At 41.4% G+C, this 61053-nt stretch overlaps 2 long non-coding RNA genes across 2 annotated transcripts; both read right to left on the reverse strand.

The window, feature by feature from the left end:
* Positions 1 to 33180: 33180 nt before the first annotated feature.
* Positions 33181 to 39868, reverse strand: LOC144588757 (uncharacterized). Its single transcript, XR_013544444.1, has 2 exons — positions 37736 to 39868; positions 33181 to 36940 (listed from the first exon to the last, which is right to left on the reverse strand). It is a non-coding gene; the product is annotated as an uncharacterized LOC144588757 (long non-coding RNA).
* Positions 39869 to 54800: 14932 nt separating this feature from the next.
* On the reverse strand, positions 54801 to 58084 carry LOC144588758 (uncharacterized). The gene is made up of 2 exons (XR_013544445.1): positions 57830 to 58084; positions 54801 to 55285 (listed from the first exon to the last, which is right to left on the reverse strand). It is a non-coding gene; the product is annotated as an uncharacterized LOC144588758 (long non-coding RNA).
* Between the last annotated feature and the right edge of the window lie 2969 nt (positions 58085 to 61053).

Consider the following 61053-nt stretch of genomic DNA (forward strand, 5'->3'; position numbering starts at 1 on the left):
ATAGAATTATACCAATTAATAAACATTTAAACATCTCAGGTCGATAGCTCACCACTAGAGGGCAGCATTATTTATTTCCTTAAAAATGAGAGGGATGCTTATTCCAAAGGCAAGAGACCATGACTGAGAAAGCCTCTGATTACTGGTGCTCCCTTTTTTGGCTTCCTTGGATATCAGAATTTTTAACACCAAAGATTGCAAGGAACAGGTGGGAGGGTTAGCTGTTTTGTAAGAGAGATGTTCTGCTAAGTATTGATGTCCTAAATCCCTGTTTCCCAACCTGGGGGTTGCAACGTGTGTTTTGGGGGGTGGGGGTTGTCACGGGTCACCGTTTATGTGTGGTAACCCTTATTCAATATTTTTTTCCTTGACCCTTCAGATCAGGTTATTAAAGTTAGCATGTATGTGTATATATGAGGAACAGGCCCTTTGAGGGAGAAAGAAGTCTCTGCTTTCTGAAAAGGGATGACTTTACCCCGTAAAAATGCGTTTTTACACAAACATGGCAGGAGGGGTGCAGGTCACTTGGCTATAATAAAAGGGGGTCATGACTCAAAAATAGTTGGGAACCATTATCCTAAACCATTAACGGCTTTATAAATCATGAGCAGGGAGCCAATGAAGGCACGCCAGCACTGGGCATATGAGTTCATATCTGCTGGTACCTGCAATCAGTCTGGCTGCCACCATATTGATCCACAGAAACAATTTATGCTCTAAGTTACAGGTGCAGCTGGAAAAAAATGTTTGCCATGTGTAAGCAAGACAGATGAGACTTGAGTCTTCTCAAACTGCTCCAGACCTTTGCTAAAATGACATATTTTTAAAGTTCAGCTACCATAGTTTATCAGGACCCATTCAGTAGGCATGGACCTTTTTTGTTTACATCCATATCTGATCTGTTGATCGTATAAATAAAATTATTATTGTGTTTACGTGAAGTTTAAACAGACCCACTCATAGAAGAATCCCTCTCTCTTTGGGGCATTTTATGCCGAGTCCTGAAACAGAGCCTCCAAAACATGAATAATTCATTCTGAAGAACAAAGGCTACAGAAAAATTTCATATTTTTTCATGTATCCCTCTTTCATATAACTTTTCTTTCACCCTTTGTTTGTCAAATTGCCAGATTTCCCCCCCCCCCCCCGTCCAATAGCATTGCAAGGGAGATCACAAAGACAAGGTGGGGAGACCAACATGCTGCCAGTAGTCAATCAAAGCATCCAGTACTTTTACCTGTGTATGTAATCTTTCTGTCATGCTTTGCATGTCAAATTCCCTGACAACATTTTCATACAGCAGTATATGACAAGGGCTGTTGCAAAGGACTGGTGATGTGACCAAAGAGGGCTGAATGTGTTTTAAGTTAATTAATATTAATATTAATTGAATTTAATTAAAATTGAATTGAATTGAATTGAATTTTGCTATTTCCTCATTTGTGTCTTTGGGATGTCTTTCCCTGTTTAATTGGTTTTTAATTTGTTATTTGGTTAATGTACTGCTTCTTTATTTAAAGGTGTATATTTTGGTGTGGTGATTTTTCTTTTTCATCTACTGTTGCCTACTTTCGGAACAGATTAGTTCTCTGTTGCCTTGTCCCTCGTATTTTTTAAGAGTGGACTGGTAGTCCAGATAGGCAGGGTATAAATCAAACAAATAAACAAATAAACAAATAAACAAATAAACAAATAAATAAACAAATAAATAAATGAATAAATAAATGAATAAATGAATAAATGAATAAATGAATAAATGAATAAATGAATAACTTTTAAGGGTTCTGTCAGGCTTAATTGGGATTAGCACTAGGAAACACAAATGGGGAAACCTAGAATGGTCTAGAGGGGTGGGGTATAAATTTAATAAATAAATAAATAAATAAATCAAACAACCTGAAAGAGGCTTTCCCTTTCTAAAAACACAAAAATGAAATAAAAAAGTGACATCCAACAAACCCAACCCACCCCAAAATGGAAGAAACTTTTTTTCCCACTTTACACATTCCTACTATTGAAGTCATGACTGCAGTTCACTAGAGCCTACTATGTATATACTACTGGCATAGATAGGTCTGGCATGCCTTGGGGTAAGCTGACTGACATCCAACTGACTGATTTGATTTCAACATGAAACTTTAAACAAAAGTTAATTCATTTCATGAATCATTAGTGAGGTCCAAACTACCAATTTATAGCTGCACATGTTAACTATAAATGACATAATAAATATTTCATTTATTACATGAATAGTCACTTATTTAAAGAAACCACTAGTAGTTTGTGTACTCTTGTTGCAGGAAAATCCTTGTGAATCTGCACATTGGGACTCCTGTTTTATGCAAAACCATACCAGTCTGCAAATGAGGGCTTGTGTTCCACATAAATCATTAAGGGTGCAAACTGCAGTTCATTTCACTACCAAATTTTCCTGGGCTTTAGATACGTCCTGAGTACTTTTCATCTTCAATCCAATCTTATTGAGTTACAATGTTTTCTTCTTCTACTTTTAATATTCATTTTCAATGAGGATAAGATTTGGGTTGAGGGGATTTAGGGCTGGGGGAATTTCAGAGAGTGAGAGAGTATATTTACATCCACTTATACAGTTATACTCAAAGAAGATTAACAAAAGATCAGCTTAACAGGTTTTACCAGAATTACTATAGTTACCAATCTCTCCATTCTGTGTATCTCTGTGACTTCCAGTATCTTTTCTGTCAGCTCTTCTATGGAGGGTACAGTGGTGCCTCACAAGATGAATTTAATTTGTTCCGCAGTTAATGTTGTCTTGAGAAAAATTCATCTTGCGAAACGCATTTTCCCATAGGAATGCTTTGAAATCTAATTAATGTGTTCCTATGGGTAAAAAAAGTCAGAACAAAGTCAAATTTGGTTTACAAAGGGTTTATTAAGTGCTCTTTAAAGCCATACATATTGTGCAGATGATTTAAAAAATTTCAGTCAATAAACTTTAACTTTTTAAACATCATAGAAAAACATTTAAAAATCAGCAAACACGAGGCAGGAACAAAAAAAGGAAAACATATGTCTTGCAAAGCACGGCCATAGCAACATTTGTCTTGCGAGTCATCAACCCCCCACCACCACCATTGCCAAAACCATTTGTCTTGCGAGTTTTTTGTCCTGTGAGACATTTGTCTTGCGAGGCACCACTGTATTTCTGCTTTCTTCCAATATTTCTCATGTAGCAGTGGTTCCCAATCTTGGGCCTCCAGATGTTGTTGGACTTCCAGAAATCCTGGCCAGCAGAGGTGGTAATGAAGGCTTCTGGGAGTTGTAGTCCAATAACTTCTGGACACCCAAGTTGGGAACCACTGCCATATAGTATCCTACCTGCAGTAATGTGTTATTTGTGTTATCAAATATCTCATTTCTTTATCTGGAATGTGTTATCAAATATCTCATTTCTTTATCTAGAATCTCAGGCGTAATATTCAATAAAAACAATTCCAGTTTGAATGGTATTGCACAAGATACAACATTTTTCAAAGTTTCATGCACTAATCTCCAGTAATTTTTTGCTTCCCTAAATGTCCGCTAAACATGATAGAAAGTACCTTCCTGTATTTTACATTTCCAACACTTGTTAGAACCATGTTCATTAATTTTAAATAGTTTTGTTGGAGTCATATGCCATCTATAAATCATCTTTTATACATTTTCTTAGAAATTTACTGATTTTGTAAGCTTAATATTATTCTGCCAAATTTGTGTCCAATGATCTACATCAATATTATGACAAATATTTACACCCATTTTATCATACAGTCTTTAACCACTTCATCTTCCATTTTCATATTTAAGAGATATTCATACATTCTTTTAATTCTTTTATCCCTCATCCCTGGCAGTAATTTATCAAATTTCATTTGTTCTTCATAAAAGCTCAAGTTTTACATACAGTGGGGTCTTGACTTAAGAACGGCTTGAGTTAAGAACATTTTGACTTAAGAACCACTCTCATAGGAAAATATTGACTTGACGTAAGTACTTAGATTTGAGTTAAGAACTGAAAAAACCCCACGTGGGAGGCAGGGAAAGTGCAAAATGTGAACTTTCAGTTAACTGTTGGCCAGTGAAAAGGGTGCCTGTCTACTTCCTCACTCCTCCCAGCGTTTAGAGAGTGGATTGGGAGACAGTCTTCGGACTGCCTGGTACTGTCCTGCCTGGACTGTATTTTCCCTGCCTTCCCTGAACCTTTCTTGACCTAAGAAAAAAAGAAACAAAATATCCCCCTCTAGTGGTCGAAGGCAGAATAGCAGCTTCCCATTAGTTTCTATGGACGGAAAAGAGCAGATACGGATCAAATGGTTTTCAATGCATTCCTATGGGAAATGCAGATTTGACTTGAGAACTTTTTGACTTGAGAACCGCCTTCCAATACGGATTAAGTTCTCAAGTCAAGACCCCACTGTATCTTGCGTCTAACTGTAATCTCATCCACCAATCTAGAACGACTTTCTGCTCTTCTAGCTCCTCTCTAGTCTTTAACACCTTGTCTTTCTTTAGCAAGTCTCGATATCTGCAAAGTTTTGTCGAATCCATTAAGGTTGGCTGTATAAATGCTTCTAATGGCAACACCCACCCCGGAATTTTGTGACACATTTGCTTTTGTATCTTATTCCAAATCCACAACAGAGATTTTCTTGTCATATGCTTATTGAAGACTTTATGATATTTAGCTTTTTAATACCATACAAAAGCATGCCGCCCCAGGCTAAGATCGTGCCTTTCCAGTTTAAGTAATCTTTCATCGTCCAGAGTAATCCATTCCTTGATCCAAACGAGTACACAGGCCTTAGAGTAAATATCCCCGTTTGGGAGACCAACACTCTTTATTTAGAATTTTGTAATGCTTTCACTTTAATTCTCAGGTTTTTTTCCCTTGAAAAACAAATGTTATTAATTTTTTTGTTAAAGTCCTGAAGAAGTGTTTGCTGTAATATCACTGGCATTGTCTGAAAAAGAAAAATCAGTTTAGGTAGCACATTCATTTTCATTACCTCTATTCTTCCCATCAGTGAAAGTTAGTTATAATGTTTTATGAGTTATGGTATTTTAGAACAGCGGGATAACTTAAAGGGGAAAATAGGATTAAGGCACTTTGAGTTGGCTACTTACGTACTCTTTTAAGAGTCGGGCTGTGTTCACCATGGTTGGAAGTAACCTGTAGAGCACAGGGATCATGCAATTAGACAAGAAGAAGAAAGGAGAAGGTATCTTTTCTTTTCCATGCTGTTTGGCTTAATGGAGATTGAGTTGAACTAAAGGACTGCTTTGTTACTAGCTGAAATCGCTCTGCCGAGATCATTTTGCTCTGAAATCACATCTGGCTCAGCAACCGTTATAGTTAAGCGCGAAAAAGACATCTGCAGGAGATTCATTTCTGAAATACAGTGTGCCTTGGTTGTTGCACCTGCTGAAACGGTCTTTGGTGATACACCAGGAGGTTACTAAGATCTACACAGCCGATTGCACACTTTTGTTGCTGCCTACGGAGACAAGAACCTGCCACGTCCCCGAGACAGTGGTGAGTAAAGATGAAGGATCCGGAGCCTCTTCGCCCTAGCTGGAGTTTGGGACAAGGTATTGTGTATTATGTATTGGGGAATTGTTGTGTGTTTAAAGGGAAGACAGCTATTCAGACACCAAAAACTGATGATCTTGAATTACAACTGAATACAGTGGACCCACAGCTTACAGACGGCTCCACTTACAGACTTTTCAAGTTACAGACTTCTCTGACCACAACATTTAGGTTCGACTTGCAGCCGGAGAATTGGCCTACAGACCGGGAAAAAAAATGGAACAAAAACGGCCGGTTATGGATTAATCGGTTTTCAATGCATTGTAGGTCGATGGAGCCTCGACCTACAGACTTTTCAACCTGCAGCCACCATTCCAAGAAAAATGTCGAAACACTCCATTTGTAATGCCAAAACATCCATGAGTATCATTCTCATTATGTTGAATGCAAAATGAAAAGCTGCTTTCCCTCTTTGTGTGTGTGTGTGTGTGTGTTTAAATAACAAATCAGCAGAACCGGTTGCTCTTAATGATTTATCTCCACGTCTGAGTTACCGTTTCTGTCTAAGAAGTTGGGATCTGGTCTATTCATAGTGTTCTTGCAAATGGATTTTTATCAGGAGGTATGATTGGAATATTTTAGCTACAGAGCCAATAAGGCAGAGTGAGGGGAAGCCAGGAGGCATTCTGAGGTATGTATGTATACAGGCAGATCCGCAACATCCTCAGAAGGTTTAATTAAGATAATATTTGATCTAACTGCCCAAGGGGGCACCTTTATTCTTTTTCATAAGAAACAAGAAAGAGCGCTGCTAATGGAGCCTTCTGGTAAACAGAAGATCTGTTTCCTTTGTTCCATGTCCAGAAACAGCTCTCGGTCCTTGCCTTCTGATTGTTTAACCTCTTTTAGGGGATGGAAATATGTTAGCTCAGGAATCAGGAAGATTTAAAAGAAATAAATCAATTAGACTAATGAGTTTGTCGTATATCTGATTCAGCAGATTATTGGTTATGATAAGGGGATGACACCTAAGATGATAGAGGAGCTACAGTTTACCCTGCCAGAGTAACTAGAGAGGGTATGTACACAGCAGTAGCAAATTTAATCGGATAAACCAGATTTTTAACTATTACATCTTTATTTACATGCCACTTCCCTTGCAAAATAATGGAATTAGCAACAGGGCGGATGTTTGCATCTAAAAGAGCAGCTAACACACACAAAAAGGCTCATTTCAAAATTTCTTGAAATGCTTTACTCTATGTATATATATTTTTTAAAAAATGAGGGCAGCAAGAAATATACACATATTGATAATGCAATACGATCACTAAAGAACTAAACTAAACTAACTGATTATATTAGTTTCTAATATTACTCAAAACAGAAAATCAAATAACACTGCATAAAAATACATAATCAAATTTAAGGATCTGTGAAATTTGTGCCTTTTTCCCATGAGATTTCCAGCCAACTCCAACCCATGTTCTCATCCTTTGGTTTCATGTGTGTGATTTCAGAGACTGAAAATGTTCCTTTAGAATATTTATTCATGAATCAGTCAAGTGGTAGTAGACTGACAGTCTGCTCAGTGTCCTTTCATGCTTTCCTGTTGCTGCCATTGTGCTATCGAAAGTAATGTCTGGTTTGTGGCAATCTTCATAAGATTTTTGCAGTTTGTTTCCCACTGCAACAGGTATTCAGTGGTTTGGCACTCCATCGCCTCTAGCAGTGCCCATTCAGAGGCAGTACCCAGAAGAGGTGGGCCAGGGAAGCCATGACTCTGTGTGGGCACCCGCCAGAGGGAGCGGGGCGCTGAATCACTGAACACTTGTTGCAGTGGTAAACGAACTGAGATGAACCGCCAAACTGACAGTTCATGCCCATGTCTATTTTTGAGATATGTGAGAGGTTCCAGAAATGGTTTAGCTGTTCCATCTCCCCAGTGCGTTTTCATGGCTGACCTGAGATTTTAACCCAGATTTCCTGTGTCCTATGCACAATATCACATCAACTTTCGGTTGTCTAGTGGTTAAAAATATTTTCCTTTTTTTTTTCAAATGAGCAAGGGACGAAGGATCCAGAAACATCTCTGAACATGGTTAAATGGTGTTTCCCATGCCATAATAGGCATAGCTGGACTTTCGGGGACAATTTTTTTTAGAAAAATAAGATAAATGTATTCTCGAAGGCTTTCACGGCCGGGATCTAATGGTTGTTGTGGGTTTTTCGGGCTCTTTGGCCATGTTCTGAAGGTTGTTCTTCCTAACGTTTCGCCAGTCTCTGTGGCCGGCATCTTCAGAGGTCAGCAGTCTGTGGTCCTGATCCGACCAGATAGGAGGGATATAAATAAAATAAAATAAAATAAAATAAATAAAATAAATAAATAAATAAATAGTTGGCTTGGGAGTGCAGTATTTATAGCTGTGAGATAGGCTTTTGTCTTTTTCTGTAGATGGGTGATTAGTGTGTCATGTTGTGAGTGTATTGTTGTGCTAAGGAGAAGAGATTATCTGCCACTGTGGTTGATGGGTGTCATTAGCTGGTCTTTTGTGTGTAGTGATCCCCTATCCTTGTGGCTGGGTAGAGTTCGTTGTCCTTTTGCACGCTGTATTTCTCTTACTTACTTATTTCTGTGCTTCTCTTGTTAGCTGCCGAGAGTGGTCCTGAGTTGACTAGATAGGCGGGATATAAATAAAATAAATAAATAAATATAATATAATATTTTTGAGAGCTGGGAGCCAAAAATCTGCAGTAGCTGAACATGCCCTAAAACAAACTGGACATGAAATTCTATTTCAAAATACTGAAATACTGGACAACACCAGCAATCATTATGTTAGACTCCACAGGGAAGCCATTGAAATCCATGAACACCAGCAGAGCTTCAACAAAAAAAGAGGAAAGTGTGAAGCTCAACAAAACGTGGCAACCAAAATAAGATAAAATTGGGGTGTGAGAGAGTGGTAAGGGCCAGGCCTTCTGGGAAGCTGCTTTGGGTACCATGACATCACATACGGGACACATCTAAATGACAACTACATTTGCTCAACTTCATAACAATCCTACAAACCTTACAAGGCTAGAAGAGAAAATGTATTTTCCATCACACATTACTCAGTTCCCAGATTTAACAGAGAAAATGTGGGATGAGGGAGGGCATGTTCTGGATATAACATGATGTGAAAAATCAGGAGTGTGATAAATATTTATCTACGAAGAACTAGGCTTAAATTCATGCCTTAAATTCTCTTTCAGAAAAGATTGGTATGTTTGGTTTGGCTCCCTTCTGTTTCCAGCAGCCCAGGAGCATGGCCTGTGTTCTTTATTTAAATCTAATCCTCATCAGTAGAAATTTAGAAATGGAAACAAAGGTGCATTATCACATACACCGAGAGGCTGCTGAATTTAAAAGGTTAGCAAAACATACCACTGACAAAAGAAGCCTTAGGAATGAATAGCTGTCCGCAGTTATAGATGTGGGAAAATCAAGACGTTAAGTTCTTCTAATTCACCCTTTCTTTTCTACAGCCCTAGGAACATTTACTTCATTCTCATGCCCCACACTGTAAAGTGAGGAACTTAAGTTATTCCATATGACAGTAGTAATTTAAGCCCTGAACTCTGCAGCTTTAAAAGAATCCACATAGGCGTTTGTGCACCACTGGGAGATGTCTTCAAACAGCAGCAAAATCTATGAAGAGATCTTCTGCAGAAGTGGAAAGCTTCTAGATTGGAGGCAGATTCAGTTCATTCCTGAGGGAACCTTGAAAACATAGGGTTGTTCAGAAGATGTAATGCCAAATCCTGGTTGTAGGACAAAGCCATGAGATCAGAAGCAATGCATCTGAAGTAACAATGCCACTGGATACTGTGTTGTTCAGTCACACCGCTAACGTGGCAACTTTTGCAAAAGCCTTATCTATTTATTTTTTGGGGGGAAAGCCCTCAAGCTGGTTTAAAATATGTAAGAACAAGGACCATCAGTCAAACCTGAAAGTTAATAATCACAAATATTAAAATGAAACCATGCAAAAACAGCCGAATAGAATTGTTAATTTTTTTTAATTAAGTTGCTAATATATATATTTTTAAACTCCTGCAGTTGTATTAGCAATAAGAGGAGCATAACATAAGCAATGCTTTTTTATTTTGTTATTTGTTTGTTGCTTCAAATATATAATTGGAAAAGTTGTTTGAGGGCTAGCTTTATTTTATTTTATTTTATTTTATAGTGACTTTTAACTAAAAATTATACCTTAGTTAACTATACCACTTCCACTAAAATAATGAGGAAGGAGGAATAGATACGATTAGTTCATCCAAGTTGTTAGGGAGGGCGTGAAAACGAGAAACAAGCAAAAAGAAACATGTTATTGATTTCAAATGGAAAGACTGGTTTATGTGTCAGCTGCACTTCAATATGGTGCATCATGCAAAAGCTGTGTTGAAAGAAAATGTGGCTAATATAAAGAACGCTAGTGTGTTCTTTTACATCTGGCTGATAACCATGTAAGTTACTGCTGAGAGAGTGGTCTCTCCACCTTCAATTTCACCAGGTCTTTTCTCTTTTTTATATATTGCATATCTCCAAGTTCCTCACTATAAATCAGCGCAAAAAAGGAGGGAGAAAGGAAGGGAGGGAGGGATCATAGAAAAGCAAAATTGGAAGGGGCCTACAAGGCCATCAAGTCCAACCCCCTGCACAATGCAGGAATACAATCAAAGCATACCTGCCAGGTGATTATCTAAGTTTTTCTTGAATCCCTCCAGTGTTGGAGCACTCACCAACTCCCGAGGTAACTGGTTCAGTTGTCGTACTGCTCTAACAGTTAGGAAGTTTTTTCTGATATACAACCGAAATCTGGCTTCCTTTAACTTGAGCCCATTGTTGCATGTCCTGCACTCTGGGATGATCGAGAACAGATCTTGCCCCTCCTCTGTATGACAGCCTTTCAAATATTTGAAAAATACTATCGTATCACCCCTCAGTCTTCTTTTCTCAAGGCTAAACATGCCCAAGTCTTTCAGCCTTTCCTCATAAGGCTTGGTTTACAACCACCTGATCATCCTTGTCGCCCTCCTCTGTAGTTGGGAAGGAAGGAAGGAAGGAAGAGTCTGACTACATGATCTGTTTAGCCCACTCTTAGGAGCACCACAGGGATGGGCTGGTGTACTCTTGGAGACAGTGACCAGACATCTTTGCTAGAGCGCACCAGCCTGTCCCCAGAGCTTTCCTACCCACACCTTTCTGGCTCTTGTCTAGGGGCTTCTATTTTTCTGGTATGAAGAGAATCGCTTCTCGTGGCACAATGGTTAAAGTGCTGTACTGCAGCCAAAACTGTGCTCACAACCTGGGGTTCCATCCCGGGTAGCCAACCCAAGGTTCTTGTAGGCTTCCAATCCTTCCGAGGTCAGTAAAATGAGTACCCAGCTCACTGGGGGAATGGGCAACGTGTAGCTTGTATAATTAACTTGTTAACTGCCCAGCGAGTGCTTTAAGCGCTATGGGGCAGTCTATAAGCAGCATGCTTTGCTTTTTCTGGTTTGGATTAGTTCTAGTGTGTGTGTGTGATCGTTGGAACTCATCTAAAGCAAATCTTCCAGTTTCAGTTTGCCAATATCATGAAGGAGGGCAAAAGGAGAACTGCAAAACATTTTTAACTGTATCTAGACTATCACTGATGCACTAAATCAGTAATTAAAAAACAATGGTTTTTTTTTTACCTTCTCCTAAAGGGCCAGTCAAGATGCTGATTGCAGTTGGATCTACATGGCTGTTGTTCATCAGGTAGACAATTCGGATCTCCTAATACTTCAGATCCACAACCAGTGTCTGACCATCTGCATTGCTGCTGCAACCAATAAAGTTGTGGCCTTATTTCTTCCTTTAAAATATCTGTCATTTATTTTCATCCTTTCTCACCTGGACAACACTTAAAGTTAGGGACACAATGATCCCTCTGTCCTGGTTAGTGTACTGCTTTTCCCCCTGTGACTTTCAGCTCCTTTTCATCCCTCTTGAAAGCACAGTTTATTTTTAGCCTTGCTTATTCTGAGGGGCAGTTTAGCGCTACGGTGTTTTCCATTTGAAGCTGTAATCATGAGACTTTCTTGGTTGGAAGCTTTCAACTAGCAGTCAAAGAATAAAATCTTTAAAAGCACTCAGCCGAGAACCCTCAACGGATAAGTATATTTTAAAAGATTTATTGAAAGATGTGCACAGTAGTGTGTGTATGTTTCTGAACCCTTCAGAGCTTTCCATCACAGTAGCCAGTAAAAACTTTGGTTGGGGAAAGAAACATGAAAACAATAAAATTCAGCTACCATGTTTTAAGCCATGAAATGCCAGTTAATATACAGAAGTTAAAGTCTGCTGGGATGAAGATAGAATCGTTGGGCGTACATCTTCGGAAATAAAGCGTTGATAGCAGCTGAGGCAAGAGAAAGATATACTTTGGGTAACTCATCACCAACTTAAAGAATTCTGTTAGTTTCGATGGTTCTCAAAACTTGCCTCAAACAAAGGCTAGGCTGGCCACCTTCCTGCTCTTTTTCAGATGGCAGGCCAAGAAGTTTTATATTTAGACAGGCCCTGGCTACATGCTGACAGAGGAAGAAGAAACATTTAATGTTGTTTAGATGTTCCTCTTTATTGTTGTATTTTTACAAAGTTTTAATTTTCTGTTAATCTTGTGCCATTTTAATATAGTAAGTCATTTAATAGTGTTTTAGTACTGCATTTTATTGCGATTTTTAACTTTTATTGTGAACAGACTTGGATTCCTCTAAGAGAGAAAGACAAGTTATAAATAAAATTAAAATAGCGTAAAATATAAAATAAACAGTTTACTGGCAACTGAAACATTTTATGACTGGGGAGAGACTTGTAAAAAAGCTTTGGTTTACCCCTCCTGGCAGGAACAAAAAAAAGTATTAGAAGCATTAATGGCAGTGGCTGCGACGCAAGTTATTTTCCCATCCTGTCAGATGCTCTAACCTCTGACAATTTCAACAGCTACATGCAAGGGACACAATGATCTTATTGTTATTTCTTATGAGACCTGCCATGGTCCAGATGTAGGGTGACCATATATCATCACAATAATTATGTGCTATGAAGTCAATTCTGACTTATGGTGACCATTTTCGGGATTTTCTGCTGGGAACACCCTGGGGCAGTTCAGCTTGCCCAAAGCCGCCCAGGCTGGCTCTACTCAGAGGAGGCCCAGTGGGAATGGAATTCCTGATTTCTGGCTCCATAGCCAGATACGTCTGTCACAGAGCTATCCAGCTAGGTATATAAGTACTATGTAAAAAGACACTTGCATTCAATGTCTGATATGCTCAGTTTTATGCACGGGTACAAATTTAGAGTTGCCTGCCATAATTTCTGTAGAAAATTCAAGCTGTCCTACCTTATTGGGCAGGGGTTCCCAAGTGTTTCCAACTCTTGGCTCCCTTGATCAGTGACTTGTTGTTTAGTCGTTAAGTCATGTCCGACTCTTCGTGACCCCATGGACCAGAGCACGGCAGGTCTTCCTGTCTTCCACTGCCTCCCGGAGTTGGGTCAAATTTGTGTTTGACCCAAACATGACAAAATCAGTGGCAGTGGTGGTGGAACAGCAAGGGATCTGGGGGTGTAGGAGGAAGCAAAGAATCACAAAGGAGCAAACCTGGAGCTGGAAGAGCAGTAACAGTAGCACCCACTCAGCAAAGAGAGAGAACATTCCGCTGGCTGCCAGCTGGGTTTGGCAGCACTTTGGTGCACCATAGGTTGCTGGGAAAGCTGGAGTGCACCATGGTGGACACTTAGGCACCCTTGATATTAGCTATGTGTCTGCCATCTCCTTAGTCTGCTGTTCAGATGTCCAGTGCTAATGGGTGACTTTAAGGCTTCTGTTCTCCCCCACACATTCTTTATTTTTTTTAAACCACAACTGGATCTGACAGCTCTTCAAATAGAGGATACATTCAAATCTAAGGACGGTTGTCCATAAGGCAGGACATATGGCCACCCTAATGCGCTGAACGGCGAAAATGTGACTGGCACAAATTGAAAGGGGAAGGTTTATAGGTATATTTTCCACCCGCACAACAGTAACTGTTCTACAGGCCAGATTAAGACACTATGCTATCTGCTTTAAAAAAGCCCCCTTCTGATTAGCCACCCCACCCCAAATGCATCATTCAAACAATAATACAAAACTTTCAATTTAGTGTTTTATTTTCTTAGTTTGCATATAGAAGCTCTTTCTAAACTGAAAATATAAGCCGTGGCTTCTTTGGTTTGTTTATAAACCCAGCACTGTTTTTCTGTCTGCCAGCGGAAAAAAGGAGGGAGTACAGAAAATGTCACTGTCGGCCTTCAGTGGACTATGCTTTCAGATGCATGTGTGATTTATCAGGAGAGAGAGAGAGAGAGAGAGAAAGGGAGAGACCTTAAGAATGTCAGTTAATAGGCAAGGTATATAGGGAGTATTTCAACCATCCATCTTCTGGAAGTGAACAATAACTCATGAGTTGCACCTGTGAATGGCCTCAGATCATCTCCGGTTGTGCTCGGATTGAAAGGGTGGAAATGTGTTGTATGAGTTGTGGGGCAGTTCTGATCCCGAATGATAACTCGGGTTGTTTTTTTCCATTTGAATCACTTTTTTCATTTAAATCACAATTCCCCTGCTTAAAAAAAAAAACCACAGCAACATTTAGACCATAATGTTAAGTAAAGAAAGTCTGTCTTTACCAAACAACTGAGGAGCGATGTTTTTACATGGAAACAGGCAACAGCAATCAAGCACCCTGGATTCATCAAGTTCTCCCAAAGGCGGAATCTTCAAGGAAATCATTTCTTTTGTTAAGTGCTCCCAAGTCAGAACCAACTGATAGGGATCCTAATAGAGCTTGCAAAGTAACTAAAATGTTTAAGGAGTGGTTTTACCAGTTCCACACACCCACTGGCTTTTCATGGCCAAACCGGAATTCAAACCTGGGTCTCCTGAGTCTCAGTTTATCCACTACACCACACTGGATATCAAGGAAATGATCCCTGTTCATATTTATCTATTTATTTATTTAAAATATTTTACACTGCCTTTTCCCCCAAAATGACCCAAAGCAGCATAGGGATTTGTCTTACCCTCTTTCTTAATGAGGCAGTTCTTGGTGTCTATAGATATGATAAGCTGCTATTCTCAAATCTGAATATTTTGAAATCATTTCTTGTATCTGCTTTTCTTTCGTATATTCCAGGAAGGATTGCCAGTTTTGGAGATAACATTTTCCTTTAATAATCAACTCTCTGAACCTGATAATATCAGTTGCAACTTGTCAAGGAGTTTTGTGGAACTATGGTTAAACGTCAATATTTCAGTCAAGACTCTGCTTACAACCTGAGTTTGCTCCCGAAGGGCTCAGATAGCTAGCTCAAGCTAGCTTGATTGAGCTTTTCATTCTTCATTTTTATGGGGCAGTATATAAGCAGCAGGCTTTGCTTTCTTTGTTTTATTTCAATTAACCATACTTTCAGATAAAGTATTTAGTTATTTATTCATTCATTCATTCATTCATTCATTTGATTTATACCCCGCCTATCTGGACTACCAGACCACTGATACAGTAGGACTCCCATATCCACAGGGGATCAGTACCAAGCCCCCCACCCCCGTGGATATTGAAAAGCGCAGATTATAGCTAACAGCCTGTTGGACCCAGGACTTCCCTGTATCTTTAATTTTTATCTTGATAGGGCATCTATGAGTACAGGTCAAGTTGAAATCTTCTCTTGTTCCTGCGCTGAAGACTAAGACTACCCCTCTCTGTGTGTCACATACACACATACAGACACAAAAAATCTCAACGGCTCTGCAGGTTTTCTTCAGAGACAGTTAAGAATCCATTTCCTTGTTTGCCTGAGGGAGAGGCTATCTGGAAGGCAAGAAGGACAAGAAGTTGGACATCGATCCCAGGAGGCAGTTTGGCTTATTTTAACGTTCCTCCTCCTGCCTCAACAGCCAATCCAGCTCTGAGTTTTACAATGCTGCTCTGGAATGAAACTGCCAGAACTAGGCAAAATGACAGTAGCTTGTGCATTATTTATTTATTTAAAATATTTTTATCCCACCTGTCTCCTTCAAAAGAACCCAAGGCTTGCCTATATAACATAGTATCTGGAAGCTGAGTCATGGCAACTGGACCTCAGGACAACCATCAGCAGTGTTCCTTCATTTGTAGGACACAGGACACTCATTTGATGACCAAGATGTACTCATTTTGGGCCAAGAAGATACGTGGTTTGAGAGAGGGGTTGGGGAGGACATACATGTGCATATAGAAACTCCCTTACTCGGTGGCGGAGTGGGGGCCTTAGATACAATCTGTCTCCTATTGATCATGTTGCCCTTTCATCTGTCCCCAGAAAGATTAGGACCACACACAACAGAAAGACCACTGTTAACAACCATTAACAACTCATGACAATGGATGGAGAAGGACTGCAGAAGTGGGATTATCCCTCATCCCATTGATTGATTGATTGATTGATTGATTGATTGATTGATTGATTGATTGATTGATTGATTGATTGATTGATTGATTGATTGATTGATTGATTGATTGAGCTTATATGCCGCCCATTTAGACATAATCTACTCTGGGCGGCTCACAAAACATGTAATAAAAACAGTTAATATAAAATAACAGATTCCAACATTAATACAAAAACAGAATAGATAAAGATAAAGAAAGAGAATTTACCATCTAAGGAGCCTATTCTGATCAGGGGGAAGTGAAACGAACCTGGAGGATGTATCAGGGGTCTCCTACCAACTCTCCTCAGACTGAAGAAGCTACTTGGAAGAAGTCCGGAAGATAACCTCACCTGGATGACTGAGAATCTTCACAGATATATAATAGAGTGTTTGGTTTCCTCCTCTGTGCTGTCCTCTGAAGATGCTGGCCACAGAGACTGGCAAAACGTTAGGAAGAACAACCTTCAGAACACGGCCAAAGAGTCCGAAAAATCCACAACAACCATTAGATCCCGCCCGCAAAGCCTTCGCGAATACATAGAATGAGAGTCAGCTGTATCCTTTACAGTCTTTTATACGTGTTTATGAAAATAATTTCAACTAGTGAATGATTTCCAGTCATGGAACACCAGGACTCTTAAAACTGGTGTTTGTGATGTGTCACAAAGAAGAAAACATTAAAAAGGAGTAAGAACGATAATACGTTCTAGGTGAGCCAATGATCATATATACGAAGAATCCCAGCTGGGAACCTATAATTCTTTGTGTGGTCTTTGGCGTAGATCAGAGGAGGTCATAATATTTCATCTAAACTCAGTGAAGCCAGAATGCACAACTTTGGATATTGGCAAGTTCCCCAAGTATTTATAATTGGAACTTTTACAAAAACATGAGAAATAAGTTATTGGTGAGACTAATGGTTGTACCTTTTCTTTCTGTTCATGGTGTTTTCTTGGCAAAGATACTGGAGTGGCTTGCCAGTTCCTGCTCCAGGTGGATCGCGTTTATCTCCACTGTGAGCTATAGTGAGACTAATGGTTGAACCTTTGACCAAATTCTGGGAGGCAGTGGAAGACAGGAGGGCCAGGCGTGCTCTGGTCCATGGGGTCACGAAGCGTCGGACACAATTTAACAACTAAACAATAACAACAAACAACAATGGTTGAACCATCCCTGGTCTCTATTATGTGAAAGGAATAATATACAGTGGTGCCTCACATAGCGATCGCTCCATTTTATGGCGAAATCGCTTAGCGACACTGTTTTTGCAATCGCAAAAGTGATCGCTTTGTGATGGTCCCTATGGGTGAATTTCGCTTTGCGATGATTGCAGGGAAGTGATCATCGCAAAGCCCTCATTTTCGGCCAGCTGATCAGCGGTTTCAAAATGGCCTCCGGGTAAACAAAATGGCCGCCCGCTGTTTTCAGCCACGGATTCCTCGCTTTAGAGGCACTGAAAATGGTGGCGCTATGGAGGATCTTCGCTTAAAGGTGAGTTTTAAGCCCATAGGAATGCATTAATCGCATTTTAATGCATTTCTATGGGCTTTTTATTTTCGCTTAGCAATGTTATCGCTTAGCAGCTATTTTTCAGAATGAATTAACATCGCTAAGCGAGGCATCACTGTAGTCCAGATGTACCTGTTCAATATTAGCACATCAAAGAGACAGCCTGCCATGATCATTTCCTAGTGTAAAAATCCAAATATCAAACTGAAGTCTTTTTCTTCCCCCATAAGGCAAAAGAAAGGCAGGTCACACCCATGAAGGAAAATCATCTCTCATAAGAGTCTCATTGACTTTATATATTCTGCTGATATTGGTGAATGGTCCTATACAAAACAAATAATCCTCATTGGCTGAGTGATCTTACCGTAAATTAACCTGGCTTTGGTCATCCATACAAACCCCATGTGTGAGGAGGAACAATTTGCCACACATGAGGCGCCTTATTCACCAATGAAGGCAGCTATGTTCCTTTCCTGTGCAAGTGGGTGAAGTAAAGCCCTTTGTGTACTTCCCAAGGTGTCCCCCAGTGCCTGGATGAAAAAAAGTGGTTATAATTTGCCACCAGTATTCAGCAGCCAATCACTAAATTTAAAGAGGGACCACCATAATGTGGACTTGAAGATTTTTGGTCAGCATAAGTGTGAAGAGCAAACCTTCAATTACCACTCTGCTCCCTGTGATTTGCCAACATTTCCTTCAGCCTTGACCATTTATTGAAGAGAATTATGCCTTTTTATGTGTAAAAGCTTAACTGTTGATCGTTATGTAATGGGGTTGATATCTAGAAGGACTATGAACCCTCAAAGAACCACTGAGCTGAAATTCTGTGATGCTGTTGCCTTTTTATAGCTGCAGGTAGTGCAGCCGTGCTATTGTGCAGCAGAGCAAATCGACATTATACAAGGCAATTCTAAAAATGGAGGCACCGCAAACATAAAATTATGATCTTGAAACTGTTCTTTGGATCAGGACTAGAGATGGGCAAACCACCAATCAGAAAAACTCACAAACCAGCTTGTGGTTCAGTTCATGACCTGGTTCGGGCATCCCATTTTGCTGAAGCAAAACAAAACACTGAATTTTTTCCCTCAGTGCTTTGTTTGGTTCAGCAAAAGGGGATGCCCCTTCCCACTGCCCTTGTTGTCACCCTACCTGCTCCTGCCACTGCCACCACCACTGAAGCCGAAGCCACAGCCACAGCTGCCATCATCAGAGGCAGCAGGCTCAGCTTCCCTGCTAGAAGCCAAGGCTGCTGCCTCTGCACAGGTGCCTGCCTCTCAGTCTGGTGAAAGGCACATGCTCAGAAGCAATAGTCCAGCTTCCCAGAACCAGCCACTGCCTCTGAGCATGCACCTGCCACTCAGCTGATAAGCAGGGACATACGCAGAAGCAGCAAAGCCAGTTCCTATGGTGGCAGCAAAGGTGGACGAGGAAAAGGAGGAGGCAGCAGAAACAGGGAGGTGATGGGGCTGTGGGAAAAGGTGGGTGGAAGGAGGCAGAGGTGGCAGCAGTGGTGGAAGAGGAGGCAGGAGCAGATGGTCCCCCTCCCAGCACGAACCAGAAAAATTAACCACAAACTGGTTCATTTCTCCAGGAGTTCATGAAGCATCAGTTTTCCATTGCATGTCTATCTTTAATAAGGACCAAAATTGCCATATTTGTAGCAGACAGCCTGTCTGGTTATAAAAATAAACTATTAAAAAATTCTTATTGGTAGAAGGGGTTCAGTTTGCTCATTTTTGCTCCAGTGAGCATTCAGACTTGACTAGATTGAGTACCCACTCTTCTGCCTTTCACAAAGTGATATCAAGCAGGGGGAAATTCCAGAAACTGACTCCCTTTTTTCATCAGTTAAGTGTTTCTCACCCAAACGTGAAGAAATTGCCTGGGCTGTTTTTCAAAAAGTGTGAATGCTAGTGAGCACAAGAGGGTATCCTGTAGACCATCTTGACTGCTGCCGTTGAAGTGGTCAACATTCAAGCTGCCCTTTGCTATGTAAAGCTTGGCATCCTTTTTTCTGCTGGCAGTGTGGGCACGATATTGTTTAGCAGTATCACACAATTTCCTGGCTTTTTGAATTGTGGGTACAGACGCACAATCCCACATTCATAAACCAGAGATTGTTTGAAGCACTTAATTAGACTAAGTCTGAATAAATTCTTACATAAATGTAGAAATCAGTGAACTGGTTTTTCAAATTAATTATTATTTAATGCATTGTACTGAAGAAATAAATTAGATGAACGGATATTTTGGGCGTATCTCTTTTCATTTCAGCCATGGCCCTTTGGGAGCAGCCAGCCAATCTGAAGACTGATCCTTGGCCCCACCAAAATTGATTCCCTTATCCCTATTGACTTCCTGGTGCTTGTTAAATGCTTGTCTACATTTGATTATGATATCCATTGTAATAGGAAGAAGTTAATTCAGTTCGTGTTTTCATCACATTCATTTCCAGACAATGGAAGAAGTTATACCATAACTCAGTAGCAATTCTAGTATATTATTTATTTCAACTCTGAGTTTATGCAAGTGCCAGGCAACTTGTTCAGACACTATGAAATACAGTTATTTCAGTCTGTTTCTCAGAAATATGCAAATATTGCTGGCACTTCCCAAACACATTCCTTTAAAATCTTGCCAGTAATATTTTCTTCGCTGAGCTCTTCCCTGAGGTGAAATATAATTTATTGAGCAAATACCTGTTGTTGCATTACAGACCCGTTAAACTGAAATTTGTAGTTTAGAAATATACACCCTGAAGATTTAAGGATGCAGATATTGTAGCAGAAAAAGAAATATTGCACTTTTTTGTTTATGCTTTACAGTCCTGGATGAGATAGTCAAGAAACCCTAAAGCCCTGTCCAGGTGCTCAGCATCAGTGATAAGTAAACATGTGAGGACGGGAGGATACTGATCCCTTATTGCTTTGCTCATCTGAAAAAGAGTGGTTTGGAAATGTAATTTATGATGAAGAGTGTCCATATGAGCCAGAACTAAGATCTTCCAGGTTTCTGGAAGACACTCCGTGCGTAGAAAAAATCAATGTGTACCCAAAATGATAAATAACTAAATTAAAATAAATCAGAAATGGAATCAGTCAGCAAATGAACATGTCAACCTTTGAGGCAAAAAGTGCAGTCATGGACTTTAATATAAGCCTGTTTTAAGCCCAAACAGCCTCAAGTGGTTTGATAAAGAATGTTTTATAGCTATCAAAAACATAAGAGAGGTGTGTATAACCAGTACAGAAAGGAGAACCTTGAGATTTTACCTCAAGAACACTACTCAGTTTAAAAATATATATAATTATAAAATATTGTTAGCTCAAAGAAGCAAACAGCACAAAAGCAAGGAGAGGTATTAATAGACTCTGCTTTAAATAATAACTTTCAAATGTTCTGGACATTAGTTATGAGTGCTTTGGGTGATCCCTCAGGCTCAGTTAGCAGCAGCATTCCTACTGACATTTGCTAGCCCTATTTCTCAAAACTGTTTGCTCAACTAAGAGGACGAGCAATGAAAAATTCAATTATTTTGGACATAAATCACCTGTCAAAATGGGAGTGAGTAACCCTTGCTGAAATAAAGACCTTCATTTTCACCTAAAAGCCAGAAAGGCCTCTAGAATTAAATATAACCTCATCTGAAATTCCAAAGGCCAATATAGACTGGCGGGGGCCCCTCTTAGCACACTTAGAGTATTTATGCACACCAATAACACTGTCCAGCTTCCCCTGACATGGTTAGAACTGAAGCTTTTGTGATCCTGATTTTTCAAGAAGGCAACGGAGAAACCTTCAAATTACAGACCTATCAGTTTATTGTCAAGTAATGAGCAAATTATATGTCAGTTATTTAAATACCAGGCTTGACACCTGGATTGAAGAACGTAATGTACTGGGGAATGAACGTGCGGGTTTCAGAAAAAGCCGCTCAACCCTTGATCACAGCGTAGTAATTAAGCATTTAATGGAGAAATAATTATTTATTATACTTTGATATCACATCATCTACCCTAGGGCCACACTGGGTGGTATACAACAGAGAACAAAACAGAGTTAATCATAAAACACCAAGATGGCAAATTGATATGATATCATAAAATAAAATAAACGATAGAACAAAAAATTATAAAAAAATCAACTCCAATAAATTAAATGAATCCATGAATAAAATTCAAAATTAATAAATGTATTATAAATTAATAATTAATAAAATACACAAGCTCCTATAGGAATGGGTTGTTTGTTTGCAGCCTTTATAGACTTGAAATGAGCTTTTGACTCAATTCCAAGGGATAAATTATGGGATAAACTATGGTGAAGCTGAACGTGAAGGTTCCCCTTGACATTTTTTTAGTCCAGTCGTGTCTGACTCTCGGGGGCGGTGCTCATCCCGTCCTCAAGCTGTAGAGCCAACGCTTGTCCGAAGACAATTTCCATTGTCACGTGGCCAGCATGATTAGGGAATGACGTCTTACCTTCCCACTGAGGTGGCACCTATTTATCTACTCGCATTTGCATGCTTTCGAACGGCTAGGTTGGCGGGAGCTGGGACAAAGCGACAGGAACTCACTCTGTCGCGTGGATTTGATCTTACGACTGCTGCTCTTCTGACTCTGCAGCACAGGCTTCTGCTGTTTAGCACGCACCACCACCACAGCGCTTTTGCCTCAATTCCAAGGGATAAATTATGGGATAAACTATAGCTTTCTTCAACTGACAAAAGGCAGTTTTCTCTCCTCTGCGTGCTTTTATCAATGCGCTACCATTTGAGAAAGGTGTGGCCAGGGTGGCAATTCAACAGATCCCATTTTGACCACGAGGGGGCTCCACCAGGGCTGTATACTATCCCGCACATTATTTAATCTCTATCTCAATGACTTGATAGCGCTAGAATTTCATGCACCAAAACTGACAGTGACTAGAGGTGGACTGGCTCATTTGGACAGGTATTCGGCACTTCCCAGCTCTCCCTCCTCCAATGGGCGCCCTCTCAGAGGCAATACCTGGAGGAGGCGGGGCAGGAAAGCTGGGTCGCTGCCTCCTAGTGTGTGCCTGTCAGAGGAGCCAGGGCTGGCAAACCCCAAACCCCTGTTCAGATAAAAAATGAACTGGCACGAACTGCTAAACCACAGGTTCAAGCCCATCTCTAGCAGCAACTGAGGTTCTCTTGTTGCTACATGCAGACTACACTGTTCTCATGTGGCTCTCTAAAATAAGCATTTGATTATTTTGATGTCTTTTTATAGGCTCTTGTAAAGATAATTTGCTGACAATCAATTTTAAGAAAACCAAGATAATGGTTTGTTTTTTTCCTAAACAAACTCAGGCAAATGAGTGAATCATTGATGGACAACATATTGAGCAGGTTCAGAGGTTTAGCTACCTGGCACATTGGTCTTTCCTCTACTCTTTCCTAGACCAGCAAAAGATGGTCTGCAATGCAGGCAACACTGAACACACGCAAAGCAGTTCATTAAGTTATTGTGGGTTGTTGTTGTTTTCACACCAAGGAGATACAGTCCCTTCCTGCTGCCTTGCAGGTAGGTGAAGTTACATTTTCTATCTTAAGTGGTATATAGTACTGCAGCATGGATTCAAGGTTTTAATTCAGCTTCTGAAAGTGTGCTCTCAAACCTGTTGGAGCTGCTTCTTGGAATGCCGAGGTGTGTTTCACGTGCCGGAGGACAAGTAGAGGCGGGCCTCATATCACAAGAGGGTAGAGCTTGGTTTCTTGCCTTCTGGTATTGGTTCAAGTTCTGTATGTTGACCTTTATTTCTTTCAAAAAGATGTTTTTATTAGTTCTTGGTTCAAGCAATGGGTTGATAAATTAGGCCCTTAAGGTTTTTGCAGCATACTTTTCTGAAGGGCATATTGCGATAAACTATCGAAATACCAAAATTCTAGTTTTCACCGAAAGGTTTGTCAGGCACAAGTGGCAAAAAGATCAGCACAATACCAGACCTGTAAATATTTTAGTTGTAGTTTTTCAGACAACTAGGTTGTGGAGAGTCCACATTGCCCATGTCACAAAAAATGCTCAAAGAACAATTACTGCAACCTTGAGAGTCTTAATTTCAAAAGGAGGCTCCTACATACCATCTGTAAAAGTCTTCCAGGGCAAGCTACTATATGGTCTGGGCCTATGTATGTACACTGGGACCCCCTTATACATAGCATCAGTATCCACTGATTCACTTACCCATGGTCTGAAAATATAAAACATATTAAAAGTAAAAACCCTAGGAAAAAATATTTTCATATTTATTACCAGAACCGGCCACTAGAGAGAGCCAGAGATGACCATACTATGGATAGTTGTTATTGAAAAATACATTACATGGTCTCTGGAACCCTCTAGTGAACCGTTCTGATAATGCACGAGAAATTTTTTTTTCTGTGGTGTTTTTTTTTGCTTGGAACCAATCCCAGTGGATATGTGGGTCCTATATTTTGCCCCTTAAGGCAGTACAGTCTAACTTCTTGAGAACTGTTTTTGGTATATCATCCTGTATCTCTAGTGCCGTAATCACAACAAAAGCAGGACTGATCCCACATAGCTTCAGATAATCTTTGACTGATGTTAAAACTGAATCCTCTTAGCTCAACACCTCTGATTTTAATAGATAACCAACCTCTGGGGCTGGGCAAGAGCTGTGGAGGGAAAATCGAGATGTCCTGTGGGTTGTCCTCTCTGGCCCCATTACCTTTGGGATTTCTGAATGCTAAAGAGACTGTTAAGAGGCAGATCTGAGAGGTAACCATCCAGCTTTTATGCTTATATGCTTTGTTATTGTATTTCAGTCTTTCACATCTAATATGGCTGAGTTATGTGTAATAGTTAAATTACACTTACTACGCTTTATATAGATTTTCTCCCCACACAGGGTTATCATGTTGTAGAATCCATCTTAGAACAACAAAACAAGCATATGAATTTTCAACATTCTTTATCAAATGCCCACAAATCTTGTTCTCCAGTGCATTTCGGCTTATATTTTGAGTTTCCTGAGAATGTTAGGAATCTGGATAAACTCACTGTTCCCAAATATTGGTGTGTTTTCTCCAGGGCTAGATTCAATGGTCTCTTTTGGACAGTGTTGGAGGGGTGGTGTTGCAGCATTCCATATGAAGACTGGCCCTGCGCCTGTGGAAATGAAGTAGTTGAGTCTTTGGCTTGTTTGAATGTAGCCCCCACAGAGAATAACACAAGAGACTGGAAGACCTTTCTCATGGTATATTGTATTTGTTGGCCGTTATAAACCAAACAATTTCAGAGTCTGTGACTAAGTTTCTTTTCCTGTGGGGAAAAAAATCACATTAAAAGACACTGTTGTTTTAACTGACAGCTTTATCCTAAATATGTGTATGCTTATAGGATATTTTTATTATTGTGTTCTTATTGTTGTACTGTTTTAACCTGGGTCTGCGATCGCATAATAATAAAGAAGGCAACTTTAATATAGCAATTCAAGAGTGAAGAAACATTGAAAGGAGATTAGAAGGAGAGATAATTGATTAGAAATTCCCCTCTATCAGCAGGAGTAAGTAAGTACAGTAAATAAAGTTTTACTATGTGGCCCCAGACCGGATTATACAAAGATAAAATGCATAAAATAAATACATAGTATAATTTTTAAAAAATTATATAATAAAAAACCCTTCACGGATTGCTGCCTTGTCGTAACAAAGGGGCTTGAGTAATTCAGATAAGCTATGGGCTATGCCATGCAGGGACACCCAAGACAAGACTCCATGTCGTATTTAGCTCCTTACATAATTACTGATGTAATGAGCTAAATTTTCGAGCTACTTTTTAAAGGTCATTTCAGTGAGCTTGAGCAGGAAATGTTCAAGTGTTACAACTAGAGATGGGGGTATTCGTATTCGTATACAAATAGAAATATCCCCCCACAGGTGGAGATGACGAGCGTCTGGCCCCCTGGGGCAGGATGGTCCATTCATGATTTCGCTGCTGGCGCAAGCTTGATGGAGCCTTCCTATTGCTCTGATGCTCATGATAGATTAGCCAGTCCTGGCAGAAGGCAGGATAATGAGCCTCTCTGCCAGATCGCAGAGTGGCTAATCCATTGCGAGCAATGGAGCGATAGGAAGGTTCCGTGCGGCTCGTGTCAGCAGTGAATCGTGACTGGACCATCCGGCCCCATGGGGCCAGACCCTCGTTATCTCCATCTATGGGGGTGATATTTGTATTTGTATACGAGTACCCCCATATCTAGATATGACATTCTCTTATCAGCCCAAAAGTTTTTTTAAAAAAGCAATATGGCATGTAACTCAAGTTGCAATAACAGAATCAACTGTAGCAAGTAGTGAGACTTAACTTTCAAAGTTCAGGCACAGAGCATCATGTATCTGTATATTGTAACACCATCTGTATATTGCAACTTTCAAACACATTATGTATATCTGAGTAACAACTTGACTTACAGCGCTTACCATTAGCTGCATTAACAATATGTAACACCCTCTCCGTGGGAGGCATTATTAGTTAATTTATTTCATGCTCTAAGAAAGTCTTAAAATAAATGCACATATAAAAGCTTTTTGGGAACATTCCTCATAGACTATTTAATGGCTGTCACTTCAGCAGTTTTTCATCAAAGTGATGTTTTAGTAAGGAGTACTTAGAAAATTATTTCCAACTGGCTATATATTTATGGAACTGGAGTGACGAGATATATTATTTCCTGGGGCTTTATTTACAGGAAAATTCTTCATTGTTTTATATTAACACTAACAACTTGATCCCAGCTCATTGGTGTTGTTAACAAATTCAAATTCATTCAAGCGGCCACTACCAGATCACAATAAACTGAACTTGTTGTATCAATGGGGATTTGGTGAGTTTCATTGATTCAAATGGGCTACTACTGCCAACCCAGCAGTTCAAAAGCATGTAAAAATGCAAGTAGATACATAGATACCACCATGGTGGGAAGGTAACGTATTCTGTGTCTAGTCGCGCTGGCCACGTGACCATGGAAACTGTCTTTGGACAAATGCTGGCTCTATGGCTTGGAGACGGGGATAAGCACCATGCCTTAGAATTGGACACAACTGGACTAAATGTCAAGAGGAACCTTTACTGTTACCTTTAAATGCAACTTATTTTAGTATAGTAAGTGGCAACTATGGTAGGCCCACTTGAACAAATGGAATGTATGGAGGAGATCATGCACCAAGCCCCAGTGATTCTGTGGGCCTGCTCTAGTGTGATTTACTACACTAAGCAATAAGATTTGGGCCAATAAATGATTTCAAAGTGGCATTGTAGTTTTTGTAGTCTTAACGTAAATAAAAAAGAGGTTCTCCTTTCACCCCAGTGGGTAGGATGGCAGAACCAGAAATGACACTAGGCCATTTGCAGGTATAATTAGTAGAAAGGTTTATTTAAGTTTAACACAGAGAACAGAGAGCAAAGAACATCTTTTGTTAATTCAGAAAGGATGAAACATTTTCAAGTAGCAGCATTTCATGAAGAAAATGATAACATTCACAGAATCAGAACCATGGTTCCATACAGGAATTTTCCCATGGAAAGCAGACTATGTTATAGTTTCACTAAATCCGTTTGAATAATGCAATTCAGAGGAAAATAAATTAATTATTTAAATGACAAAATCAAGGCCTATGAAATGAACAACTGCTTGAAGTATTGTCTAGCACCACCTAAAACTCCCTCCAAACTGTCAAATCAAAATATGATTAGAACAGAAATTGAAATATTATATCTAGTGAATCCAAAGTAGAGGGATCTCTGTTGAGAATTTTGGTTACATATGTATTCTCAGGACACAAGCAGAATTAAGAGAGATCAGGTTGCAAAGACACTATAACACTGAGAAAATAAAATACCAACTTAGTCTATTAATATATATACAGAGAGAATGGACTTTCATCTGGCAGCATAACATGACATGGTAAATACATAACATAGAAACAAGTGATCTCACTTACAGCAGATGAAATGTTCTCTTTACACATGACTTATATACATTCCTGGGACCAATCAGAGAATACATTGCTTCATTTTCTACTTACATAAGGTTACATCATGTACAACAGCTGTACAATATTAAGTCCCAAACCTTGGTACCCACACCTGAATACAATCAGTACACGATTCAGGTAAAATCAGTCATTTTACTCAACACTATACAACATTTATATTTAATACATTTTGAGATCAAAATCTCAACATGATCCTGTAGGTCCAAAGAGGTGACTTCAGCAGATCCTCCTCCCAGATCCCAGATGGGGGACCCTGAAGAGGCTCATCGTTAGGGAGATTAATTAGGAGAAGGAAGAGACAGTGAGAGAGAAAGCCCTCCTGTCTTTTCAAGGGACTGGGATCAGGAACCAAGATTTTAGGGCAAAGATAGAGGGGAGGAAAAAGCCTCTTCTCTCAGGGTTCAGCGGCTTTTTGTTCCATAAAGTTTCCTGCATTCCGATTGGTTTCTTTACCTTCCCCAGTTGTTAACCACCAGATAGTTCTTCATTGGTGAGTAACATGGTGGCGCCAAAACCTGTGGAAAGAGTCCTCTATTGTTTTCAAGGGGTGACATAACCCTAGGCACCATTTTTCTGTATAAGGAACATCTGAGGCTCATGGGGTAACAACGTTCCGGGGATCTACCCATCTCTATACCTGCCCATTGTTTCAGACTCAAAGAAGCTGTGCCAGCACCATGAAATTGTTCCCAGAATCTTATTTTCCAGGCAGCAAACATTCCCTGCCCTATATGGGAGCCAGGGCTGTATCTGAGCCATCTTCTTGCTCCTTCTTTTGGCTTGTTTCCCTTTTGAGCCTTCTGTTCCTGACATATAGGTGTCTTCAGGATAGGACCCGAGTAACAATAAATAGGATGTCTCATTCATGGGCACCTCATCTAACTGTGAAATGGCTAGAATTGAGCAGGGGGTTGGACTCAATGTTGGCCTTATCCAACCCTTCCAACTCAATTATTCTATGATCCTTTGAATTACTTGTGCATTCAAAAATGATATTAATGTCTCTTTTCTTCATTCTGAAGCCATTCTTAAATAATAACCTTATAAATGAAGAGCTGAAAGGGACTCTATAGATCATCAAGCATAGCCGCTGTCAAGGAGGCTCAGTGGTGAATTGAACTCCCAACTAAATCACTGATTTAGTTCATTAAATCTCCATATCCTGGGTATTTGTCCTGATGCATGGTGTACAGTGGTGCCTCACTTAATGAGGATAATCCATTCCAGCGAAATCGCTGTAGAGCGAAATCCTCGTTAAGCGAAATAAAAAATCCCGTTGAAACGCATTGAAAACTGTTCAATGCATTCCAATGGACTGAATAACTCACCATCCAGCGAAGATCCTCCATAGGGGTGGCCATTTTCAGTGCCTGTAAAGCGAGGAATCTATCCAAAAAAACAGCGGGGAGCCATTTTACACAGCGGGCGGCCATTTTGAAGCCACCGATCAGCTGTTTTCAAAACGTCATCTAGCAAAAAATCGGTTCCTGAAGCAGGGAACCAATCGTCGGGAAGCTAATTTTGCCTATTAAAACATCGTTTTGCGATCGCAAAAGCAATTGCAAAATAGTCATTGTATAGCGGTTTTGTCCTTTAACGAGGCAATCGTTAAGCGAGGCACCACTGTATTTCAGACAGGGCCATTCTTAATTAATGGTAGCAGACAACCACCGTAAATACTGTTACTGCTGTTCCCCACCGTGTTTGGTGCTTTCACTTCCATCACCAGTGAACTTGATTCAAATAATATATTTCTAAACGCTAAAGTAATTCTGACTCTATTTGCTTTGCTCTTGAACTGCTGTCCCCTTATCATAAAAACTGCCAGTTCCTGATCCAGAAAGGGATTCCTTACATAAATGGGAATGAAAGTTGCTTAACCAGGCTATGTTATATCTTTACTCACACAGGTGGCAATACTTTTATTAAGATGAGCAACCTGTTCACAAAACATGCACACTTTTGAGTTTTCTAGAACTCTTTATTAAGTAAAATTATAAAAATCAAAGAATTGGAAAATATGGCACTTCGTAGTAAGATCTACTGCCAGAGAAAGGAAGTTCTTTTAGTTCTGCTTTTTCATGAGCTATAACATGCCAGATGGGCTCCATCTTGTTTGTTCCTGTTCTGATGTTCTAATGAGACCTTATTGCAATTATTCTAGCATTCCTTAACCGCTCCCCTTCCCTCCATCAACAAGTGGTTTCTGCTTTTATAAAGCAAAATGTGCTTAAAGCATTATCTGGGCAGTTTACAATTAGTTATGCAGGCTATACATTGTGGGCCCCCAGCAAGCTGGACACCCAATTTGCCAACTTCAGAAGCTGGCTACCTCGGACTGAATCCAGATCATGAGCAGAATTTTGGCTGCAGTACCACTGCACCATAATATATTACTGCACTTTACAAAATCATAAACATGATCTTTACAAAACAAAACAAGATTCAGAACATTTCTGGTTTGAATCCTCTGAAAAGGAAAAGCAAGGAACAAGGTAAGACTCATTGGAAAACACATTAACGTTACTAAAAATGGAAGGCAGTTAAGAAAAGAGGAAGACCGAACTTGAGATGGATTGGCTCAATAAAGAAAACCATAGCCTTCAATCTGCAGGAGGAGGGCAGAACTCTTAACGACAAGGTCATTAATAGGACTGATGTTGGTTAGAAGTGACTTCACGGCATGTAACAATAACAAAATGAAGGTAATGTGAGCAACAAAGCAGTCAATCATGTAAAATGTATACATGGTAGAGTGACTTAAACCACAGAATCTGAAAACAAGAGCTTTTAATATCTTTATTCCATGGCTAAAGTCCATTAAAACATAATCTTATAGTCTTGGCATCTCTGATTCTAAGAGACAGAATCAAGCTGGGCAAGAGCAGTGGAGGGGAATTGTCATCCTTTTGGTTATCCCCTGTGACTTTGTTACATCTGAGATTTATAAAAGCAAAACAGAATATTAGGAAATGGATCTGGGATATAACACTCGACAGAGTGCGAGTTCCATATTACTCAGTGGCTGGGAATCTCAGTAAAATCTTCATCCCAGCAGAATAGCTTTATAAATTAGAACTGGTTGTGAGACATCAGAGAGTTTTCATTCTGGTCCATTTCAATGTTCTGCCTTCAGCTATTCTAGAGTGAAGATACTAAGACATCCCTTACAATCAGTATCTTTGCCCTTGCCAATCTGGTACAGTGGAAACTGCTGAACATGTCCCGTTGCGTTGCACATTTTATAAAGATTGGTGCGATTTATTTATTTCCCCAATTTTAAAAATATTATCCAGGTAGGCTCCGTAATTTTTACATCTCTTTTCTCCTCTCCAATTCCTCAAATAACATTACAGCTAAGGTTGCAAAAGGCTACTTGTATAATAAGACAATAGATAATTACATCGCTGTTGTAATCATATAAGAAACTTATGCTTAACTGCAATTTGAATTTTAATCTGCTTTGCATTGCTTGTAAATGCAGAGCTAATCAACCTGAGCCACAGGGCACCAAATTTTAGAGAGCACTGAAATCTGAAGGTGAATCATTTAATCACTGTTAAGAAAATGAATGACAATACCTCTCAGTCCTATTCATTTTCCTTTTCTGAAACCATGAACTTTTTCTTACTTGTGGGATAAAGCACACATGCTCTTCCTTTTCCATGGCAGACATATACCCATGCCTTACATGGGGCATCGCGCTGCTTGTTCTGGTGCCAGAATGCTAGTTATGACTCTCTATATTTCTAAAATCTCAAAAGCCGGGGGGGGGGGGGGGAACCACGAACAAAAAGTCCAAAAATCACCCAATCAGACCTTAAGCTTCAGGATTCAAATATAAAAAACAAGTATCCAGATGAAGGCTGCAAATTTATAGAACCACCTGAGGTGTCAGACTGAGATGCAAAATCAGTTTTGTCTTATTTCATTGCTACAGACAAAAAGCCATTGCCAGATTTTAGCATCCTTAAGCAAGACAGATTTCAATCCTTTCACATTTAGAAGAGTCTAACATCTTCCTATAAATAGGGTGGGAAACCTATCCTTCCCTTCCTACTACTTCCTATTGAACTGTTTATGTCATAGGAAAGCTACAAACTGAGCTGGTACTTCTAGGAATCTCTGTGTTTACAAATGCTGAGTTATTTATTGCTGTAACTAAAGGCGGACAGCACACGGCCAGGTACCATGTAAACACTGCAAGATGCCATCTCAGCAAACATCTTCACCCTTCATTCTGTGAACACTTGACATTTGAACCCAGGAGCAGGAGTGCTTGGGGGTTTGGGTTTTTTTTCCCCTTCCAGAAAACAGCATAAATACCTTGGATATAAATTACTCAGCTGTCTGGCCTTTTTAGAAAACTGTTAAGCAATGAAGACAGAAATTCAAGTTTACCTATGAACTTCAGGGATGTTAGAAGTATATAGCTAACAATGTGAGAGGAAACCTATGGTCAATTTCAATTTATCTGGGAATAAATCCCATTAAAGTCAATGAGACTTAGCTCTGAGTAAAGATCTCAGGATAGGATTGCACCATTTGGTAACTTTTTTCAGAACAGGAAGTCTATATCATATGAGCAAGTTTATATTTTGAGTCAAAAGCTACCAGGTATTTCTGCTAACGATGTGCTCTTGACTATGTGCCCATGGGATTTAAATAGAGTATGTTTTAAATTCAGTGAAGCCTGATAGTTGATTTTACTAAGCGATGACAATTCCTTTGGAACATACGAACAGCTTCTAAAGCTCACGTGTATAGGTAAAGATAAGCCAGTTTCATCTGTGTCTTTATCTTATTTTTTTCCTTTTTAGTCAATGGCATCAGTCCTTTCTCTCAGTCCCGCCACTTTCACAGGTGCATCTGATGGGGACACAGGAGGGGGCCTTCTCTGTTGCTGCTCCCAGACTCTGGAACTCCCTCCCACAGGAGGCCAGGCTGGCCCCATCTTTACTGTCCTTTTGCAAGCAGGCAAAGACCTTTCTTTTCAGGCAGGCCTTCCCTCAATAACTAGCTACCTGTGATTTTTCAAAGGACTGTTATGCATTACCACTTTGACTGGATTTTTAGTACTACTTGTGTTTTCCATGTTTGTGTGTTCCACAATCTATAAATAAATAAATAAATAAATAAATAAATAAATAAATAAATAAATAAATAAATAAATAAATAAATAAATATTGTAGGAAAAAAAATAAGAATATGTGCAAATATTAATTATTATTTCATTTACCCCATGCTCTGAACAAATTTCATGTCCAACTGAAAGCCAAGTACGATTACACTTGAATGGGAGACAACCTGGAAACATCAGGGATCTTCAGGCAGGGCAGGAAGGAATCTGGTTGCAACCCATGCAGAACTGCTGCCAGTTAGAACAGAAAATACTAGTCAAGATGGATTCAGTACCTGACTATTGGCAGCTTCCTGTGCTCCTATGATGTTTTAGCCAAAGAAGATTGACAAATGAGACAAATGAAATTGCTGTAAATTGCTGTAAATTGATGTGGAAATAACAGAAATGTTCTTTGCATGAAAGCCTGTTTTTCTTTCTGCCCCTATCCTCCCTTCATCTCTTTGCCCATAGTCTGAAACATTCTCTATGATTGTGATTTCCTGCTCGGTGTAGTCATCACCAACAAGGATGTTTGGAGGAATTTTTCTTCAGAAGGGAACTGTGTAGTAGTTGTTGTGTGCACAGTGAGGGCCACTGCAACACACTGCATCTGTGTATATTCAAATACTAAATAAATGTAGAATTCCAGTGAGGTAGGGTGCCTGTCCTTAATGACACCCAAGGCCACAACCTTAAGATCCAACTTTTTTTTGTCTTAGACATGAAGGCATTCTTCCAATGACAATATGTTTCCCATACTTGCCTGATATATTAGAGATGGACACAAATTGAACTGTGAAATGAAGAGAGAAAAAACAAACCGTAAACTAGGGCTGGCTCCTGGTTCAGTTCATGGTCTGGTCCCATTTTGCCTACACAACTTGAAGGGTCATATTCTTTTTCTGCTCAGCTCTTCATTTTGCTTTGGCAAAATGGATGATCTGCCCCTTTTCCCACAACCCCCATCGCCTCCTTACCTGGTCCTGCCACCTCCTCCTATTTGTCCTCCAATGCCGCCATCTTTAGAGATAGTGGCCCGGCTTCCCTTCTGGGAATCTGTTAAGATTTGCTTAACAATCTAGGTTATTCTGATACCATTTGTGGAACGTCTAATCTATGCCGTGCATCCTGAGAAAAGAGCCAAGCTGTGTAGCCTTGGAAATGTGGCACGGTCCCAGCGCACCCTCAAAAGAAGGGACTGGTAAGCAACTTCTGAGGGCCTTGTTTCTAGGAAAGCCTGGCAAGGACTGCCATAAGTCTGAACTGACTTGACAACACATAATTATTTACTGGTATTTATCTTAATGGCATTCCTTCTGTTTTAAGTCCTGAATAGCCTTTATCTTAACTTCAGTTATTATTGTTGGCTCATACTCTCCCCCATCTTCCTAAAGTTATCTCAATATTGGCATCAGTGACCTTCTTAGGATTACAGATGCTCACAGAAGAACTGTTTAATGATTGCTCTAGAACCTTATGGATGTCTGCATCAAACTGACCAGCCACTAACAGCTTGGATTTTTTCCCCCGAGTTTCACCCCTTCTGAACCTGATGAAATGTTCTCCAAGAAATCTCAAAGATTATAGACTGAAGGTATGTGAGATTGCATCTCAGGTTCTTTTAGTACCCTTGGATGCAATTCATCTGGCCGTGAAGATATGAATTCTTTTGAAGTTAACTAGATGTTCCCGTAACACCTACTGATTTATCTTGGGCAGCAGTTTCCTCTCTTCCTCTTTTATGTTACTAGCACTTAGCAGAGCAATGTTTTCTTTTTGGAAGAAAGCAGAGGCACAATAAATAGACGCTGGGCAGTCCTACTTTCTTTCTGTCACTCATTAATATTTCTCCATCTTCTACACGCAGTGGACCTGTTACTCCCATAGTCTTTCTCTTGGTCCAAACATAGCAGAGGAACCCCTCTTCCAGTTGTTCTTTTTCACTCCCTCTCAAGACTGAGCTCATTCAGTTTTAGCCCTCCTGACATTTTCCCTGAAATACTGGCTATTTTTTAAAATTACATTTCCTATCCATGCCCCCCCCCTTTTAAATCTCAGCTCACCTGAATGTTTCTTGTGCAACCAGCCCACTTTCTTTAGAAGTCTTCCATTTTTCTATCTATCTCATAGGGATTGTTTGTGATCATGCTTTCAGTTATCTGTCTCTAAGAAACTTCAATCTTTTCTGAACTCTCTTCTCCTTTAGTATTTCTGACCATGGGATCTCATCTAGAATTTCCTTAAGCTGAAACTAACTTTTTTTTAAGTCCGGAGTGTGCGTTATACTACTCTTTGCCTTCCTTTTGTGCAATACTGTATAACAAATCTTAAGAGGATGTGGTAACTCAATTTCCACCTCGCTAACCAGTTATTCCCTTTTGATAAAGGAGCAGATCCAAAATCACTGATCAAATTTTGGTTTATTTGGTTTTCTGGAAGATGAAGTTGTCAACAAGGTAAGTAAGGACATTGCTGGACCTTATATTTTGGGCTGAGTTGGACTTGCCATGGCTCACTCCTAGTTTTGCAGATAAGGAAGTCAGGCTCTGCAATTAACCAGGATCAGATTGTAAGGGTACAAAAGTTGGTTTCAATAATTTCTGCATGTAGGGCATAGGAAAACTTAGCATGCAGTCTAATAAAATATATATTATTATGTAATATATTCTCATCCTCTGCCATACTTGTTCAAGCAACAGTTTGAAAGAAGGCTATGTGTATGTCACCCTTCACTAGGGCATTACCCAAGACAGGATGAGATCTTGCTCAGGATCTCATCAAAGATTGGATGGAATCCAGAAGCTTCCAGAGGCAGGAAAGCCACAGAGCCTGAAGGGAGGAACTGGTATTTGGGAGTATAGCAACCCTACAAAATGGCAAAATGGCCCCAGATGGCACATGGGCTGATCTAGAACCTTTTTCTTGAGATGAACACCAAGCTGACCAGATTTCAGGATCGTCTCTCTTTGTTAAAAAAAACACATTTTGGAAGATGAGGCAACATTTTATTGATTGATTGATTGATTGATTGATTGATTGATTGATTGATTGATTGATTGATTGATTGATTACATTTATATGCCGCCCATATAGACATAGTCTACTCTGAGTGGCTACAGTATGTCATTCCAGCATGTTCTTCATGAATCCTCATCAAATATAGAAAGAGGTTTTTAGTTCCCACAGTTTCTTGGTTGTAATTAGTTTTGCAACGAAGACATGGATCCATTAAGAATAGCTAGATGTTCCCATACTGTCTGTTTGATCTACACTGCGTTACTGTGAGGGTTCATACATAGCCTCCTCCTCTTTTCCAAATAAACTAGGAGTCATTTTTAAAGTTAAATCAAAACTTGGGTTTATTGAGTCATTCAACCGTAATATGTTATTTAACTGTTCATCCTGTAACTTCTCTCTTGGCACCAACGGGCGATGCAAGGGCAACCAAACCTCAGTATCAAAGGGTTCAACGATTTGTTCTCCCATGGCCCAGGTAAGAAGGGGTCATTGTCTTCATTAGGGTGTTCTCTTTCTTCATCCCCTAATAGCGATAGGGTCTCCTCATCCCTGGCCTCTACCCATAAGGGCTCCTCTTCTCTCTCATAGGGGCCCCATGGTCCTGGAGGTATGCCCTCCTGTGTGCCTCCTCCACATGCCACGCCCAGCGCTCCTCTGCTTCCCTCACTACCACCTCCTTCTCCTCTTTCAGCCATCACCTCCACTCTCGGGCCTCTGACTCACCCCAGTACGATGGTCTTTTGGGTAGTCCCCTCCTCCGGCGGTAGTCAGCTTCCTCGCGAGGCACCTTCACCTTTTCCCATCTCCCTGTCCAAGGGTCTTCCACACAGATTAGTTCCCAACCATCCAGGATTTGGTCTCTCTCCCTTTTTATTACCCCCATTCCCGCCTCTACCATGGACCTCCCCCTTTCTTCCTTTCCTAACAATTCCCATTCAGTTTGTGTGGTGACTGTTAGTCTTAACAATCTCTTCTCCAGTTCTCTGGTGTCAGTTCCCCGATTGACGGTCTCTCAGGGAGATGGCAGCGGGATGGTTTGAACCTCCTGAGACACCTTAAGGACGGACGGCACTCCAACGAGAGCCTCTATGCTCTTGTCTCGCATTCCACAGTTACAACTCCCTCTCTTCTTGAGTTGATCCCTTTTCATCAAGCTAAACATTTTTCCCCTGTGGAGAAAGAGTACAGTGAGGTAGGGGCCAGGTTGTTCTGCCTTCTCTGTCACACACTGTGACTGCCAAATTATATTATATAATGATATATTATATGATACACTGTATAAAACAGTAGGCACAAAACAGAACCCAGAAAGTTAAAATAGACATAATTGAATAGATGTGGTGTCTGATCCACTAGGCGGCATTGCTTCGTAGTTTTGACTCTGAACTGGAAAGCAAGATTTCATGTACAGTGGTGCCTCATCTTACAAACTTAATTGGTTCCAGAATTCCGGTCCTAACTCGAAATGGTCATAAGTTGAAGCACCATTTCCCATAGGAATGCATTGAAATGCAATTAATCCATTCCGGCTGAAGTGGGGGAAGCAAACAAACCATGCAAGTCCCTTTGGAAATGCAAAAAAAGCAAAGCGAAATGCAAAAAAAATGTGCAAGACCCTTTGGAAATGCAAAAAAGGAAAGCAAAAACCAAGCAGACCATGCAAGACCCTTTGGAAATGCAAAAAAGCAAATCAAAATGCAAACAAACCATGCAAGATCCTTCGGAAATGCAAAAAAAGCAAAGCAAAAAGCAAACAACCCCCCCAAAAAACCTTCAGAAATGGGGGGGAACTCCAAAAAGCAACCAAACCCTGCAAGACCCATTGAAAACCAGAGAGAACCCCCCCAAAAAAACAAAGACTGCAAGATCAATCACAGCACAGAAACATAACCTCCCCCAGCCCAAAACCACGCTGCAAAACCCACCCTGAACAGTTTTTTTAAAAGCAGAAAGCAGCACCTTACCTTATCAGGCAGTCCGAAGCCTCCTCCAATCGCACACTCTCTAACTGCTGGGGTGAAAGAGCTACAAAGAAGCAGCCTCGTTGTCACCTATGGTTAGCAATTTGAATTTCCCACCTTTTTTCCCTGCCTTTTTGTGCTTGTAAGTGGAAGCTCCAGCCGCAAGTAGAAGCAAAATTTTGTGGCCGGAGGTGGTCGTAACTCGAAATGGTTGTATGTCGGGACGTTCGTAAGTCGAGGCACCACTGTACTTCAAATGTATTTGTTTGCTTGCTTGATTTCTTGATTTCTAATCCACCTTTCTTCCAAAAACTGGAACTCAAGGATGCCTACAATATAATCTGAACAAAAACAGGTTTTTAAAAGGGTTATAACTGCTAAAAACATCATTAAACCCGTTTTCAATACTAAAAACACAATACAGAAAAAAAAAAGTTGAACAAGCGTATAGTTAAGATTACTACAAATTATCAATAGAATTGAAACTGAAGGAGACTTAGCTGGAAAAGCAACAGATGCTTTCCCGCAACCTTATGGCTTCCAGCTGTATTTTACTACAGTTGCCTATCTCACCATCAGCTATTTGTGCTATGCAAGAACAGGCCAGAACAATTAATGCAGGGGTTCACAGAGAGACTTTCATTGCAGGCTTCTCTTCCCCGGACACTTGAGGTGGACATGAATCACTGGTTCGGTAGTTCGTGCCGGTTCGTCCTTTGGACAAACAGGAGTTTGGTGGTTCCCAGTCCCACCTCATCTGGCAGGCACCCACTCCAGTGGCAGCACCAGAGGAGCCAGATCAGGGAAGCTGGGACACTGCCTCTGAATGGGTGCCTGCCAGAGGAGGTGGGACTGGGAACCACCAAACACCTGTTTGTCCAAAGGACGAACCAGCACGAACCACCAAACCAGCAGTTTGTGCCCATCTCTACTGGACACACCCACAGAACCAACCACCCCCACCCCAAATTTATTTTCAATCTTTCCAAGAAACCAGAAGTAGGATCCAGCTGGTTTCTGATCCAGTCATTTCTGCACCTGGAGACTTGTGTGGCCTGAATTGTGTTCTGTGGACAAAAAAAATATCAGCCTTAGCCCTCTGTGAGACTTGCCTGTCTCAATCTAGGCCCATTTTCATCTGCCCTTCTCACATCCCACCTGGGAGAAGCCACCGTTAAGTGGACAGAGCAAACGCTTTTACACAAAGCATCCAAGTTCAGTTCATGGCTTCTCGTGAAAGGGTGGGAATGACTTTTCACCATCTGAGACACTAAAGAATTATTGCCACCCATTTGAGGACCAAGTTGTCTTAAGTTCACACCCTCCAGATGTTTTGGATTTCAATTCCCAATGTCTCTGACCACTAGCTATACTGTCTGGTCCTTCTGGGTGGTGGATGCCAAAACACCTAGAGGACCAGATAATGGTCTATGCTTCTATGTTCTCCTAAATTAGCACCAGGGGAAAACATAGCCTGTATACGCAACCCCTATGAAATATTGGTTTAGCCTAAAGGAGGTGGGACTAAGAAAGAACAGGGGTGTAAGTAAGAGATTTGAATCAGAAAGAGCAGGATAACTGAAGAAGCCAGAGGGCTACTGAGGCCCTTGCCAACTTGGTTTAGGTATAATTCCTATATGCTTGTGAATGTGTGAAATGCATACATTTGAATAGATATTTTATTTTAGATTTTTGAATATTCCACATGTGGAGCTGACTCTTCTATATATGGGACACCCAAATCAGAAAAGGAAGACATCCTGGATTTTTATCTGAATCCGAATTCAAAGGGACACTTGACCTTTGCAATTCTGCAAGCAATGTTTTGCATTGGCGCTATTGCCTAGGATTTGGGTGCACAAATTATAACATTTTGTTGTTATGATTGCTCTTGTTGTCTGTTATATATCTGTGATTAAGATAATAATTATTTAAATCGTGTTCCACTTATTATGACCTTTACAGGGTTTTTGAGGGATGTGAGATGTTCAGCCAGTGCTACCTCCCATGACTGAGTGGGGCTCTGAACCCATAGCTCCTGAGTCTGCTTATGCCCCCAAGGAACAGCTGATCCACAGGGACATAAGCAGAGAGGGAATGAAGGGACAAATATAAAAGGGTTATATTTGTTGCTTTGTATTCGTCTGGATTTCTGGACTCCAAGAATACAAAGCAATGAATACCTGATTAATCAGGGATATTTGTTGACTATCCTGATTCATTTTTATATTTGTCCCCATGTCTAGTCTGAAGTCCACTTAAGGATGACATTGGTGCTAAGATGTACACAGTAGCAAGGTGAATGTACAGCAATGGTTCCCAACCTTGGGTAACCCAGGTATTCTTAGACTATAGGTCCCAGAAACCCTGGCCTGCACAGCTAGGGGTAAAGGTTTCAGGAAGTCTTAGTTCAAGAACTTTTGGAGACCCAATGTTGGGAACCGTTGGTCTAGAAACTAGCCCGGATCTGTTTCTTGGAAGCAGCATTGGGGGATAGCTTGAGCCGGGCTTTTCCCCTCTTTCTATGCCCCACATAGGCATGCAAAGACGGGGGAAACCTGATCCAAGCCATCCCAGGCTGAGGAATTGGTTTGATCCCTCCCCCCCCTTCCTATGCCCCTACGAGGGATAGAAAGAGGGGGAAAGCCCTACCCAAGCCATTTCCCAATGCTGCTGCCTTTGCAAAGGCTGCAGAGCTGGGGGATAGCATTGTTTGCTCTCTCCCTCTTCCTATGCCTTCATGGGGCATAGAAAGAGGGGAGAAGCCCGACCCTAAGCATCCGGGGCTGGGGGATCCTTTTGATCCCTTTCTCCCTCTTCCTATGCCCCCTGGGGGCAAAGAAAGAGGGGGAAAGCCAAACCCAAGACATCCCCCAGCCCCAGGGGTGGGATTCCCGTCAGGCAGGCTTTAGCAAGCCACTGCTGTCCATTATATCACATTCGCTTTTGCACGGTAAACTGCCGAGGTTATTTTCCGGATGAAAGATCTCCTTGCCAACTCTCACCACCTATTCATACACACACTGCTTCTAGGCTCAACTTTAATATACTTCACTTGGCAGTAACAGAAGGCTGGTTTATGGGTGTTCCATATCATAAAAGACTTCCCTCTGTGGCTCTGAGGAAATTGAAAACGTTTTACATGAGCTGTTGACATGCACTCTTCATACGGAGCCTAGAGGCAAACTGATTTCCCCGTTGAAAGCAGAACGCAGACCTTTGCAAAACTTTTTTTCCCTTTCTGATTTTCCTTTTGGGGAAAAAAAAAAGAATGAGGAAAAGACCGCAGAAAGCTGTGGCAAAGTAACTTGTCTGTCTCCTGCATCTGAGGAAGTGAAGAAGATATGTTTTATATATTGAATTTAATTTGTTAGGCATCCTTCAGTCTCGAAAGACTATGGTAGCGTGCTCTGTGTGGAGGACTTGGAACAGCGTCTAGTGTGGCTGAGGAGGCCAATTCGAGAGTGACAATCCCTTCCACACTGAAGACAAATCCAATCTGTCCCCTGTCCAGCTCCCTGGTTTTGCTGCTTTTGTGATTTCCTCTTTGCCTCGGCCTGCTGGGCAAGGGTCGCTTCAAATTGGGAGAGGCCACGATGCAGTGCCTGCCTCCAGGCTGAACGCTCAGATGTCAGGGTTTCCCATCTGTTGAGGTCTATTCCTAAGGCCTTCAGATCTCGCTTGCAGACGTCCTTGTATCGCAGCTGTGGTCTCCCTCTGGGGCGATTTCCCTGCACTAATTCTCCATACAGGAGGTCCTTTGGAATCCGACCATCAGCCATTCTCACGACGTGCCCAAGCCAACGTAGACGTCGCTGTTTCAGCAATGTATTCATGCTGAAAATTCCAGCTCGTTCTAGGACTACTCTGTTTGGGACTTTGTCCTGCCAGGTGATGCCAAAAATCCGTCGGAGGCAACGCATATGGAACGTGTTCAGCTTCCTCTCCTGCCGTGCACAAAGGGTCCAGGACTCGCTGCAGTACAGGAGTGTGCTTAGGACACAGGCTCTATAGACTTGGATCTTTGTATGTGTCGTCAGCTTCTTATTGAGCCATACTCTCTTTGTGAGTCTAGAGAACATGGTGGCTGCTTTGCCAATGCGTTTATCCAGCTCGACATCCAGAGAGAGGGTGTCAGAGATGGTTGAGCCAAGGTACACAAAGTCATGAACAACCTCCAATTCTTGTGTAGAGATGGTAATGGAAGGAGGTGAGTCCACGCCCTGGCCCATGACTTGTGTTTTCTTCAGGCTGATTGTTAGTCCAAAGTCTTGGCAGGCCTTGCTGAAACGATTCATGAGTTGTTGGAGGTCTTCAGCAGAGTGGGCAACGATGGCTGCATCATCTGCGAAGAGGAAGTCCCGCATGCATTTCAGTTGGACTTTGGTCTTCGCTCTCAATCTGGAGAGATTAAAGAGCTTTCCGTCTGATCTAGTCCGGAGATAGACACCCTCGGTTGCAGTTCCAAAGGCATGCTTCAGCATGACAGCAAAAAAGATCCCAAAAAGTGTTGGTGCGAGGACACAGCCCTGTTTCACTCCGCTTCGGATGTCAAAGGGGTCTGATGTTGAGCCGTCAAAAACTACAGCGCCTTTCATTCCCTCATGGAAAGATCTGATGATGTTAAGGAGACGAGGTGGACATCCAATAATGTGCATATGTTTTAAGTGTTTTTAAATGGTGGCATTTAATATTACCATTTAATTGTTTTTTTAAAAGATGTGTTTAATTGAGTATTTTTTAAAATATTGTCTTAACTGGTTTTTTAAAATTGTGTTTCCTATTATTTTTAATTTAAATTAAAATTCACATTGAAATAAATCTCTTTGTCTTTAAAGGGTCACAACTCTTGTGGTTTTATTTTTGTGGCACATCTTGACATGGACTGACATGATTGCGTCTATGAAAAATACTATCTGAAATATAGCCTTCCTTTGATAACAGAGTCTGTGGTAAAATAAAATAAAATATTGTACAATCAGCATATGGGTGTTATGTTACCATTTTAAGCTTTTATTTTAACCTAAGAACTGCAGAGTTGGAAAGTATCATATGGATCAGGTCCAGCCTCTGTCAGGAGAGGCGTAATGGGGAATTGAACTCCCAACCTTTGGCTAAACATGCCTAAACATCTGAGCTATCCAGAAATCCTCTTAACGCTTTTAATGGAAAACTGCTTCATAGGCTTTAGTCTGATGTTGATTATGGTCTTGTAAATTATACTGTACTTTCTGATTAAAAGTCTATGATCAAAAAAAGGACATATTATTCATTCAATTGTTCAGGCAAAGTTAGGGTGGCCTTGAAAATTTGGGGGGTAAGCCACTCCCCCTAATCAAAGGATAAGCCACTCTTTGTCTCGAAATACTTTTTATTTGCAACAAGGGAATCTACATAGCTTCTCTTAGAATTCATTTTGTATTTGCATGTTTTTTTCTTACACTGATTGGGTTTCTTCAGCATAGCCCTCATACTTTCAGTTTCGATCACCGAATATTACTAATTCATCATGTATTGTTGTTCATAAATGACCGGCAATACAAGTTTTATCCAGTGGTGGGATTCAAATAAATTAACAACAGGTTCTATGTCCTAATGATAGATAGATAGATAGATAGATAGATAGATAGATAGATAGATAGATAGATAGATAGATAGATAGATAGATAGATAGATAGATAGATAGATAGATAAATAAATAAATAAATAAATAAATAAATAAATAAATAAATAAATAAATAAATAAATAAATAAATGCCCAGGACAGTGGAATCCGATGAGGGTTTCTTCCACGGTTATCTCTCTACTGCCTATCATCACAACTACTTCTCACATGATTAAGACATCTGGATAAGTGTATCTGTTTGGGCATACCGCTGCTGTTACCCTCACCGTGGGCATCTGCCAAGCACACACACACAAACAAACACACACCTCACAGTGGGTGCTTATGACCAAGTTTGACAGAGAACTGACACATCTCTCCTTCCCTTTACCTCCTATTTCACCCTATAACTCACCAGCAAAAATTGCTTCCCTCTCCTGTCCTGCTTCTGAAATGACTGATAGCCCTGTTTGCTGTTACCTGGAGGCTGCCTTTGCGCACCTGTTGTGGAGTTCTCCCCCCCCCCCCCCCGCTTCCTTCTGGCTTGGAAGGTATGGTCTCTTTTCAATCTGTCGCCACTCCACCTCAACCCCACCACCTCAATCGGTCCTTCAGTTACTAACTCCTCTGAGGTCTCCTCCTCCTCCATCTTTCCCCTCCACCCCTCACCCACCGCTTCTCCTTGCCAGTCGCTTTGAGGGGTGTTGGGAGTTGGTGGCGGCACTGGTGGTGATTATGGCTTCCCTCAGAGCCCTGGCAGGCTCCACCTCCCCCACTCACCCTCGGTGGCTGCTTTTTCCTCTCAGTTCCCTCTTTCCCTTCATGGCACCATGGCACAGGTGGCATGGCTGGCGAGTTGTCTTCACAGCACACCAGACTCACGGTACATCCCATCCAAACTGGTTCCCATACAGTACCCACCGTGGCAGATAGGTGCTTTTGACTGTGGCACCTACAGCGACCTTCGGTGTCACTGAACTCCGGCTGTCCAGAGTCAGAACTCCCACTCCCCCCACACACACACACACACATACACACACACAATGCCCAGAGTGCAGGCTCTGCATTGGGCACTTGCAGCTGTGCCTGAGCATGGAAGGGGCTGCCAAGCTTTCTCTCACACACACGCCGTACTCCTCCCCCTGCTGCCCTCCCTGTTTCGGATGCCTGTCCCTCTATCTCCCCCCCCCCGGCATGCCATAAAAGGGATAATTCAAGGATGAAGCTCCCCCCCTCCCGAAACACCTCAGGGAGTGGCAAAGAGGGGTGGAGAGCAGCCTTAGGTGCCCAGCCAGAGGAACTGGTCGAATTAGGTGGCACCGTGACCAAAGGGAGAGAAAGAGGGAGTGGGGAAATGACTTTTCCCATGAGTGAGACAGACGGACATGGAGACACCAGTCCAGTGACAGTGTCTCAGAAACAAAAGGCGGCCAAGGGATGGGAAGCTGGTGGTGGGGCGAGTTCATGGAAACTGGCACACACAATTAAACTATCCTCTGAGAGCAACAAAGAGAAGCAGTGTTGGATGGAGAATGAAAAGCATGGCATAATAATAGTCTTATGTGGTACCTTTAACTTGAAAAAAATCATAGTAAAATGAGGACAGTTGGGTGTTTGACTGAAGCGGTCTCACCCCAAAACTTTTTCCCTCTGTGTCCTGCCCTCATGCCTTGTCAATCACCCCCCCCCTCTCTGCCTCGAGGCCATGGGCTTTCCTCCAGTGACGTCAAGGACTCATCCTCCCCCCCTTTCCCCCATTGACGACTCTGCTCTTTCCAGGGCTTTATCTCTCTCACCCACACCCCACCTCAGATGGCTCAGTGTGGCACAGGAAGGGAGGCAGCTAATTGCGCCCCCTCCCCCCGCTCGTAGCTGGTCACCTGGCCCCTCCTCCTTCATTCATCTCAGGCCAGCAAACAGTTCTAAGAACCAATAGTACATTTAGGAATCGGTTCTATAGAATAGGTGCAAACCTGCTGAATCCCACCTCTGGTTTTATCTAAGAATGTGCAAACCACTAGTATTTGTTTTGTATTCATGGTTCTTTATCATCCATCAGACTGGCTCTACAGTTTCTTATGGAGATCTCAGTCATAAGTGCAATACACTGAAGGCTATTCTTGACTAAGGTTTCCTTTTTTAAATTATTCTTGTGACTCTGTCCTTTTGTTGGTCTGAGCAGAGGATTAAATGTACTCCAACATAAGTCTCCAGGCAGTCCTACATTGTAAATGTTGTGGAGAAAGAAAATGCTTTTCTTTATTTTTGGAGAATAAAGGACATTAAACCCAGTTTTGTTTTCAGAATAATTTGGGGGGCAAAAGGCCTCACACTTCAATGTAATTCCCTGATGGAACCTCTGAGTTTCTAAGTAAAGAACACAGATTTTAATCCAGAGCCAGTGCAAGACATTTTTCTGACTGAGGTACAATTCAAAATAGCATCCTCTTCATATTCTATATTGAGACACTGACCACACTAACAGCTGGAACAACACAGGTAGTGCGAAAACATCCTTCACATCACTTGAAAATGGCTATCTAGCTTAGACGGTATGAAGCAGGTCATGTCATACAGTTCTGGCATTCCTTACCTCCTTTTCACACTCAGCAGCATGACTTCCACCTCACTTTATCTAGTGTAAGGGCTGTTCCTATGTGAGTTCCAAAGCTAGAAAGAAAAAAAGGGAAAAGATTGTTAAAGAGGGCTCTGAAACTGGCCAGGTTGTGACCAAATCTGACCTCTAGGGTCTGATTCATACTAGGAGCTCCTAGAGATAGCAAAGTTGTCCTAGTTGTTGTGGATTTTTCGGGTTCTTTGGCCGTGTTCTGAAGGTTGTTCTTCCTGACGTTTCGCTAGTCTCTGTGGCTGGCTTCTGTACAGAGCATGGACAGAGTTCCTACTCCAGTCCTCTGAAGATGCCGGCCACAGAGACTGGCAAAATGTCAGGAAGAACAACCTTCAGAACACGGGGCCAAAGAGCCCGAAAAACCCACAACAACCATCAGATCCCAGCCGTGAAAGCCTTCGAGAATACATTATCCCTCTTCCTCCCCTTGTAGGAGCCCAAAGAAACTAGAAGGGGTGAGGCTTTAGCATTCCCCTCTACCTGTGGTGAGTTTCCCTTAACACATACGAGCTAGAGGCATGTACACTATGGCTAAAAAGGTTGAAACTGAGGTTGTCCTGCTTTGGGCACATCATGAGAAGTCAGGTTTCTGTAGAAAAGACAATAATCCTTGGAAAGGTGGAAGGCAGCAAGAAAGGAGGAAGACCAAATACAAAAGGGATTGATCCCTAAAAGAAGCCACAGGCTTGAGCTTGCAAGAGCTGCTGTAGATAAGGCATTTTGGAAATAACTCATTCATTGTTGTTGTTTAGTCGTTTAGTCGTGTTCGACTCTTCGCGACCCCATGGACCAGAGCACGCCAGGCCCTCCTATCTTCCACTGCCTCCTGGAGTTGTGTCAAATTTATTTTGGTTGCTTCAATGACACTGTCCAACCATCTCATCCTCTGTTGTCCCCTTCTCCTCTTGCCTTCACACTTTCCTAACATCAAGGTCTTTTCCAAGGATTCTTCTCTTCTCATGAGATGAGATGTTGTTGGAAAAGAGTGTTTATGATGACCAGCTTGTTCTCTTGGCAAAACTCTATTAGCTGTTGCCCTGCTTCATTTTGAACTCCCAGGCCAAACTTTCCTGTTGTTCCTTTTATCTCTTGACTCCCAAATTTAACATTCTAATCCCCTACAATGAGACGAACATCTTTCTTTGGTGTCAGTTCTAGAAGGTGTTGTAAATCTTCATAAAACTGTTCAATTTCAGTCTGCTCAGCATTGAGGGTTGGAGCATAAACTTGGATTACTGTGATGTTGAAAAGTCTGCCTTGGATTCGTATTGACATCATTCTATCATTTTTGAGATTATATCCCATTAGAGCTTTTTCCACTCTTTTGTTGACTATGAGGGCTACTCCATTCCTTCTACAGGATTCTTGCCCACAATAGTAGATATGATAATAATCTGAATTGAATTTGCCCATTCCTGTCCATTTTAGTTCACTAATGCCCAGGATGTCAATGTTTATTCTTGCCATCTCCTGTTTGACCACATCCAGCTTCTCAAGGTTCATAGATCTTATATTCCAGGTTACTATGCAGTATTTTTCTTTGCAGCATCGGACTTTCCTTTCACTTCCAGGCACATCTATCGCTGAGCGTCCTTTCGGCTTTGGCCCAGCCACTTCATTAGCTGTGGAGCTACTTGTCCTCCACTCTTCCTCAGTAGCATGTTGGATGCCTTCTGACCTGAGGGGCCCATCTTCTAGCGTCATATCTTTTAGCCTTTTGTTTCTGATCATGGGGTGTTCTTGGCAAAGATGCTGGAGTTGCTTGCCAATTCCTACTCCAGGTGGATTGCGTTTAGTCGGAACTCTCCACTATGACCTGTCTGTCTTGAGTGGCCCTGCATGGCATAGCCCATAACTTCCCTGAGTTACTCAAGCCCCTTTGCCACAACAAGGCAGCAATCCGTGAAGGGTTCCCATAAGTCATTCAAGTCCCATAAGTCATTCATAGGGCCCCCATAAGTCAGAGATGACTTAATGGCACATAACTACAACAACAGAGGCCAAGAGCACATTGAATTCCTCTCTTACTGACAGATATACAGAGAGGATTTTTCTCTTGTTATGCTTCTGAACCTCTCACACCAGAAGAGAAACCCAAGGCACAAGCAGAATCGGAACCAATGGCTGATGTGTAACGAGGAGGATGCACTGTCAGAGCCTCAGTTCCTGCTTACACCAAGGACCAAACAACACTAAATTGTAAGGGTTGCCTGGTAACTATGCTGGCAGAGTGCAGCAGCCTAGTCCAGAGCAATTAGCTATTGAAGCAAGAATACAGTGGGGTCTTGACTTGAGAACTTAATCCGTATTGGAAGGCGGTTCTCAAGTCAAAAAGTCTGTAAGTCAAGTCTCCATTGACCTACAGTGCATTGAAAACCGATTAATCCCGTAACAGGCCATTTTTGTTCCATTTTGGTTTTTTTCTGGTCTGTAAGTCAAATCTCAGTCTGCAAGTCAAACCTAAATTTTGCGGCCAGAGAAGTCTGTAACTCAAAAAGTCTGTAAGTCAAGCCGTCTGTAAGTCAAGGGTCCACTGTAACTTCTCTGGAGACTTGTAGTGAAACATGGGGAGGGGGGGAATTAATAGTTTAGAAAATACATTTATGGATACCAGAGAAAGAAAGGGGAACTTTACATTATGTGCCAGAGTTCCCAGAACTAATTTCTGCAGGGTTGCTGCTCTAATTTTTTTAAGCAGCAGCAGTTGACCTCAAAGAGAAAAGGAGGGAGAAAGACAGTCTGAAAGTAACAATCTAAACAGATCTGGAAAAAGATTAAAAGGGGGTTTATCTCCCTTATTGCACATCAGTCACTATTTGCTTTGGTGCTCATTTCCACAGAAACATGTTGCTAGAAACCATAGGCTTTCTGTTTATTTAATTACTGGAACTGGGGTTGGGGCTGATAGATAGATAGATAGATAGATAGATAGATAGATAGATAGATAGATAGATAGATAGATAGATAGATAGATAGATAGATAGATAGATAGATAGATAGATAGATAGATAGATAGATAGATAGATAGATAGATAGATAGATAGATAGATAGTAATACAGTATATTACATGTAATATATGTACTGTAATTAATATATGTAAAGGGAAATGGTAGAGATATTCCTTTCAAAATTAAAATACCTCCACCTCCAGCATGGCTAATACATATAATATTCCCATTGATGGTAAACCTACCTTTTCCATACAGCTCAGTTACTGGGCCCCGCTATAACTCAGTCTGAGAACATGGTTCTGAAGTAACACATACCCTTCCAATATTGATACTTACCTCTATACCCCACCACTTCCCCAGCTGTTTCTTCTAATAAGTACTCTGCAAAATATCCTAATGCAATAATATTTGCACCACCCCCAGCTGCCACCTGTCCTCTTGAAATGTTGCCGTTTTCTAAGCTAAGGCTAATTCTTTTCTGTTTCTGTATGTCATGGAGGGATAATGTGGAGAAAAATACGTAAATACTTCACAGAGAGAGAGAAAATGAGAGAGAGAGAGAGAGAGAGAGAGAGACCCCACTAGCCTAGTTTTACAGGAAGCTCTGTACATCTGGAACCTAACAGGACTAATAAAAATGTAGGCTTCTGAACAGAGCTTTGCCTGCAAATCTCAGCTGAACTGTGTTCATCCCACAGTTGGCTACAAATTCATTTGTTTGCATGAAGCGGGAAATGAAATGAAGATGAAAAAGGAATCGCTTACATAGAATTAGCCCTGCCTGATAGGGGAGGTGTTATGTACAAGTAAGCATTGCAGGGCCCTAATCCAGGTTAGGACTTTTATAATTAAGAATGGAAAATCACTGAAATTCTGGATTGCACATCTGGGTTGTATAAGGCTAAGGAGCCATGGTAATTTTCGGTAAATTAAACACATCTGACCTTCTCTCTCTCACACACACACACACACACACACACACAGAGAGAGAGAGAGAGAGAGAGAGAGAGAGAGAGACTTTCCCAGCAGTGGTGATTTTGGGGAATTGAAGCCTACCCCCCATCCCAATCCTGAAGGGCCCCCCCCCCGGCTTCTCCGTGATGAAAGGGATTTCACAGCCGCCTTGGACCTTTGGCGGGGGGGGAGGATTGATTCCGCCCCTGAAAAATCACCACAGTTGGTGACATCATCAGCCTTATGTAGCATAATTTATGGAAGAGGGTGTCAAACAATAACTTCTACCTGCGCCAATAAAGGCTTGGGTTTTTGCTCGTCATGTTCATTAACCCGTCGTTTCAATTTGTGTTTCATTCAAACCGACAGATTTGCACACGCCGGTAAGATGATCAGTAGTTCTCAGCAGTGATTCTGGCCTTCTTTTGTAGTGTACAGAGACCTTCAGAGGAAGGAGCACGCAAACCATCTGTTTTATGTTGCAAAGAGATTGTTGGGTTGTGGCTTTGCTCCAAATAGCATATATATTTTTTCCAAATACTCTTCATGGGAAACTGAAGCCAATTTTTTTTACTTTATTGAATTATCCTATTAAACTCATATGGGTCCAAATGGAATTGGTCACTGTGATCTCAGTAGCTACAGGGAATGGTGTGCATTGAGAAAGTGTCTAAGAAGGGTTATAAGTTTATTCAAGGCTGGGAAAGAATTGTTTTTTTATAGAGCAATGGTTCCCAGTTATAAGGTTTCTGATGATCCTGCATAGAGATGGGGACGAATATAAAAACTGATCAGTTTTTCTGACGAATATAGCCAATTTGTCATATATTCGTCGATCCGTATTTGTAAAATTTTAAATCAGGACAAATACGGCTTGACGAATATTTCCTCGGTTTTTTTCATTGATCCGTTCATATTTGTCTATGTGACGGCCTTCCTCAAGACTCACAAAGGGAGGTCACCACGTCACTTTAACACTCCTTACACCACTTTACTGCCACCAACCATTCCTTATAAAATAACTCATACATAAGGGCAGTATAAGTTTCAAAATAAAAACTTGGTTTATTGGGTACAAACATAAAGGAATGGTAAATCACTATTAATGAGATAATCAATCAATCACTGTTTCTCAGGCACTAGCTATCACAGACTCTTTCTCACTGACTCTCACTGACTCTAAGAACACTTTAACTCTCAGCTCATTCTCTCATCTTAAGTTCCAGTCAGCAATCTCCTATCTGACCCTTCTTTCTCTCACACACCCCTTTATACACCAGCTCCTCCCCTTAAGTTCCACCCTCCGTCACACCATTGAGCGATGACTCACTGCCCCAGCTGTGATGGACAGGTGAGGTCAGGGCTGCCCGTTACAGTCTATATTCGTTACCCCGTTTGGGGGCCTTTCGAAGCTTGCTGGCGCAATTCGAAGCTCTGGCCAATCAGGACATAGATCCTGGATTGGCATGTCCAGCAGCCAATAGCTGCTGAAACATGTATCTACTTTTACAGATGCTACATATAAGCTTTTCCCATCCAGCTGTTCCCCACTTCTGTTCGTGCTCTCCAGAGTGAGAACAGTTGCTGCTCACTGGCTTGCTGGTGCTCTTGCAGTTTCGCTTTTGCGGCAGCAAAGCAAAGACTGATATTTTTCTTTTTCATCATTATTCCTCAATCGTCATCAACTTTACTGGGAATTTGGGGAGGGATTTCAGGTAGCTTAGGCTACTTCTTCGGAAGGGCTTAATTTCATTCCAAATTCAAATCAATCAAACCTTTTTCCCCCCTGGAGCCTTGTGTGTCTGTGTGTGTGTGTATATATGTATATACCCTATATGTATCCATCATTCCTTTTTCTTCCAAAACTGTGTGTGTGTGTGTGTGTGTGTGTGTGTGTGTGTGTGTGTGTGTGTGTGTGTGTGTGTGTGTGTGTGTGTGTGTGTGTGTGTGTGTGTGTGTGTGTGTTTTCTTTTTGGACTTTTTTGGCTTCTCTGCCACAGTGGGTTGGGGGAGGATTTTCCTAATTGCATTATACTGGGGGGGGGGGCTTTGTTTAGGCAGGCAGGTCACATGTTAGTAAAAGAATTACACCACCATCATTCTAAAAATAAAATTTATACACACTGAGCCTCTATTAGTTTTCGTCCTCAATCTCCATTGCTTTATTTGTTTAGTTGGTTTTATTAGGCAGGCAGTAGAAAATGAAGGGATTTCTTCAGGGGCAATCCAAGGGGAAGAAGGCTGTGAAGCTATGCAGGCTAGGTTGCAGCACCGTCATCACAACCATCACATGCACAACCATGCCTACGATAACCAGTGCTGCCACTGTCCCTCCTCTGGTGGCCTTGCAGGCAGGCATGGGACCAGAGCTTCCAGAGGTGCCAAAAGAACTGTCGCTCCTCTTCCTAGAGGAATCTGAGGAGTTACTGGTTTCCGAAGATCCCCAGTCCGATTTGGAATCGGTAATGGCAGGGCAGGCTCCACTGACCCATCTCTCTCCCCAGAGTCATCTGTTCTCTCCTCCCAGGCCAGCAGCACCCCTGGGACACAGAGTTCTTCCCAGGCCGGCAGTCAGGGGCAGCCAATGGGTCCTCGTTTGGGCAAAAATGGCAGAGGGGCCATGTGGAATCATTTCATGGCGCTCAGCAATGACCCATGGCTGGCATGCTGCAATGCCTGCCTTGTGGTGGTCCGGAGGGGGGCACACCCCAGGCATCTGTCCTCCACCATCCTCCACCAGCATCTGGAGAGGCACCGCCCAAGGCTCCTGTCCAGGGAAGGCACTTCATCCGTGCCGTCTGGGAGAGGAAAAGAGCAGCTCTGGGGGAGGCAGAAGGGAGGCAGGAGGAGGTGCCTCCTTTCAAAAGGGCAGCTGCAGGGGTTTCGGGGGCCGGGAGCATGAGGCAGGCCATGCTCCACAAAGTGGCACCCGTTGGGTCCGCAATGACCCACAGCCGGAGGAGGTAACCCATGGCTACATGGTCACAGATGCTGGGCGGAACAAGTTGGTGGCATTGAACGCTGTGGGCTTTGAGGGCATTGTATGCATGGCACACAAATTACATCTTGTGGTGCGTGATGCCCTTGGCCTGGACAGCCACGTTAAGTCTGAGTGGGACGTAGGCATCCGGGATATGCGGGCACTCCTGGAGCAATGCCGCCAACTGGTGGGCCACTTCTCCTGCAGCCTGAAAGCTGCCCGCCAGCTGCGTGAGAGGCAGGAGGAGGTGGGTCAGGAGACCCACGTTCTCCTGACAAACCTGCCCACCAGGTGGAACTCCATCTACACCATGGTGTCCCACCTGGTGGAGCAGAAGGCCGTTTTGGAGGACATCATGCCCATTCTGCCCGGGGGAGAGAGGTGGGGATCAGTGCCACAGATTGGCCTGCTTTCTGGCTGCCATGTGCCTGAGTGCCTGACGCAGCCAAAAATCCTGCTGTGCTGCCAGATACCTCCATGCCTCCAGTCCTCCTGAGGACAAACTCTACTTCACTGGCAAATGTAATGTTGTGTTGAGCTGAAAACAAACATGGTGCCTGATGCATGCCCCTGCCAAAGGGACCTCTCATTCTGCTTGGGCTAAATATAACTCCCTCAATGTCATGGGCTTCTGTGCCATCTGGTAAACTCTCCTGGGGGGACCCAATTTGTGGGTGAATAACTCTGAGTTCTGATATCCAATCTTCACCAAAGTTGGCAGGCGTGTTGGGGAAAGACATAGGAAGCTCCGCTGTGATTCTGGAGTCTCTAAGTACCTGGGGGGAGCTTTCATGGGGTGGTCCTCTTTGTGATTTTATAACTTGGGTTTCTGTGATCCAATGTTCACAAAACTTTTAGGTCTTGTGGACATGCATCTGTGGAAGCTCCCCTGCAGATTTTGTGTCTCTAGGTCATTGGGGACCAGTGTTATAGCTGTTTATAATGCAGAGGAATTGACAGATCGATTCATCAAAGAATACAGTATTTGTATATTTGTATCCATTGATCTGTTAACCTTGACGAATAACGGATGAAAATGAATCACCATTTTTTTTATTCGTCACTATCTCTAATCCTGAACTATAGTACTCAGATGTTTTGAAATACATTGGATCCTCTGGTCTGTGTAAAGAAATTCTTCTGGATATTATTTGCATGACCACAGTTCAACTACCTCTTATAAATCCAGTTCTGAAAGGGAGGTATCCAGAGAACACATAAATTAACATCTTGTGAAATTGAAATGTTCATAGCAACGAGTTACTTCTCACTTTTCAATTGCTCAGCTTTCATTAATTAATTTTTAGACCTAACTTTCCAAGCTCTACAAATCACTGAATTGGGGTGCAAGCCAAACCTTGTTCTTGTTGCACATTGCTAGTAATAAAAATTAAACCAAAAATTAGCACTGCAGATCTAGAAGGGACTCTATGGATCATCAATTCCAGCCCCTGTCAAGGAGACACAGTGGGGAATTGAGCTCCCAACCTCTGGCTCTGCAGCCCGATACCTAAGCCACTGAACTATCCAGCAGTACTTTTATATGACCTCCATTTTTAATTCCATTTCCAGAAAGTTACAAGTGGCAATGCCTTTAATGTGGAAGGAATCCAAGTGGAGTGAGATGGGGTGGAAAGGATATGGCTGGTACAAATATCGTTGTCGTTTAGTCGTGTCTGACTCTTCGTGACCCCATGGACCAGAGCACGCCAGGCCCTCCTGTCTTCCACTGCCTCCCGGAGTTGGGTCAAATTCATGTTGGCTGTTTTGATGACACTGTCCAACCATCTCATCCTCTGTCGTCCCCTTCTCCTCTTGCCTTCACAAGAAGAGTAAATGCATCCCATTTACTGCAGTGGGCTGATTTTTGCTGAAACTCAAATACACAAGAGGGGAATTAGGAAGCAGGGCTATTGAATGCAGTAGGGAGTCTTGTTGTGAACCACTCTTTATTTCTTTTCTGGGCTTACATATATATGTACAGTAATATATGTACAGAAGCAGGCTACATCAACAACATTATCTTGGGCATTTACTATATTTTTTTTTGACCCATAGTAGGAAATAAATTGTATGCACATAAATCTGTATCTATTGAATTTCTCCACAGTCACATAACAATTTGTCCTGTATCCAAGTAGCCCCATTTTACTTGATTTTTCTTTGATCTACTTTGCTTTGAAATCTATTAAGTGGCTTCCAGATGGTCCAGCTAGAGTATCGAACCTGATAGGTTCAGCATTCACCCTCTTGACAAGATGTGTTGATTTTGCTCTCCATAGCTTTAGCCTAGCCTCATCTGATCCAACATTTGCAGAAAACATTTCTTCAAATTTAGTGGTCATCTTGCAGCTTGGTGTCCATGAAGTGGATGGGTTTGGTGCTGTATTACTTTCTTTTGCTCATTATTTTCTAGCACCTCTTGACATACTTCTGGAGGGACAAGACCAGACAAATAATAGACTTTTTCAATGGGTTAGGTTCCAGGCAGGCAGTAATAATGACAGCGAATCACTCTAAGCCTCAAATTATTTATCTTTGACAGAACGGCAACCACGTTAAAGTAAAGGTAATTTGTCAGCATGTTCTTGAGGCTATATGGCAGTTGCCAGAGAAGTGGAAAGCTTGAAACAACTATATAAAACATGAACAATTAATATGAAGGATTAAACTTGTGCTTTATGCTAGCTTTGATACCTGAAATCTGTGTTAATAGACAGGATAATCAGGAAACTTCAGACTGAACCTGCATGTTACAAAGCATTGTGCTACTGCATACTTCCAAAACAAAAAGGTGTGTTTTTGTGCTGGAGAGAAGAAAACGGTTAAATCCCTGGTAGCAGGGTGGGACACAGCTTCATACAAGCAGTTTGACAAACTGGGGAAGCTTTCAACCAGATGTCCTTTAAGTAGCTGTCTGCATGTAAGACTTATGCCTTGTAATTGTGCTGCAGTTGATGCTACCATAAGTCACAGAAGTGTGAAATCTCTGTTGGAGTTATTTGAACCTTGTATACTGCCTTTAACAGGTTCAGTTGGGAGGGACCTTTATGGGCTGTCGATGAGTCCAACAGTAAACAATTGTTCCTTTCCCATTACTGAGTTCAGAGAGAGCCATGCCTCTCTGCTTCAGTGTATTTTCCTCTCTTTTCTTTTAGTCTGCTGGCAGTTACGCAGAACATAGTATACCAGAGTCTGCTGGAAGCAGGCTGTGAGTCTGTTGAAGCCTGCCACTTGTAAGCAGTCATTTCTGTTCAGTATGGTGTTTAATCTATTCAACCATGAGTAGATAAAATCTTTTTTTATTTTTTTCTCTTACCAGTGTCTCAAATTGAATTATTGAGCCTGTAAGTGCCAGTTGATGAAACAATAAGGGTGTACAGTGGTGCCTCGCTTGACGAGGATGATTCGTTCCGTTGAAACAGCTGTTAAGCAAAATCCTTGTCAAGCGAAAAGAAAAAGCCCAGTGAAATGCATTGAAAAATGGTTCAATGCGTTCCAATGGCTAAATAGCGTCCAGCGAAGATCCTCCATAGGGTGGCCATTTTCAGTGTCTGTAAATCGAGGAATCCGCCATAAAACACAGTGGGGAGCTATTTTGCACAGCAGGCATCTTCAGAGGACAGCAAAAACTTCATCTTCAAGTGGTTTCGTTGTTTAACAAGGCAATCGTTAAGCGAGGCACCACTGTATGTGCTCTGGAGAGACGTGAAACTAATTCTGCTCTGCACCACTAGAGGTTTTTTAATCAAAATGCAGAATTCTGCAACAAGTTGTACGTAGCAACATATGACCCTGTGTGGTCTCCACACAACTAATTTCTCATAGAGTCTTAGGATGGATTATTTTGTGCCATATGATCATTGCTGACAGCCAAGTCAGTTTGCATGCCAAATACAAAAACAGCAATGTGTTCCTCAAAGTTTTTTGTCTCTAGAACTTTATAACCCACAGGAGACCAGTGTTCGCTATAGTTTGCTCCCCCATCTCTGCTACACTTCTCAGAAATCACAAAATGCAATGCTGTGATGTTACATTGGCTGTACTATGAGTCACTGTTTCACATTGATCCAAGTGGTTTAAAAGAAACCTCATCTTGTACTGTAATAATTATAGCAAAACGGCAGTTCTGGGAGAGAATAAGTGAGTTCCCCTCTGACAGAAATCTCAGACTGCAGGTTTATTGTTTTAAAAAGAGTTTTTTAAAGTTTAAAGTATTGAAGCAACTAAATTTCAGCTGTGTAGGTAGCTACTGTAAAGTTAATGGCAGCCTCCCAGAAGTCATTTTATTTAACAAGGCATCTGTCAACTTGTTTTCCAAAGGAAGGCAATGAGGCATGGAGCTTGTAAAAAGGACCAAATTTAGGAGCATTTCTGGAGCATTAACAGCTTCTGCAAAAGTTGCTGACACAACCCGAGTTTGCTTGTGAAGACAAAGGGGAAGGGGGTGAAATCAGTAGCACAGATGAGGTAGTCTTCAGAGGGGCTTCAGATAATTTTTGAAGGAAAATAAAAATGTTAATGCCTAAAATTATGCATTGTCAGCATTAATTCGCTAATCCATTTGGTTACTTACAAATAAAGAATAAAACTAACAGCCTTAAGAGAGCATCAACGCACGGACTGCTCCAGTCAATATTGCCAAGCTTACAGATGTGCATGGCAAAAAAAAATGTTTATCTTCTCATTTTGGGTTCCTTCCTTCCTTCCTTCCTTCCTTCCTTCCTTCCTTCCTTCCTTCCTTCCTTCCTTCCTTCCTTCCTTCCTTCCTTCCACATACAAGCTGCCCTTTTCCTGCCAAGGAGACCTAAAGAACCCTTAAAACCACTCTAAAGAAGAAGAGACAAAGCAAAGAGAATCAGCTTATTCCAAAATCAGTCAACAGTACATGAGAAAGAAAAATCATCCTCATACCTACAAAGGCGCTAGTTTATATTGTCGCATTTGAAATAGCAAAGTGAATTCAGTGCTACTCACCCAGCAGAACAGACCCTCTGTGCCTGGGTGGTGCAGTAGGAAAGAGCCAAAGAAGCAGTCAGCTAACTAGTCACTAGTTGCTTGGCAGACACAGACACACTGACCAAAATAAACACAAAATTAAGAGCATCAAGAGAGAAATGCCTCAGACTGTGCCTAATCAACAATACCTGCATAGCCCAGTGGCACACTGGAACATTCACTCACAAAGTCCACCCCACTGCCCCACACACACACACCACAGAAGTGAACAAAACAATTCCCCAAAACAAAGCAAAATCTACATCTTTAAAAGATTAATTACAAAGTAAATTGATGAAACAGTAAGTTTTTTAAAATCAATCAAACAGGGAAAGCAACTATATCCACACAAGGGGAAAAATAGCAAAATAAAACACACATACACAAACACAGCTTCTTTCCCAAAACCAAGATTTGTGTATGTGTGTGTTTTATTTTGCTATTTTTCCCCTTGTGTGGATATAGTTGCTTTCCCCGTTTGATTGATTTTTAAAAACTTACTATTTAAAAACTTACTATATACAGTATATATATGCAGGTAAAAATATACCCCCCCCAAAAAAACCCAACTAGAAAAAGGAGAGATTTCTTTCCCCTTTACCACTTTATGCTTTCTATTTTCTTCTTAGAGCCCAGCAGGCAGCAGCAAAAATAATCCAAGAAAGAACAGGACTGAAAAGAGTGCTAGATCGACTGTTTCTCTTCACCCACCTTCCCTCCCTCGCCTCTGCCGCCATCGCTGCCATTGTGCTCCTTTCTCTGCAGCCAACCCTGCAATTTCCCCCTCCCCTCTTTTTCTTGTTGCTACCTTTGCTGCAGCTGCCAACATGAAATGAACATAGTGACCTGTAAGGGAATGCCTCTTCCATGTTAACCATAAGATCTGGCTCCAGTAAGGTCCCAAAAATGAAGGACGAGTCCCTGAAAGAACCAGAAAGGGATTCAAACTGAAAGTTTTTCTTGCTTGCATCCCTATTCCGTATCATGATTCAACCTCAGTGAGCTTAAAAAAGGTGAATGAAATACAAAAAAATTCTGTATGTATGCTGAATGTGTAACTTCTGTGATACAGTATTTCCAGATTAATTGCAGAGATTCCATCTCCCATCCACACACAAAATTCATTTCACCATATTCTTAATTCCCACAGCAACAAGGCCTCCCTAAGGACAGTATCTCATAATAAGCCACTTCTTCTGAGCTTCCGAAGAAACTTTCCCTCAAGTCTTCGCATTTGTTTTTCTTGCAGAAATCAAACATGTTTTTCTTGAAGGTTTTCACGGCTGGGATCCGATGGTTGTGTTGTGGGTTTTCCCGGTTGTTTGGCCGTGTTCGTAAGGTTTTTCTTCCTAACGTTCCTAACTCTGTGTTCTGAATACTGTCCTCTGAAGATGCCGGCCACAGAGACTGGCGAAACGTTAGGAAGACAAACCTTAAGAACACAGGCAAACAACTCGGAAAACCCATCTGTGTTTTAAATGACTGGTCTGCATGAACACTGCTTTCCTTAGACAGCCTTTTGCATGCATGCCTACTGAGCAAAAACACGGATGTTCCACGTTGCATAGTTATTTGTAGCCTTAGGGCAGGAAAACCCATATTAGTGAACATACAGCAAAGATTTGCCCAGTATCACCTTTAGAATCTTATTTATCAGATGAAAGGTGAGTAATTCTGAGCTAGAACAAAGATATAATAAACACAATTTTGGCCTTTGTGCTGTTTGCCAAGTGATTAAAGTGGTTGAGAAAGTTTATAAGCACACTATTAAATTTTGCAGGAAACAGACAATTTTAATGGCACTTAAAAGAGATCAAAACATTGGTGGGGAGGATAGACGTGTGAAATATGTTGCGTGGAAGAAAGTTGTAGTATGTGGGAAAGCACTACTAAAATTTCATTTCCTCCTCCTAATCCAGCAGTTTTAAAAGGAAGAAAACCAAAGATGGGAATAAGTTTGTTTTGTGGAATATATTTCCTCAAAATATCTTCACCGGTGTGATCAGTAGCAATGTTGACTGGTACTTTGGGAGTTTTACCTCCATAAAGTCACTTTTTCTATCTCTAAAGGGAAGATCAGTGAATACACAGTGACCTTACAAGCACGTCACTGTGAGAGAGTAGAAATAGGCACAGGCCACCAGTACGGTGATTTGTGCTGGTTCATTTATTAGCCAAACAGATGTTTTGGCACTTCCCAGTCCTGCCTCATCCAGCAGCCATCCACTCAGAGGCTTTACCTAATAGAAGACTTTACCTAATAGAGTGGTTTAGCTTGTCATTATCTCATAGATACTGCCACACCAATATAAAGACAGCTAATGTCATTTGGAAGTAGGGTTGCTAGATATGGAGGTGTGATGTTCAGATTCAAATCCTCCTGCAGCTTGCTGCAGAATTGGATCAGCTGTTAGTACTCAGCTGATCTTATTTGGCAGAATCCTGTTGGAGATTTATACATCCCTAAGTTAAATTGCATAACTTAGTGTGATAAATTGCTGCTATCTAACAAGGTGCTTCTTATACCAGGAGGCAGACACTCAATTGCATAACAGACATGCACCTAGTAATATGTTCAGAGTCTTGTTAGCTGGCAGAAATTTGCCATGGTGAACTGTGTGCAGTGTAGTTTGACTTACACATGTGCAAATCATGCTTTTTAAATTAAAAAATAAATAAAACTAGGGAAACTTCCTGGAGGCCCAGGAACTGAAAAGAGCATGATTGTTACAAATAAGAGGTGATGCTCATTGCAGATGGATTGCTTGATACAGTTTTCTGATAAGCTATTTTATTGAAATTATTCATATTTCCTTGTTTGAATTCTCAAAGCTGCTTCTATGGCAATGAAAAGTGAAATATTACGATCAAGATTCCAGTTGCTTCACCTTAGTTAGACTTAATTAGACATAGTATGTGTGTATATTTGTACATTTAATGTTAGACACATTAAGGAAGGGGCAAAGTGCACTAATGTCACAACTAGCACACGAGAAATGTCAAACGTCAGCCCAAAATTGGAGGGTGAGATAAATTCTCCACAGCTCAGATGAGAAGCTGCCAATAATGACTTACTTACTTATTACAACTATTTTTAACCCACCTTTCTCCTTAAAAAGGACTCAAGGTGGCTTACATTACAGTAGTAAAAAGATTAATGAATACAATATCAAAAAACATTTTTGTTGTTGTTTAGTCATTTA

This window comes from Pogona vitticeps, chromosome 4 (assembly GCF_051106095.1).
Source record: "Pogona vitticeps strain Pit_001003342236 chromosome 4, PviZW2.1, whole genome shotgun sequence".
Lineage (NCBI taxonomy): Eukaryota > Metazoa > Chordata > Lepidosauria > Squamata > Agamidae > Pogona > Pogona vitticeps.